At 45.0% G+C, this 72,089-nt stretch overlaps 2 pseudogenes; one reads left to right on the top strand and one right to left on the bottom strand.

Moving 5' to 3' along the window:
- Positions 1–1,443, top strand: part of LOC150027947 (uncharacterized) — a 3,145-nt pseudogene extending 1,702 nt beyond the window's left edge.
- Positions 1,444–27,946: 26,503 nt separating this feature from the next.
- Positions 27,947–53,358, bottom strand: LOC150027946 (uncharacterized; annotated as a pseudogene).
- Positions 53,359–72,089: the final 18,731 nt, after the last annotated feature.

The following is a 72,089-nucleotide window of genomic DNA, read 5'->3' as shown; positions in this document are numbered from 1 at the left end:
GGACGATCAAAATCAGATACCTGCTTGTCGACGCCGAAACATCTTACAATATTTTGATCGGGCGATCTTCCCTCAACAAATTGGGAGCTATAGTCTCGACACCCCACCTGGCCATGAAGTTCCCAGCCGACAACCCGAGTAGGGGCCGAGAAGTGGTCACTCTCCATGCCGACCAGAAGACTGCAAGAGAATGTTACGCGGCAAGTTTGAAGATCCTGCCGCCGCGAACACCCACCCGAAGGGCCGAAGTTCATCATATATCCCTAAGTGATGACCTGGATCCAAGACCGAATGACGAACCCCAAGTGGAACCCAAGGAAGAGGTGGTGCCATGCCGAGTGGGCCGAGCAGGTCAGAATACACATTTGGGATCAACCTTAGGAGAAGAGGGAAAGAACATTATCACAGCTGTCCTATACAAAAACACGGACTTGTTCGCATGGTCGGCAGCCGACATGCCCGGAATAGATCCTCGCATAATCTCGCACAAACTATCAGTCTGTAAGGAGGCTAGGCCGGTAGCCCAGAAGAAGAGAAAGTTCGTGGGAGAAAAAGGACGGATAGTCGAAGAGGAAACCAGGAAACTACTGGATGCAAGGTTTATCCGAGAAGTGCATTACACCACGTGGTTGGCAAACATCGTCCTGGTACAGAAGAACAATGGAAAGTGGCGAATGTGTACTGATTACACCCATCTTAATAGGGCATGTCCAAAAGATGCATATCCATTGCCAAGCATTGACCGGCTGGTAGATGGCGCAGCCGGTCACAAAGTGTTAAGTTTTCTTGATGCATACTCTGGGTACAACCAAATACGCATGAATCCGGCAGACCGAGAGAAGACAGCCTTCATTACCGACAAAGCCAATTTTTGCTATGAGGTCATGCCTTTCGGCCTCAAGAATGCTGGAGCCACCTATCAGAGGCTCATGGACCAGATGTTCCGAGATCAGATAGGAAGGACCATGGAAGTATATGTTGACGACATAATTGTAAAATCCGATAGCGTGGAACAACACGCCAACGACTTGGCCGAGGTCTTCCAGCAGATAAGGAAGTATAACATGCGCCTTAACCCAGAGAAATGCGTATTTGGAGTTGAAGGAGGCAAGTTCCTAGGCTTTATGCTGACAAGCCGAGGAATCGAGGCGAATCCGGACAAGTGTCGGGCCTTGGAAACCATGAGAAGCCCGGAAAACCTGAAAGAAGTTCAGCGGCTGGTGGGAAGACTGACGTCCTTGTCCAGATTTATGCCTAGACTAGCGGATAAGATCAGACCAATCTTGAGGCTCATGAAGAAAGCAGAGGAGTTCACATGGAATGAAAGTTGCGAAGAAGCTTTTCAAACGGTAAAAAAGGCGTTGGCCGAACCGCCTATTCTAAGCAAACCCGTCCATGGGATCCCTCTACTGGTCTACCTGGCCGTGTCGCCGGAAGCCGTAAGTGCCGCCATAGTACAAGGCAAGACAGAACAAAAACCAGTCTACTTCATTAGCCGAGTACTACAGGATGCGGAAACCCGGTATCAAATGATCGAGAAGGTAGCTCTAGCCCTCGTCCATGCCTCCAGAAGGCTACGACAATATTTCCAAAGTCACGAGGTCATAGTGCGAACCGACTTCCCCATCAATAAGATTTTGCAAAAACCCGAGTTGGCCGGAAGAATGATTGGCTGGTCAGTCGAGTTGTCCGAATTCAGCATTAAATACGAACCACAAGGACCTATCAAGTCCCAATGCTTGGCGGACTTCACTTCAGAGTTGCAGCAATGCCAAGAACCTGAAACCATATGGATCCTGCATGTCGATGGCTCCTCAAGTAAGAAGGGTGGAGGAGCCGGAATCGTTCTGGAAGGGCCAAAAAATATACAGATTGAGCAATCTTTACGTTTTGGGTTCCCCACATCAAACAATCAAGCAGAATATGAAGCACTTATAGCCGGGCTGTTGCTGGCGAAAGATATGGGAGCTCAGAAGGTGGAATGTCATACGGACTCCCAACTCATGGTCGAACATGTCAATGGGAACTACCAAATCAAAGATCCTCTGCTCCTGAAATACTACCACAGAGTGGTTAACATCATAAGCCAGTTTCAAAATGTCAAGATAAATCATGTGAAACGACAAGAAAACCTGAGGGCCGACACCCTGTCAAAACTGGCAACCGCTAAGACGAAGGGCCGACACGCCTCTGTCATTCAGCAGATCTTATCGGCTCCGTCGGTCCCCATCGGGGAATGCATGGTCACCGAGAAAGGAGAAGACGATTGGGTGTCCGACATGAAAAAAGCTGTCAGGGACCGTGAAGAAGGGAAGGACGGCCATGACTTGCACCTATCCAAGAAAGCGTCACGGTTTGTTATAATAGGAGAAGACTTATACAAGCGAGGATTCTCAACCCCATTGCTCAAATGTGTGTCGAAAGTAGAAGCCGAGTACATTCTACAAGAATTACACCAAGGGGCGTGTGGGTTACATTTCGGGGCCCGAACAATGGCGACGAGAGTCCTGAGGGCCGGATATTATTGGCCGACGCTAAGAACCGATTGCACCAACTTTGTGAAAAAGTGTATAAGTTGTCAAGAGCATGGCCCGCTAATCCACCCACACCCTCACAACCTGCAAAGCATCAATTCCCCCTGGCCTTTTGCCCTGTGGGGGATGGACATAATAGGTCCCTTCCCCCAGGCAACCGAGCAAAGGAAGTTTCTACTGGTCGCGGTGGATTACTTTACAAAGTGGATTGAGGCAGAACCCCTTGCAAACATCACAGCTAGGCAAGTCCAGAACTTTGTATGGAAAGACATCATCTGCAGGTTCGGAATCCCGCACACCATCATCACGGACAATGGGAGACAATTTACTGATCGCAAGTTGGCCGAATTCTATGAAAGCCTGGGCGTCCAGCACAAGACAAGTTCAGTGGAGCACCCGCAAACCAATGGCCAAGCCGAATCTGCTAACAAAGTCATCCTGAACGAACTAAAGAAAAGACTTGGCAGTGCCAAAGGTAAGTGGGTAGAGGAGCTCGTAGAAGTTCTCTGGGCATACCGGTGTACCCCCCACTCGGCAACTGGGGAAACCCCGTACAATCTCACCTACGGCACAGACGCCATGCTGCCGGTTGAGGTTGGAGAGCCGACAATCCGAAGAGAACTCCACAGTTTGAAGATGAATGAAGAGTGTCTAAGAGCGGAGTTGGATTTGCTCCAGGAAGCACGCGACAGGGCCAAGATAAGAGAACAAGCTTGCAAGCAGATGGCTGCGAGAAGATACAATTCAAAGACTAAACCAAGAGCCTTCCAAGAAGGAGACCTGGTCTGGAGAATGAAAGGGGAAGCTCGCAGAATCCCAGCGGAAGGAAAGTTCAAAGCAAACTGGGAGGGTCCCTTCAAGGTCAGAGAAAATCTCCAGAACGGCGCATATCGCCTAGAACACTTGGATGGCAGGGAAGTTCCAGGACGTGGAACGCGAGCCATTTGAAAATGTATTTCAGTTAACATGTATTATAGGCGTACTCTTTCCTACCTTCGATCTTTTTTCCCAGAGGGCTATCCCGAGGGTTTTTGATTGAAGAAGGTTTTAACGAGGCACCACAATCAATGAAATCATGTTTATCACTCAAAATTCTCTGGCAAATCATTAATACAAGAAAAAATAATACCTCTCGGCCAAGGAAGAATTCACCCAAGTGAATCCCTACCGAGAGTACAAGAAAAACCTCTCGGCCAAGGAAGAATTCACCCAAGTGAATCCCTGCCGAGAGTACAAGAAAAACCTCTCGGCCAAGGAAGAATTCACCCAAGTGAATCCCTGCCGAGAGTACAAGAAAAACCTCTCGGCCAAGGAAGAATTCACCCAAGTGAATCCCTGCCGAGAGTACAAGAAAAACCTCTCGCCCAAGGAAGAATTCACACAAGTGAATCCCTGCCGAGAGTACAAGAAAAACCTCTCGACCAAGGAAGAATTCACCCAAGTGAATCCCTGCCGAGAGTACAAGAAAAACCTCTCGGCCAAGGAAGAATTCACTCAAGTGAATCCCTGCCGAGAGTACAAGAAAAACCTCTCGGCCAAGGAAGAATTCACCCAAGTGAATCCCTGCCGACCGAGAGTGCAATAAAAACCTCTCGGCCAAGAGAGTTCAAAAGAAAAACCTCTCGGCCAAGGAAGAATTCACTCAAGTGAATCCCTGCCGACCGAGAGTGCAATAAAAACCTCTCGGCCAAGAGAGTTCAAAAGAAAAACCTCTCGGCCAAGGAAGAATTCACTCAAGTGAATCCCTGCCGACCGAGAGTGCAATAAAAACCTCTCGGCCAAGGAAGAATTCACCCAAGTGAATCCCTGCCGAGAGTACAAGAAAAACCTCTCGACCAAGGAAGAATTCACCCAAGTGAATCCCTGCCGAGAGTACAAGAAAAACCTCTCGGCCAAGGAAGAATTCACCCAAGTGAATCCCTGCCGACCGAGAGTGCAATAAAAACCTCTCGGCCAAGAGAGTTCAAAAGAAAAACCTCTCGGCCAAGGAAGAATTCACTCAAGTGAATCCCTGCCGACCGAGAGTGCAATAAAAACCTCTCGGCCAAGAGAGTTCAAAAGAAAAACCTCTCGGCCAAGGAAGAATTCACTCAAGTGAATCCCTGCCGACCGAGAGTGCAATAAAAACCTCTCGGCCAAGGAAGAATTCACTCAAGTGAATCCCTGCCGACCGAGAGTGCAATAAAAACCTCTCGGCCAAGAGAGTTCAAAAGAAAAACCTCTCGGCCAAGGAAGAATTCACTCAAGTGAATCCCTGCCGACCGAGAGTGCAATAAAAACCTCTCGGCCAAGAGAGTTCAAAAGAAAAACCTCTCGGCCAAGGAAGAATTCACCCAAGTGAATCCCTGCCGACCGAGAGTGCAATAAAAACCTCTCGGCCAAGAGAGTTCAAAAGAAAAACCTCTCAGCCAAGGAAGAATTCACTCAAGTGAATCCCTGCCGACCGAGAGTGCAATAAAAACCTCTAGGCCAAGAGAGTTCAAAAGAAAAACCTCTCGGCCAAGGAAGAATTCACTCAAGTGAATCCCTGCCGACCGAGAGTGCAATAAAAACCTCTCGGCCAAGGAAGAATTCACCCAAGTGAATCCCTGCCGACCGAGAGTGCAATAAAAACCTCTCGGCCAAGAGAGTTCAAAAGAAAAACCTCTCGACCAAGGAAGAATTCACCCAAGTGAATCCCTGCCGACCGAGAGTGCAATAAAAACCTCTCGGCTAAGGAAGAATTCATCCAAGTGAATCCCTGCCGACCGAGAGTGCAATAAAAACCTCTCGGCCAAGGAAGAATTCACCCAAGTGAATCCCTGCCGACCGAGAGTGCAATAAAAACCTCTCGGCCAAGAGAGTTCAAAAGAAAAACCTCTCGGCCAGGGAAGAATTCACCCAACTGAATCCCTGCCGATCGAGAGTGCAACAAAATACCTCTCGGCCAAGAGAGTCTCAAAGAAACAATCAACCGTACAACAATAAACGCGTATACAAGTAAGCGAAAGACGACACTCCAATTAAAAACAACTCATTCATTATATTCAAAAGAAACCGGCTACGCCGTATCGGTTACACAAAAAGAAGGGGGCCACGACTTTACAAAAAATAACAATTAAACGCGACCCATGCATGGAGAAGCAACCTAGCTATCGGACTCTAGGTGTTCGACCTCAGGAGCTGTCGGGGGAGCTAGAACTTGAGTTGAGCTTGGAATTTGGTCTATCGGCATGAGTTGGCCTTCGTAGAAATCCTTGTCGACATCGAATTTCCCTTCATCCAAGGGAACATTATAGAAGAAGGCCGCTTGCCGAAGGGCTTTCTTAAAGCCAAGTTCATGTTCTTCCATGACGCTATCTTCGGCCACCTCTAGTTCCTTCAGCAACTTCCCTATCTTCTCTTCGGCTCGGTGGTTGGTAAGGGCCATGTCCGAGAGGCTTTTTGATCCGATCGGTCATCGGTAGTCGATGACATCAGCATCAGAGAACCACGTGGACCACTCACAGGGTGACACGTGGACCAGGTGGCAGAGAGGTAGGGGGACGATCGCCAAGAGAGGTGATCGGTGGTCAGTAACCAAGTTACCACCGACAGATCAGGCGGCAGAGAGGTCGGGGGACAGATCACCCAGAATGGTGATCGGTGGTCAGTAGCCAAGTGACCACCAGCAGACCAGTTCCCAGACTCGCGCCTGGAGGCAGAGCGCGAGTAGCGAATAAACACTGATCAGTCATCGGGTGTATTGTCATCGGGGTCTCGTGTTACACGCAGTTAAACTGGGACTAAGGTTCCCAGCGAGAGCGTTACGCATGGACCTCGCATGAGCACACCTCAAGGAATCATGCACGAGAGTGGCCTGAGGGAACCAGTAAGCCAGTCGGTGATTGGTGATTCCCTCAACCCATTACATGCGTGTCATCCTGAAGGGTAAGTCGCCTACGCAGAGAGTAACGTTTGGTGAGGGCGCCTAGACCAGCCACACCCGACGTTCTCCTAAGAGTATGCAATTTGCCCAGATAAGAGAAGCATCCCAAGTTACTCCGCAAGGGTGTAGCTTAGGCAGACAAAGAGAGGCGCTAGAGCCCTTCCAGTAAGTGACACGTGTGTGGTTAGATGTGAGTTGCAGGCCTCCACGTGTCACCATCTGAGAGGGGTGCGGTCCAGACAAAAGAGCACTCCGTACTGCTAAAGGTACAGACAGGCGCAGCCAAGCGCAGACATGCGCAGACTCTCACGCTCCCCATTGCTGATTCTGAAGGTACGCTTTCTCTGAAAAGCACGACAGGGTTCTGACACATGCCAGAAAAGCATAACAGAATTCTGTTATGCCCAGAAGCAGGGAAAGAGGGATAAAAGACAGAATCAGAGGGAGAGTGAGGGGGGGAAAAAAAAGATAGAGGGAAAAACAGAGTGCAAGTTTTTCTGATACACACGTTTTTTACTAAGTTTCCAGTTTTCTGGTGGTTCTGTTGAACTAACTTGATCGTCGGAGTGCAAACGGCCGCTAGAGGCGCCGTCTGTGTATTTTGCAGGTCACATTTTGAAGACATCGGAGAGAGAGAGTTCAGAAGGTGATTCTTCAGGAGACACAGTCGCGAAGACAGGGCAGAAAGTGTTACGAAGCGATTCACCCACGTTCAAGTTGCCGGCAGGATCATTTGGCGCCCACCGTGGGGCCCGAGTGAATCGTTGTCCCACATATACCACAGTTTTAAAGCTCACCAGAGTTTTATCAGTTTCTCTGATAGGGAAGATGCCTAGAAACAGACAACCATCACCTGCGCCATCCGCTGACGAAGGAGCTGTGACAATGGCGCAGGTCCTGGAAATGGTGCGCACGCTGCAGGATAACGCTGCAGCGTCGAAAGTCGAACAAGAAAGGATGCAGATGGAGTTGGCTGCGTCGCAAAGCAGGAACGACGAACTGAATCGTGTCAACGAAGAGTTGAGAAGAACGCTGCAGGCGCAGAGGGAGCACGTCGTTGACGAAAGGGTGTCTAGGCAGCCTTCACCTCCAAGGGCATTTCCCATGCCATTCTCCCCCGAGATTATGGGAACCATGGTGCCTTCCAACCTGGTGGGGGTAAAAGCGTCGTTCAAAGGGGTAGAAGACCCGGAGGCGCATCTGACGGCATTCCACACCCAGATGATGTTGTCTGGGGGCTCAGACGCTGTATACTGCAAGATGTTCATGAGCACACTGAGCGGAATCGCCATGGAGTGGTTCGTGAGTTTACCAGAAGGGCATATCACGTCTTTCTCTCAGTTCTCGAAGCTCTTCATTGAACAATACATCGTCAACAAGGCACCTGCAGTGGTGTCCTACGACCTGTTCGATGTGCGCCAATACCAGGGGGAGTCGCTGAAAGACTACCTCAACCGTTTTGGAGCACAAGTGGTTAGACTACCCAGCAAAGATGAAGACATGCTTGTGCACGCGTTTAAGAAGGGAGTGCTGCCTGGCCCTTTCAGTGAGTCTCTCATCAGGAGCCATCCCAGCACCTTTGCAGAGATCCGACGGCGTGCGGTGGCGCACATAGTGGCAGAAACAGAAGTTTCTGAGAAGAGGGGAAGTGCTGCGCCACCCAGACCGCGTGGAGGGCAAGGAAAACCACAGCAAGCGAGGGTGCATGAGGCCAAAGAAGGGAAGAAGGTGCGGGAAAAACCTCGTCCCTATGCACCAGGCAAAGACCAGAGTAAGGGGCGTGCAAGGGAGAATAACGCGCCCCCAAGATACAACTTCATGGTGGGGTTGGCGGATCTCATCGCCCTTCCTGCCGTAGCAGCAAGACTACGAGTACCAGAGAAGACAGATAAGGTACTCGGAAGGAAGAAGAATGAATGGTGTGAGTTTCATCAGGCCTTTGGACATACACTTCATTCCTGTTTGGCGCTGGGACACCAACTGGCAGAGTTGGTGAAGTCTGGTTTTCTAGCAGATTACCTGCGTGAGCCACAGGGTGATCGTGCGTCAGGATCCCAAACTGGAGAGCAACAGCATGAAGTCCCTGTGCATGGGGAAGTGCAGACAATCGCTGGAGGCTTCTCTGGTGGGGGATGCACAGCTTCACAAAGAAGGAGATACACTCGATCTGTGATGACGATAGATGCAGCGAGTGAGAGTCATTTCCCTGAGGTGGACATTGTCTTCAGGAAGACTGACCTACGAGATGTTGTCCCACACGACAACGACCCTGTGGTCATTTCTCTCATCACCGCAGGAAGACGAGTGCATAGAGTACTCGTAGATCAAGGAAGCTCGGCGGATGTCATGTTCTGGCCAACATTCAACAAGCTACAGTTGTCCCCTGATCAGTTGAGATCGTATACTGGTTGTCTCTACGGTTTTGCAGGGGACCAGGTAGAAGTGCGGGGATACATCGAGCTGAGGACAACGTTCACCGACGGAACGGCAGCCCGCACGGAAAAGATAAAGTACCTGGTGGTGAACGCCCCTTCTGCGTACAATGTCCTGTTGGGGAGGCCAACGCTCAATAGACTGGGCGCAATACCATCGACAAGGCATATGAAGTTGAAGCTGCCGTCGATGGAAGGGGCCGTGATAACCATCAAGTCGGATCAGGCTGAGGCAAGACGCTGTTATGAGAACAGTTTGAAGCAAAAAAGAAGTGTATGCCATGTCACCACAAAACCACCACCAGGCGTGCGCAAAGAGCAACCGGCGGTCAGGGAGACACAAGGCGCTCAGAGGATGGAGAACGCCGCAGTGGGGGGCTCCCAGGTGGCCCAAGTCGTGGAAGAGGAGGAAGGCGCGATCACTCCTCGCGAGTCAGGGATCGCGAGAGCGGTCATTGCCAGTGAGAGGAGGCCCCACCCAGCTGAAGGATGGGTCGAGGTGGACATCAGGGGAAGAAAATTCAAGTTGGGGAAATCCCTCATTGAAGAAGAGCGAAGGCTGATCATGGGTGTAATTGAGAAGCACATCAATGCCTTTGCATGGTCATCATCCGACATGCCAGGAATCGACCCCGATTTCCTCTGCCATCGTCTATCAATGGACCCCATGGTTCGACCGGTGCGACAGAGAAGAAGGAAATTCAACGAGGAAAAGAGGAAGGTGATCCACGAGGAAGCGCAGAAGCTCCTTGTCGCAGGGCATATCAGAGAAATCCAGTACCCCGAGTGGTTAGCGAATGTGGTACTGGTGCGGAAGGCAAGCGGCAAGTGGAGAATGTGCGTGGACTTCACTGACCTCAATAAGGCGTGCCCCAAGGATTCTTACCCCTTACCCAGTATAGATGCTCTAGTCGATAGCGCCTCGGGGGGAAAGCTACTCAGCTTCTTGGACGCTTTCTCAGGGTATAATCAGATCAGGATGCACCCAGTGGACGAATGCAAGACCGCGTTTATGACGGAACGGTCTTGCTACTGCTACAAGGTCATGCCATTTGGGTTGAAGAATGCGGGGGCTACCTACCAGCGGCTCATGGATAGGGTGCTCTCGCCCATGCTGGGAAGGAACGTACACGCCTATGTAGATGACATGGTGGTTACGTCCCAAGAGAAGAAGCATCATGCAGCTGATCTGGAAGAGCTATTCACCACCATTGCCAAGTATAGGCTGAAGCTCAACCCTGAGAAATGCATATTCGGTGTAGAGGCTGGGAAGTTCTTGGGTTTCCTCTTGACAGAGCGAGGAATCGAAGCTAACCCGGAGAAGTGTGCGGCGATCGTGGCGATGAGGAGCCCAACGACGGTGAAGGAGGTGCAGCAGCTCACCGGCCGCTTGGCAGCACTGTCCCGGTTTATGTCTGCTGGTGGGGAGAAAGGTCACCCATACTTCCAGTGTCTCAAGCACAACAGCAGATTTCTCTGGACGCAGGAGTGCGAGGAGGCCTTCATTAAGTTGAAGGGATATCTGGCAAGCCCACCAGTCTTGCGAAAGCCCCAGGTAGGCATCCCCCTCCGTCTATACTTTGCTGTTACGGAGAGGGCGGTCAGTTCAGTCCTGGTGCAAGAGCTGGACCAGGCCCAGAGGCCTGTTTATTTCGTCAGCAAGGTGCTGCAAGGCCCTGAAACCAGGTACCAGGCCCTCGAGAAGGCTGCTCTAGCGGTGGTATTCTCAGCCAGAAGACTCAGGCATTACTTCCACAGCTTCACAGTGGTGGTGATGACTGATCTACCTATCCAGAATGTATTGAAGAAACCTGATGTGGCAGGAAGGATGGTCAAATGGGCAGTAGAATTGTCAGAATTTGACATTCAGTATGAGCCCCGAGGACCGATCAAGGGGCAGGTGTTCGCGGACTTTGTAGTCGAGCTATCATCCATCGCGACACCTGCAGAAGGGCTAGATTTTCGATGGGTGTTATCGGTGGATGGCTCCTCTAATCAGCAAGGAAGCGGCGCTGGGGTCATCCTGGAAGGGCCAAACGGAGTACTGATTGAGCAGTCCCTCCGTTTCGCCTTCAAGGCTAGCAACAATCAGGCGGAGTAAGAGGCCCTGATCGCGGGAATGTTGCTAGCAAGGGAAATGGGAGCAAGAAATCTACTGGCCAAGAGCGATTCGTTACTGGTCACCGGGCAGGTTACCGGGGAGTTCCAAGCAAAGGACCCCCAGATGGCAGCCTACCTGGAGTATGCGCAGCTCCTGAAGACGTCTTTCGCTGAGTTTGAGTTAGTGCATGTACCAAGAGAGCAGAACGCCCGAGCAGACCTGCTTGCCAAGCTGGCCAGCTCAGGCAAAGGGGGGAAGCAGAGGACTGTCATTCAGGAGACCCTGAAGGTGCCGCGCGCGTTTGTATCAGACAACCAGGTGCTTCATGTATACAAGTCAATGGAGCGTCAAACGATCGGTCATCGGTCGTTGACTCAAGAGACGCTGAGAGCGCCGAGGGTGAGACCGCGACCCTCAAAGATCGGTGAGTCGATGGAGGTCCACGCGGAGAAGGAACCCCACACCTGGATGACGCCATACCGGCTATACTTAGAAGATGGTGTACTCCCGCTCGATCTGGCAGAGGCAAAAAGAATAAAGAGGAGTTCAAGTAAGTTTACTCTCATAGATGGAAGCCTATTTAGATTTGGATTTTCTCACCCTGTGCAGATCTGTGTACACGGCGAACAATGCACCAGACTCATGTCTGAGCTGCACGAGGGGGTGTGCGGAAGCCATGTAGGTGGTCGCGCTTTGGCAAGTAGAGTACTCCGCGCGGGGTACTACTGGCCAAAGCTGAAGGAAGATTGCATAAGGTTTGCTCAGCGATGCAAACAATGTCAGCTGCATGCAGATTGGCACAAGGCACCCCCTGAGGAGTTGAGGTCCATCCATAGCCCGTGGCCATTCCATACATGGGGGATTGACATCCTAGGACCTTTTCCCCTGGCGACAAGGCAGATGAAGTTCCTCATTGTGGCCATGGAATATTTCACTAAGTGGGTGGAGGCAGAGCCAGTTGCCCACATCACCGCACAGAAAGTCGAACACTTCGTCTGGAAGAACATTGTCTGCCGCTTCGGAATACCCAAGAGGCTGGTTTCCGACAATGGCACCCAGTTCACCAGTCATCAGTTGAGGAAGATGTGTGAAGAGCTAAAGATACAACAGGTTTTCGCATCTGTGGAGCACCCACAAACAAATGGGCAGGTGGAGTCAGCAAATCGAGTGCTGCTCAGGGGGCTGAAGCGGAGGCTAGACAAGGCCAAAGGAGGCTGGGCAGAGGAGGTCCCCAGAATTGTGTGGTCTTACCACACCACCCCACAGTCCAGCACCCATGAGACACCCTTCAGCCTTGTCTATGGGACAGACGCCATGATTCCTGTGGAGATACAGGAGAGCTCCCCCAGATTCTTGAACTTCGTTACTGAAGAGTCCAATGAAGAGCGTAAGGTGAATTTGGACCTGCTAGACGAAGTGCGAGAAGAGGCCAGAGTCAGTGCTGAAGCTGTGAAGAGAAGAGTAGAGCGGAGGCACAACTCTAAAGTGAGGCCCAGGCGCTTCCAGGAAGGTGATCTGGTGATGAGAAAGGCGCATCAGAATGACATGCAGAATAAGTTATCCCCGAAGTGGACAGGCCCGTACAGAGTGGTGGAGACATTAGAGAACGGAGCCTATCGCCTAGAGACTTTGGAGGGAGGAGCAATCCCCAGAACGTGGAACGCCACCCATTTAAAATTTTATTTCAGTTAAAATTGTACGGTAATGGCGTTCTCACGCTAAAAGGCACATGCTTTGTTTATGGTGGAAACAGTTGAACAGACAAGGGGGCACTCTTTTCCCTAAAGAGGGTTTTTAACGAGGCCACCCAATCAAAGAAAAATTTCCAGCATATAAAGTGTTCTCAAGTATTAAAGTTAAAATCCTCCTTGCCCCAGGTGCAAGTGCAGGTGATTGGTTAGGCCCTACTTGCCCTAGGCGCAAGTACTGGCACCAATCTAAGTCTTCCTCACCCCAGGTGTGAGCGCAAGCAGAAAGGTTTGAAAGGCCAGGGGTGCTAGTAAGACCAAGAGAAGGAAAGGAAAGGTTTTGACAAAACGTCCTTACCCACTTGGCATGCACCAATATTGGCCCAGTAAAACTCTCAGTCAGAAAACCTTACTCACCCTAGGAGTGAGACAGGGAGTGATCGACTCAACCCGCCAAAGGGTGATGACCTCGGGGAAAGGGAAAGGGGTTAGCGAGAAACACTTCCTTTTCCCCAAGATGAGGCCTCACTTTGAGCAATCGATGTCAAGGTCCTTTATGCACTTAGCGCTAGAGCGACAGAGAAAGCTAAGTAAGGACTAAAGAGCGATCACCGATGAGTCGTCAGTAATTGGCTAGTAGTACAAAGCAGCGCACGAGGACTGTTAAACACCAAGCTGAGGGAACAGCCAGTCGAGATCATGCAGATCGCGCTAAGCCTGAGTTGGTTAACACTTAGTCGCGCGCAAAGAGAAGAGAAGCAGATCGCGCTAAGCCTGAGTTGGTTAACACTTAGTCGCGCGCAAAGAGAAGAGAAGCAGATCGCGCTAAGCCTGAGTTGGTTAACACTTAGTCGCGCGCAAAGAGTAAGAGAAGCAGATCGCGCTAAGCCTAAGCTGGTTGACACCTAGTCGTGTGCGAAAGGAAAGGCAAAGCCCAAGATCGCGCTGAACCTAAACTAGCTAACAGTTAGTCGCGCACATAAAGGTAAGTGGAGTCCAAAGAAAATACAAAGAAAAATTGAGCAATTGAAACCAAGGTATATCACCAGAGATGTTCATACAATTGTCAGTTACAAAGAGTTGAATGGTGCAGAAACATAAGGTTACAAAATGAAACTTTGTACAGAAGAAGTCAAAATTACAAAAGGAAGAGATTCAGGGAGTAGGAGGCTTGAGCTTCCCATCTACCACCGAGTGATGAATGCTGAATTGCGCAAGGTCCAGTTCTGGAAGGACGCAGCGGACTTGCTCGAGCGCCAGCTCGAATCCATCAATGAGGGAATCGGCGCCCATGTTCATCAAGTCCTCTTTCTCCGCCTCCAGACTTCGCCTCGAAGCCTCTGCAGCATCCCTCTGCGTGGTAAGGGTAGCAAGGGAGGAGGCAGCCTCAGAGAGCTTGCCCACTGCCTCCTCAAGCTTCTTTTCGGCGGCAGCAGTTGCCTCCTTGGCGGCCTTGAGCATCTCTACCCGCTGAGAATCCTGTTGGCGTAGGGAGGAGTTCTCAGCCTCTAACTCCTCCACCATCTGACTCCGTTCGAGCAAAGAGGAATTCTCAGCCTGTAACTCTGCCACCTTCCAGTCCAGAGGACCAACAGTCTGCCCCATCAAGATCTCCATCTTGATGGTCTCCTGGACCTGCAGCAAGTACTCCCTTCTGGCCTTCTCCACCATGCCTCGCATCAGCTCGACGGACCCCTGAGCGGCTTCAAGGTCACTGCGCAGCGACTCGTTGTCGTGCTCGAGTTCCCTCACCCTTTTCTCCAGGACCTTCTGCTTGCGATGCTGGTTGGAGAACTCCAGCGAGAGCACCACCTGCTTGGCAAGGTGTGCGTCAATCTCCTCCCCGCTCCAGTCGACGAGCTCCCCATTGCTGATGTGCTGTCGCACCATGGAGATAACTCTGCTGAAGTTTTCATGGTTGGCTCCAGTGTTGCTTGGGCGCGAGCCTGACCCACCATGTTCAGCATTGGCGGTGGAGATTGTCATTGGAGGCGGGGCACACTCTTTTTGAGCAGAAACACCCCCAGCAGGGTGAGCGGATGGACCAGGTGATTGGCCTGCTGGGGGGGAAGTTGGTGGTTGAGAGGTTGGGGGCGATTTTTGGCCAGGAGAAGGAGGACATGCGGGCTCTGGAGCCGGTCGAGTAGAGGGAGAGGGAGGTGGTGAACCTTCTTCTACCTCTACCACCTCTATCCCTCCAGGCTGGAGAGACGAGACCCCCTCAGCCACTGCTTTCTTCCTCTGGCGGTGAATGAGGGGGGAGCCTGAGCTTTCCTCTTCCACTGAGGCAGCAGCAGCAGCAGGTACCAGCGAGGAAGCCTTCACCAGTCTCTTCCTTTTCTTCCCTTGCTCGGGGCCTTCGGCTGGCGCGACCGAGAGCGGAGGGGCTTCGATTGGCTCGGTGGTGGAAGAGGAAGAGCCAGTCCCTTTGGCCGCTCGGCGTTTAGCGAGCTCCAACACCGCCAACCTCCTATCTTTCCCTGACATTGAATCTGCATAGGCAAGAAAGAGGAAAATTAGACAGCTAAGAGACGCAAGCAAGGTGGAAAGTATAAGAGCATGCATGAGGAAGTATAAATGTCCTAAGGGGCGGTAGAGAAAGAACTACCTATATATTTCTTCAGGGAAACCACATCAAACTCATCCTTGATGAGGCGAGCGGAGTCATACTTAGCCCCCAGGAGCAGCCCACACAGCTCGCGCTCGTAGGGGGCCATGGTCTCGAGATCCTTGGGTTTTTTAAATTGAACCTGGGGAACCCAGTAGAGGGGGTACCCCTCGAGCAGATGAGGGCTTTGTGGGGTGGCGGATATCATATAAAATCTGCCCTTCCAGTCTTTGAAGGACTGCTGGTACAGGCCCAGAAGCACCCGTCCAGCAACCCCGTTCAGGCTGACCCAAAACCTATCCCCTGGTTTCTTCGCCTCAAAGAAGTAGAGGAACACCTCCACCGAGGCGTTGTGCCCAAAGTAGTTGCACAGAATCTGAAACGCCCGGATGAAGGCCCAGGCATTGGGGTGGAGTTGGCAGGGCGCGACGTTCAACTCCATCATCAGCTCTTTCTCGAAGAAGGTGAAGGGGAGTCGCAACCTCAACCTTTTGAAGATCGCGGAGTAAACAAAAACGAAGGGCACCCCATTGGTGGCCCTGTCGTCAGCGCAAATGGGCATCCCTCGGGGAGGGATGCGGACTCGGATGTGGAAGTCGTTTTCCCTGTCTATGGAACACGAGGGTTCATCCGGGTCGTGGCTCAGAAGCGAGTTAAGATGGTCCTCAGGTAGCAAGATGGACGTTTCAGATAGCAACGCCAGAGGGGCCCAGTCATAGACTTTGGCGTTGTCATGGAATGAGGTGACAACAGGCGGTGGCGAAGCTGGTGCACTCGCGGAGGGCTGTGCACCAGAAGAAGAGGCAAGGACGCGAGCGGTCTGCTTCAAGCGAGCCATCGTGAGATAGCTGCAATGGAGGAAAAACGAAGGGTCAGAAATAGAAAGGGAGAGAGTGATGGATGGTTCGGTGAAAAACAGAGAGGGGGAATGAGGAAGAAATGCCCAGGTAAAGGAGAAAGAAGGGGAGGCAGAAGCCAAAGCGGAAACATGGGAAAAACCCTAGCGCGGGTTGAGAAGAAGAAAAACAGGAAAGGTGAATGCATGATAACTAGAATGGTAAATGCAATCGGTAAAGATGACCAAAAAGGGGCCAGGGAAAAGAAAAACCATACCTTTGAATGATCGTAGGAGTATAGGATCACAGAGAATTCGAAGAAAGATGGGTGCGCAGAAGAAAGGTTCGCAGAGAGTTTGGGAGTCAAATGAAGAAGATGAAGGAACAGTGGAAGGGCGCGCCATTTTGAATAAGAGAAGCGCTAGCGACGCATAACGCTGGCCGTTGATGGTGCCACGTGTCGCGAGATTAAGGAAGGAAGCCCAAACGTTAAAGAAGCAGCACGTGAGGTGGCACGTGAGGCGGCCCCACTTGCCACGTGGACTGAGGGCACGACCACTTAGTCTCTTCGCTGAGAACGAGTTCTCGACTCGAGACTGGGGGGCTTGTGATCCGATCGGTCATCGGTAGTCGATGACATCAGCATCAGAGAACCACGTGGACCACTCACAGGGTGACACGTGGACCAGGTGGCAGAGAGGTAGGGGGACGATCGCCAAGAGAGGTGATCGGTGGTCAGTAACCAAGTTACCACCGACAGATCAGGCGGCAGAGAGGTCGGGGGACAGATCACCCAGAATGGTGATCGGTGGTCAGTAGCCAAGTGACCACCAGCAGACCAGTTCCCAGACTCGCGCCTGGAGGCAGAGCGCGAGTAGCGAATAAACACTGATCAGTCATCGGGTGTATTGTCATCGGGGTCTCGTGTTACACGCAGTTAAACTGGGACTAAGGTTCCCAGCGAGAGCGTTACGCATGGACCTCGCATGAGCACACCTCAAGGAATCATGCACGAGAGTGGCCTGAGGGAACCAGTAAGCCAGTCGGTGATTGGTGATTCCCTCAACCCATTACATGCGTGTCATCCTGAAGGGTAAGTCGCTTACGCAGAGAGTAACGTTTGGTGAGGGCGCCTAGACCAGCCACACCCGACGTTCTCCTAAGAGTATGCAATTTGCCCAGATAAGAGAAGCATCCCAAGTTACTCCGCAAGGGTGTAGCTTAGGCAGACAAAGAGAGGCGCTAGAGCCCTTCCAGTAAGTGACACGTGTGTGGTTAGATGTGAGTTGCAGGCCTCCACGTGTCACCATCTGAGAGGGGTGCGGTCCAGACAAAAGAGCACTCCGTACCGCTAAAGGTACAGACAGGCGCAGCCAAGCGCAGACATGCGCAGACTCTCACGCTCCCCATTGCTGATTCTGAAGGTACGCTTTCTCTGAAAAGCACGACAGGGTTCTGACACATGCCAGAAAAGCATAACAGAATTCTGTTATGCCCAGAAGCAGGGAAAGAGGGATAAAAGACAGAATCAGAGGGAGAGTGAGGGGGGGAAAAAAAAGATAGAGGGAAAAACAGAGTGCAAGTTTTTCTGATACACACGTTTTTTACTAAGTTTCCAGTTTTCTGGTGGTTCTGTTGAACTAACTTGATCGTCGGAGTGCAAACGGCCGCTAGAGGCGCCGTCTGTGTATTTTGCAGGTCACATTTTGAAGACATCGGAGAGAGAGTTCAGAAGGTGATTCTTCAGGAGACACAGTCGCGAAGACAGGGCAGAAAGTGTTACGAAGCGATTCACCCACGTTCAAGTTGCCGGCAGGATCACTTTCCTTTAAGCCCTTCACTTCGTTGTCAGCCTTCTCGGCAACCTCTCTACCAGCCCTCTCGGCCAGTTCGAACTTCTCTTTCCACCTCATCGCCTCGGCCTCTAGGGCTTCCTTCTGAGCCACAAGTGTAGCATTTTCGGTCAGCTTTGTTTTCAAGCTGGCCGACGACTCGTTCAGCTTAGCCCGGAGCCCCTCCACCTCGGCTGCATTTTTGTCCCTCTTCATCAAATCGGATGCCATCCGTTTGCCGAGTACCAAGGTCCTAGAGCACAACTCCATGAAGGCGTCATGAACTTGAGAAGGGCGTGCCGACAAATACGCATCTTGCTGGTAAGGATTCAGCATGATGTTCACCTTCTCGGCCACATTAAGATCGTGCCCGAGAAAGTCAGGCCCGCTCGAACCCGGTCCCCTGGGAAATCGGCCCCTCTTAGGAGACTTTCCAGATGAAGAGCGCTCCCCATGGCGCCGAGAAGACTTGCCACGATCCTTGCCATGGTCTTCTTTCCGTTTCCTTGGGTTGGTCGGACGATCGGATTCGACAGCCGGCACTATGGTAATGGGGATAGCAGCCTCGGCATCCGGTGTACCCAATCCTCCCGGCGTATCCCCCCTCGCGGCCATCTGTGCTTGTCGCTTCAGGCGAAGCTCTCGGAAATAGTCTTTCTTTCCACCTGGCGGCACCAAACTTGCCATTATACCTGAAGGACGAAAGCAAAATTAGTCATGGTAAAGCGCACAATAAGACAAGTAAAGACACATACCGTCAACATCAACACATCTATCAGGGGACAAGTAGGCACGGACGAGGGACCGGGTTGGAATCTTGCGAGGAAGGTGGTCCAACACCGATAACACTTCCAAGTCGTCATCGGTCATCAGGGACCTCGGCCATAAATTGAAACGTGCCGGATCCTTCGTCCAATAAAAAAGAAATTTAGGTGTCTCACCATCAAAGAAAAATTGCCGTCCTCCCTCCTCAATGACAACCTTAAAGAAACCTGTCTTAAAGTTCTTGTAGGATGTCGTATAAGGAGCGAAAAGGCTATTTTTTGTTTGGCCGACAAGGGATAACCAACATATTCGGTCACCCGGCCTAGTGCCAAAGAAATGCAAAAATGACCTAGCTGTCGGCCTAAGACTCAACACGTCGCAAAGCAACCGAAAAGCCTGGATTGCGGCCCAGCTATTCGGATGCAGTTGCGTGGGGGCTACATTTAAAACACGCAGCACTTCCATGGTGAAACTATCAAGATGAAGACGGATATGCATATCCGAAAACAAACAAGAATAGAAATAGAAAAAATCCTTTCGCCCTTCCCCCCTGCCCAAACAAACAGTCTCAAACTTTCGACACCTGCGAAGAGCGAAAGCACCACTAGGCACACCATCTAACACAATATCTACGCTATCTACAAAATCCTGGAGCAACGAAACTTTGGTAAAGACAGAGAAGAACTCAAGAACACTACTATGTACCCATCTATACTCGGCCTCTCGGGTTTCCTCCCCTGCGTACCCACTCAATGACAACGACTCTGCGGGTTGGTCACTTTCCCGACTCAAAGGGCCGACAGCCCGAGAAGAGCCTTCGGCATTCTCGGCATCTATGACAGGGATATCATCAGCCAATGGCCTCTCCCTATCAGACCCCCTAGACACAGAAGGACATGAGGCAGCAGTCGAAAGAAAAGACATGGTTACCTCCAGGAAACTCTTCAACCAATACACAAGGAACGCAGGAATATCACTCGGCTGTCAGAATCTCGGAGCTAGTTCATGAATCACGTGAAGAAATCGGAGCCCACTGCCACTCCTATTTATAGGTGAGAAAAACGAGAAGGCGAAGCGTCACAACGAATGCCCACCGTTGGATCCACATGCAATGAACGCGTGAGATCCTACCCAGCGGTCACATCCCACAGTACCACGCGCACGCGCCTCGAGTACAAGCCAATGTACTCAACCTCAACAAACTGGAGGCTCACGGCAATTCGACTCTACGTTACATTTTAGCCAACTCACTTGAGCCTGGGGGGCATATGTACTACCAGATGGCCGTAAGGCCGACTAGACCGGATAGACGACAAAACCGACTAGACGACAACAGGCGAAGCTAAACGCGTAATTAAGCATAAACAACCCAACTTAAATGATAAGCACGGTTAAGACTTAATTGGGCCTTCGTTTGGACCCTAAAGCAGGCCCACAACGGCCACAGCCCACCTAGAGCAGTATAAATAGCAGAAGAGGCACATCACCCAAGGTAACTATTCACTCCCCACTCTTCTGGTGCTTAGCTCTCGGTTTGACTTGATCGTCGGAGTGTCTTCGCAGGTACTCCCCCATCGTGGCCAAGCCGAAGATCCAGCTGGAAGAAGACCAACCGGAAGACCGACAAGACGAGAAGAACAACACAAGACATCATCAGAAGGAGTGTTCTGTAGGTCAGATCTTGTAGGAACAACACCTATTAAAAATTTGGGAGGCACACATAACCTTAGAAAAATCCCTTTTTCCAGAGACTCTTTCCATCTTCATCTCTTAATTGCAGGAAAGAAGCATTTTGTGTTTGTACTAAAACTTCTTTTTCCCTTTGTCCTATTTTATTTTTCAAAATTGGTTTCTTTCCCCCATTTATCACACTCTTCTTCTTTGCCTAACTCTGGTGCGTCTTCCTTCCCTGACAAAGCATTGCACGATTTTAACCATCTCTTGGAAACTTTCTCCGGTTACATTCGTCTCTCGTATCAAAGATTCTGAAAAAAGCAAACGAATTCAGTGTGTTATCTCCATCGCAATCTAACGCTTTCCCCGTTCGAAGCGAAAGGCTATGATACAAACCATCTCGACAAGCAAATGACTAAGGACACAACAAACACTTCACAATTAGCTCAATCATTTAATCATACAAGACTAGGCCTCACCAAATCCCAAGAGAGCCTCAGTAGAAAAATAACCAGACATAGACCAAAATATCAAATGTTCTTCCTTCTAGTCTTTTCACAAAGACAAGTATATGTAAATAACTCAGGCTCATTTTGGGGGTCCAAATAGAAGAATAAGCTAGACTGGAGTGCACTTGGGATTTAAGGACTAAAGTTAATTTAAAACTATATGTTTTAAAATTGTTAAAAATTCTACTTCGTACGTATACTAATTAGAACTATACCGGTAGGGTCCATAGACCGAACATAAGACTCGACATCTGGTCCAGACCGATCGACATGACCAACAACGAGACTGATTAATGACCCAACGTTTGTTAATCTCCTTTTACTAAGCCCATTAGCTAATGGAAGAAGGTCAAACTTAGGCCCAATTACTAGGTCCATGGCAAGGAAGATACAAGAAGACTAGGACTATGATATTGATGGTAGAGATACCCTACTCTATATGTTAAAAAATGCCATAACCTAGTATAAAATTTTAGAGTAGAATTTATTTTCTTGTCAAAAGTAGAATAGGAGTTTTACTTGTAGTTTTTCTTAATTGTAATTAGGGTTGAATTAGGCACCTAAAAACCAACCTATGTTAAATTAGGGTTTCTATAAAACTCCTAAATTAAACTAGGTCGGTCATAAACCTAGAGAGTGTCAGATGAAGCACACATTGGTCATGCTCACCTTGTGTGGAATTGGTGTAAGAATTGATGGCTTAAACGGGGGGGGGGGGGGGGGTGAATTGTTTGTCAAAGATTTTCGCAAAGATTGATTAAGAATGAATCTTTATCAAACAATCACATATAAGAAATTACGGAAAGCAATCAACCAAAGATACAAAAACTGTTTTCAGAATTTTAACTGATTGAAATTGCGTTTTAATCGGTTGTTTATATCAGCAACAGAAACAGAATTAACACAAACAATTATAAGGAGTTAGAGATAAACAGATTTACACAACAATTTTATACTGGTTCACTCAACCTTGAGTTACATCCAGTTCTAAGAACAACCTCTGAGTTCCACTAGTAATCAAATCCAGATTACACCAACACACCACAAAGAGGTGAACTTGAAAACCACAAGACCCACTCACCCTCTTTGCAACACCACACCTCAAGTCAGAACACCCTCTGACTTTGCAGGATTTCACACACTTTACAAGTTTAATGAAAGAACAATTACAAGAACCTTGAAAGGGATAGAAAACACCTGAGATTACACAAACCAGGAAGCCCTATGATCATATCTTGTGCCAGTGCAAAGCTTTAACAACAATCTTGCAAATCTTTTGAAAACTTCTTTCAAAATCAAACCTCAATCTCTCTTTGATCTCAAATCTGTGTAAAACTTATGTATTTTGATTTGATAGAAAGGCTATATTTATAGCACTTGAAATCTAGTCGTTCAAGGCAACATTAATGAGCTAAAGTAGTTTTGATCACATTCAAAATGGTTAAAATAGGTTTTCAAAAAACTGTTATGAAAACACACAATCAACCGGTTGAAACCACAATTTAACCGGTTTAATTGGTTAGGCAGTTACATAACCAAGTCAAAAACAATTTCAAAACCTTTAAGCCAGCTAAGTGACAACAACCGATTATATCGATAATTCAACTGGTTGTTTTCCCTTTGCTTAGAAAAACACTTTGTTTCTTTAAAACAGATTGGTCAAGCTTTATGCAAGGATTAAGAACTGATCTTTACATAGATTCTAAACATTCTAATATAAACCCAAACCAAAAGCAGCACAACTTCAAGCTTCATCTTGGATTTGAAACATCAAAACTCCCATGCTCAACAATCTCCCCCTATTTGATGGAGACAAATCCTTCACATGCTTTTTGGAATGTTCTTGTTTAGAATTTGTATAACTTGCATTCATGAGTAAACATAGAAACACATGGTAATCTATTCCAATCAAATAAACACCAGAAACCAGTTCCCACTAGGTGATTTCTAGATAGAAACATCAACCAAATCAGATGAGAAACCAGTCAACATACAAAGGTGCAAAGACAGATAAACACATCGGTTATTTCGCATGAATAATCAGTTGAAATTTTTGTACAGAGTTTCAACAGTTTTAAAATTTCAAACTTAAACCAGTTAAACAGTTATAGCAACAATGTTCAAAGTAGTAATAAGTGTAGGTAATAAGAACATTACAAAACCCAATACTTCTCCCCCTAATTGTCTTATCAAATAGACAAAAGGAAGGATTAAAAAACAACATAAAAGAAAAGAAATATTGTTCAGAAATTTCAATCAACAAATCAGAAGGAAGGACTATTCTCCCTTTCAAATTGTAGTTCCATAATCTGATTCTGAACCTCTTCTATATGTTCATCCAGGGTTGAAAAACGTGAATCCATATGATTGAACCTTGACTCACACAAATCATGGAGATTCCTTTGATTCTCAGCAAATGTGTCCATGCGGTTAATCATCAATCTTTCAAAAGGAGACATTGTGGTCATCCTTTCTCCAATGTAAGCATCATTGTGACCAACCTCTTGAGTCTCAACAGCAAGTTCCTCTTGAGTTGTTGCATCTTCAGGTTCAGCCCCATCATTGGTTCCACTTGGGCTAGCTTGATTACCATCTTTGCTCACCCATTTCCCACCAATTTTAGTAAATCCCATTTTTCTTAGGTATCCACTGTTAATCTCACTTGAGGGCTTGATAATTCCAGCTAGCTCCCCTTCTATATCCACTTAAAAATAGTGAAGAAATTTAGAGATTAAAATTGCATACGGATAGTGGAAATCACATAACCTCATGGATTTTTGCATATACTCCTTGATGGTGTGAATCCAATTGATCTTCACTTTATTCATGATGCAATAGATCAGTAGTAGGTTTTTCCCAGAGAGAGTGGAGTGATTGATCCCCCTAGGTGTGATGATCCATGACACTATGAAGGCTATGAACATTTCATCAAGCTTTAACCCTCAAACAGAAAAAATTTCTCACTTTGGAGAGGGGATTCTTGAGACAACTTTTGTAGAACTGCATTTTGTTGAACTCTTCAACAACCCCTAGATTGCCTCTGTTGATTCTCATTCCAGAGAATTTCAATTCAGCCACAACAGCCCATACATCATTTGTGATGACAATTTCTACACATGTTGATTTGACAAAATTTTAAAAGCAACTTTAATTTCCAAGACAAGAAGAATCTGAGTTATCAAGGGCAGTTATAGCAGAGGCAAATGGTATTCAAACATGTAATTAATACAATATTGACCACAAATATCACTAGGTTTGAATAGAATTACAAATCAAAACTTAGAAATTAAAAATAGATTTGTCAGTGCTGACAAAGAGAAAACAATCGGTTGTTTCAAAGAAACAATCAGTTGAAATTCTGCACTGATAAAAAGTTTTGAGAAAATCAAATTTTCAAATAGTCATGCTATATGATGGGTTGATACCAAAAGATGGGTTGTTCTTCTTGGAGATTTGAAAAGGGTGGCGGAAGCAATGGATGTGATGGATCAAGGAGGGCTCATATAGAGTTATGGGTTCCTTGTAGGTGCATGAAAGGTATGGAGAGTGATTGGTTGGGCCATATCACTTGGAGAAAGGTGGAGGTGAAGATCAAAGTGTCTAACCTAGAGAGACTAGACAAGGGAGTAGAAACTTACAATATTTGGCAGCATTTTACTCATAAATTTGATCTTATTAAAACATGAGTCCAGCACCCCATTATATAGGTGCAAGTGCCTTGGAGAACAAGGAGCAAGGGTAGGAAGGGGAATACACAAAAGAGCGGCTGCTAAGGTTTTGACTAAAGTCAATGTCGCACCCTAGGAGCAAACTTCTAGAAGCTAGGTTAACTTCTTACCCTAAAAGGCTTTACTCAAGCTACAATGATAAGCACCCCCTATTATGCTGAAGAAACCCTATTTTACTGAAATTACAAATAAAGAAACTAGCTCTCATGGCTTGGGCTTTACTTCTTGTGGTATTTTTTGAACATATAAAGAAACGTTTCTCTGCCATCAGTAGTAGAGTCCCAATCTTCTTGAATCCTCTTTGTCATGGACCTAGTTGTTGGGCTTGAACTAGGGCTTGAGCTTGGGCCTCTTCCATCATCCCCTCCCTCTTGAAGAGGATTTGTCCTTAAATCACATGCTTTTGCCTCTTCATCTTCACTACCTGCAAAAGGTGTTAGATCTATAACATTGAAGGTAGTATGTACTCTATATTCTTTAGGCAGGTCAATTTGATATGCATTATTATTGATTCTTTTGAGAACTTGGAAGGGACCATCACCCCAGGGACTATGTTTAAAATTCCTCTGATTAGGGAATCTATCTTTTCTAAGGTGAAGCCAAACCCAATCTCCCTCCTAAAAAATCACCTCTCTCTTCCCCTTATTGCTATGTTTCCTGTATTTCTCTGTTTGTTGTTGTATTTTGTTCTTAATCCTCTCATGCATTTTCTTTACAAATTCAGCCTTTGTTACTCCTTCCTTATGCACAAAATCTTGTGGATTAGGTAGAGGTAACAAATCCAAAGGATTAAGAGGATTGAACCCATACACAACCTCAAATGGAGAAATGTTAGTAGTTTTATGAACTACTCTATTATATGCAAACTCAATATGAGGAAGGTACTCATCCCAAGATTTGTGGTTTCTTTCATGATTGACCTAAGCATAGTGGAAAGAGATCTATTTACAACTATTTGTCCATCCGTTTGAGGATGACAAGAAGTTGAGAAAGTCAACTTAGTTCCAAGCCTTTCCCAAAGAGTTCTCCAGAAATGGCTTACAAATTTAGGATCTCTATCCGAAACTATGATATTAGGTAAACCATGTAGTCTTACCACTTCTCTAAAGAAGAGCTTAGAGATGTTGCTAGCATCATCCACTTTATGGCAGGGTATGAAATGAGCCATCTTGCTAAACCTATCCACTACCACAAAGATGGAATCAAAACCTCTATATGTCCTAGAAAGTCCTAATATGAAATCCATGCTTATATCTTCCCAAGGAGCACTTGCAAAAGGTAAAGGAGTGTAGAGTCCGTGAGGCATTGTCTTGGATTTAGCTTTTAAACATGAAATGGATCTATGACAATGTCTTTGGACATCTTTCCTCATGTGTGGCCAAAAGAATTTTCTTTTTAAAGGCTCAAGAGTTTTATCAACTCCAAAATGGCCCATGAGTCCTCCTTCATGTGTTTCTTTTACAAGGAGTTTTCTATGAGTTCCTTGGGGTATGCAAAGTTTTCCTTCTTTAAATAAGTACCCCTCAGAAACATAAAAACCTCCTTGTGCTCTATGTTGGCACTCAACAAAAGTGGGTGCAAAATCATGATCTTCTTCAAATCCAAGAATTTTGGCTCCAAGTTTAGAAAATAGGGCATGTCTCCTTGATAGAGCATCTGCCACAATATTTGTATTGCCCTTCTTGTATTTGATAACATATAGAAATTGCTCAAGAAATTCCATCCACTTTGCATGTCTTTTGTTCAACTTGTGTCGACCCTTCAAATATTTCAAAGACTCACGATCACTATGTATGACAAATTCTTTTGAGACTAGATAGTGTTCCCAAGTCTGCAGGGCCCTCACAAGTGCATAAAGCTCTTTGTCATAGGTGGGATAGTTGAGGGTGACACCATGAAGTTTTTCACTAAAATATGCAATTGGGTGCCCACCTTGCAACAACACAGCACCTATTCCTATTCCTGATGCATCACACTCTAGCTCAAAAGTTTTTTAGAAGTTTGGTAAAGCTAGAATGGGTGCATTAGTGAGTTGAGCTTTCAACCTTTGAAAGGCTTGCTAATGCTTCTCCATCCAACAAAATGGAGTGTCTTTCTTCACTAACTCATTGAGTGGTGAAGCTAGACTTGAGAAGTTAGGAACAAATCTCCTATAGAAACTTGCTAGACCATGAAAGCTCCTAACATCTCCTACATTTTGTGGGGTTGGCAACTCTTGGATGGCTTTGATTTTCTCGGGGTCAACATGTACCCCATTTTTGTTTACTATAAAACCTAAAAACACTACACTATCTACACAAAAGGTGCACTTATCTATATTAGCAAACAAACTATTTTTCCTAAGCACTAAAAGAACCTCCCTAAGGTGACTTAGGTGGGACTCTAGGCTTTGACTATATACTAATATATCATGAAAATAAACTACTACATATTTACCTATGCAATCCCTAAGGACATGATTCATAAGCCTCATGAAAGTGCTAGGTACATTTGTGAGTCCAAAAGGCATCACTAACCACTCATATAATCCAAATTTGGTCTTAAAAGCAGTTTTCCACTCGTCACCCTCTTTGATTCTTATTTGGTGATATCCGCTTTTGAGATAAACTTTAGAAAATATAGTGGACCCATGCAATTCATCAAGCATATCATCAAGTCTAGGAATTGGATGCCTATATTTGATGGTGATATTATTGATGGCCCTACAATCACAACACATTCTCCACGTGCCATCTTTCTTTGGCACCAACAAAACAGGTACAACACAAGGACTTAGACTCTTTTGAACCAGCCTTTCTCCAATAATTCCTGAACTTGTGACTCTATCTCCTTAGTCTCCTCAGGATTAGTTCTATAAGATGGTCTATTTGGTAGACTAGCTCGTGGAACTAAATCTATTTGGTGTTCTATACCTCTAACAGGTGGAAGTCCAATGGGTCCTTCCTTAGGGAATATATCACCAAATTCTTTTAAAAGTTTTTGGACTTAAGGAGATAGCTCACAAACTTTAGAAAGTGTGGCAGTGGATGCAAGTGTTCCTTTACAAAGAAGGAGGCCTGAAGGTTGTTCAGATAGAAGTATCTTTTCAATCTTATTTTCAATTTTTTCTTCTTTCTAAATGACCTTGTGGGAAGGAACACTCGTCTCCCATGCCTCAAATTTCTCTCTAAGGTCTTTTTCTATTTTCTTTTTTGTTTCTCTCATTTTCTCTTTTTAGTTTCATTTGTACTTGGTCCTTTACCACTTATGAGGGTGTTAAAGGATAAAGTAAAAATTTCTTTTCCTTATGAGTAAAAGTAATCTCGTTGGTAAGCCCATTATGCATAGCTTTCTTATAAAATTGCCATGGTCTTCCCAATAAGATATGATAGGCTTCCATGGGTACTACATCACATAAAACCTCATCTTTATAGTTCTCCACAGAAATACTGACTTTTACTCGCTTGTCTACAGTTAGTTCCCCATCTTCATTGATCCATTGAAGTTTGTAAGGTTTCGGATGAGATACTAATTGTAGATTAAGTTTTTCAACCATCCTAGTGCTACAACAATTGCAGCAAGAACCACTATCCACAATGAGAGAACAAATGTTTTCTAAAACTTTACATCTTGTATGAAAGATGTTCTCTCTTTGTGTTTCATGGTTCACACTAGGGTGATTGTTGAGGGTTCTTCTGATCATCATTAATTCTCCCTCACAAGGATATGCCCCCTTACTATCTTCTTTCTCTTCTTCCCCAATAGACTCATCATCTTAGCTGCTATACTCACCCCTCTCTTTTAAGATCATGGTTCTACTATTTGGGCATTGCAATGCTATATGACCTCTACCAAGACATTTAAAGCACTGGATATCTCTACTGCGGGATTGTGAGGTAGACACATCTTTTCCTACACTTTTGGGAGTTTCTTTGGGTTTATCTTTTGAAATACTATCCTCTCTTTCTCTTCTATACTCTTTATTGGGATAAGAGTTAGAGTAAGAACTCTCCTCGCGACTTGATCCTTTTCTCAAATTTTGTTGCTCAACTTTTATACAAAGTTGGATCAAGTCATTCAAGTCCCTATAGGTCAAGAGTTCCACTTTATCCCTTATCTCAAGATTGAGACCACTAAGAACCTAGCTATAGTGGTGGTTTCTTCCTCCCTAATAGAGGCTCTCATCATGTAAAACTCCATCTTTTGCCTATACTCCTCTACACTCATGTTCTTTTGTTGGAGTCTTTGAAGCTAGTCCATTAACTCCCTATTGTAGTATGAAGGAATATGGCGGCGTCTCAGGGATCCCCTAAGATCATTCCAATATTCTATGGGAGGGTCCCTGTGGAGGCGCCTATCTCTCTCTAAGGCTGTCCACCAATACATAGCGTTTCCTTGAAAGCTTAAAGTGGCTAAGGGTACCTTCCTCTCCTCACTAACATGATGGCAAACAAAAAGTTGTTCTACTTTCATTTCCCAATCTAGATATGTTTCAACATTTTCCTTTCCATAAAAATGAGGTAGGTCTACCCTAGTCTCTTTGTGGCTCTCTCTTCTAGTTCTTCTTGGTGGAGGTTGATAATAATCATTAACTCTCAGACTCCCCTCAGCATGTCAGTCACTCGACCTAGAATTAGATGCATGTGATTTTTTTAAGTTTCTAATGTATTCATCATTTTCTTTCACAATTTTCAACTCCTCTTCTAAAATAACAAGATGAACATCCCTTTCTTTTTTTATCTTCTATGATTTGAGCCTCATGTTGCAATTGTCTATGTGATAGTGATTGGAAGTCTTTGGCTAATTGTTTTAAAAGAGATTTTATAGACTTTCTATCACTTTCACTTGGACTAGAAGAATGAGAAGCCATGTTGAAAGTTATGTGTTAGAAGAAATTTACTAAAAGAAAGATAGGTGGAGTATCGTAGTTAGATTCCCAGGAAAGGGAGGTGGATCCCTTGGATCACTTAAGTATCAAGCCTTTCCAAGCCAGATTCTACTCCACAATACTTTCACAAACCCTTCTCTAAGTAATTCACTTAGAGCACAATCAAAGAGGAAAACAAAGTTTTATGCAAGAAAATAATGTAAAGAAATAAATCACACAAGAAAATTGCTATCTAGAAAGCTTTAAGACTAGTCGAATCCTAAGGTGAGGCTTCTTGGCACTTTGGAACCTTGAAGACACACTCACCGACTAAAGCGTATTAATCCACTAATTAATCAAAGTTCTTGCGAATTACAACTCAAAGAAATACAATGAAATTAGGTCAACAATTTTTTTATGCACAAAAAGTAAAGTCTTATTCTATGCACTCCTTCACTTGTAGTTCCTTTGTGTATATTTGTGTATTTTTCAAGTGAGGTTGCTGCTGTCCCTTGCTTTGTCTCCTTAGGTTATTCAACCTTGAGTCTTTAATCCAGCTCCCTTTTAGTGATATAGCTTTCACCAAAACAAAATTTTAGCTCCACTACTCACCAAAACACTTTTTAGGTAAATTCCACCAAAGAGAGGTCAAACAAGTTTTAAAGCAACAAAAATCAAATTTTAAAATCAAGGACTACTGCAAATGGAGTTGATATTTGACAAGACTTAAGAGTATTCAATAAAATTGACAAGCAAAAAATTAAGGCACACAAAAAAAAGGTAGCACACAAATTGGAATCCTAGTGAATGGAACTAGAATAGACAACCAAATTTTTTTGTGTAAATTTTTCACAACTTCCCAAATTTATGTTGGACAGAATACTTCAAAATTGAGCTTGAAATTTTAACCACAGAAACTTCAATGTTTTAGCTCAAAATAGGCGTTATAATTTCACCAAAACAGTGAGCCAAATAATTTTAATATTATTTTCAAGATCACTGCCGCATCACCGTTTTTCCAGAGTCAGAATTTTTGCACTCTGTTTGTATTTCATTTATCATTTCTTTTTTGTATTTTGAATTTTGATGTACTTCTTTTTTTCACTTTTTCTCAACACATAAAACTACTCAAATCCAAAATTTCATAATTTTTCACCCATAGAATTAATTTCTGGGAAAGATTCCAGCCAGCACAGTAATAGTGAAAATAGAGAAATCCTAAACTGGAATTAGAAAACAACAAGGAAACTTCAAAAACACAATGGAAATTATTGGAAAAGAACTTGTATGGAACTAACACACAAGTATGAACTCAAATATGAAAATATAAAAGGCACCAAAGCTTTAAAAACAAAAATATAAACTGCACTCAAAGTCAAAATCAAGCAACCAAATCAACAATAAAAGGCACCACTAGGAATTTATAACATTGTAGGATGAACATGACTTTGACAAAATTTGTATGGATTCAAATATAAAAAAGACTCAACCACAAACACTTTGCACCAATTAAAACATCAATAAGACTCAAATAAAATTAAAAACAAAACAACCAACACAAAATACTCAATGGAACCTAAAAACAGTTTGGAAGCTCAAGAACAATTTGAACCAAAATAAAACCGTACAACAATTTTAAAACAGCAACACAATTAAAATGACATAAAAAAAAGAAAGACAATCAAGGCAAGGTGAACAAAATAGATCTAAAGAAAAATCAAAAAATAAAATTAAGAGAACACTTATCTCTTCAAGAACCAAAGCTCTAGATACCAAATGATGGGTTGATACCAAAAGATGGGTTGTTCTTCTTGGAGATTTTGAAAAGGGTGGCGAAAGCAATGGATGTGATGGATCAAGGAAGATTCATATAGAGCTACGGGTTCCTTGTAGGTGCATGAAAGGTATGGGGAGTGATTGGTTTGGCCATATCACTTGGAGAAAGGTGGAGGTGAAGATCAAAGTGTCTAACCTAGAGAGACTAGACAAGGGAGTAGAAGCTTACAATATTTGGCAGCATTTTACTCATAACATTGATCTTATTAAAACATGAGCCAAACACCCCATTATATAGGTGCAAGTGCCTTGGAGAACAAGGAGCAAGGGTAGGAAGGGGAATACACAAAAAAACAGCTGCTAGGGTTTTAACTAAAGTCAATGTCGCACCCTAGGAGCAAACTTCTAGAAGCTAGGTTAACTTCTTACCCTAAAAGGCTTTACTCAAGCTACAATGATAAGCACACCCCCTATTATGCTAAAGAAACCCTATTTTACTGAAATTACAAATAAAGAAACTAGCTCTCATGGCTTGGGCTTTACTTCTTGTGGTCTTCTTTGAACATATAAAGAAACTTTTCTCTGCCATCAGTAGCATAGTCCCAATCTTCTTGAATCCTCTTTGCCATGGACCTAGTTGTTGGGCTTGAACTAGGGCATGAGCTTGGGCCTCTTCCATCATTATATTTCAAACATCAAGGTTTACAAGGCACACAATTTTGTATAAGGCATAAAAGAAATACAAGCTATTTATAATCCAGGCATAGAGAACAATCATTGAACTGGATTTAAGAGCCATTGTTTCAACCAAGAGAAGAACAAGAAAATTATCCTCAGATTACAGTCACACAAATGTAAGTAGATCATAGAATCAGGTCAAGGCTTTGACTTGTACTCAAATCTTTTTGAGATCTTGTTCTTTCTGACCCTTCAAGTAGAGTAAAAAATCTGCAAAGCAGAACTTGTTAAATTACAAGGTTTGGTCCCTTAAAAAACATGGGACCCTTTGTGATGGAAGAGGCCCAAGCACAAGCCCACATGCAAGCCCACCAAAGGGTAGATTTGGGCCAACCATAGAGTTATGGCCAAGAGGATCCAAGAAGACGTTCTTTTACATGTTCAAATGCCATAAACTCTAGTGTAGAGTAGACTTTAATTTCTTGTCAAAATTAGCATAGGAACTTTATTTGTAATTTTCTTAGAATTAATTTTGCCACCTAAAACACCAACCTAGGTAAACTTAGAGTTTCTAAAAAAACCTCTAAATTTACCAAGGCCGGTCTAGAAAGCCCATGGAGGGGGTGAGCATAAAAACTACACACCCCTCCCCATGTGCTCATTTGTGCACCCATGTGCCATGTGCACCTATGTGCTTCACATTTACATTTCATTTGGCTAGCATTAGGGTTGCATTATGGTCCTCCTTAGTCTATAAAAGGAGGAGCCTACACCTTGTAATTTCAAGTTTATTGTGAGTAAAGTTATGCTGCCATTTTGTGCCAAGCTTTGCTTCTCCCTAGAATTCTAGGCTCTAAACTTCATCTCCTTCACTTCTCCTTGGGTTGGACGAACCTCCCTAGGTTCATAAACATCATGCACCTCCAAGATCACCATCACTCTTAGGAGGATCTTGCTCACACACCTCCATAGCTTCCGCACCCTTTTTCTACATGATTCAAGAAGACCTTCATGAAAATGCCATCATTTGGTATCATGAGCTTGGGTTCTTCAAGATGAGTTGCTTTTGGTCTTTTCATTTCTAGTTCTTCTTTATTTTCATGTTGTTCATCTTATTTCCTTAATTGTCTTGCTGTTTTTTGCATTTTAATTTGTTTTGGTGTGCTTTGTGGAAGATCCAACCGAAGCACTTTTGTTCAATTGATCTTGAACAATTTCTTGTGCAAATTGTGATAGGATTCCATACACCTTTGAGTTGCTATTTTCTTTTAGGCTTTTGAGTCTTTATTGCTTTTAATTTGGTTCATATTATGCTTTTGAGTCTTTATTTTCTGAATCCATACATGTTTTGTCAAGTCATGTTCATCCATATTGTCAACAATTCATAGTAGTCCTTTTATTTGGCTTAATTGTTTCTTGATTTTGGGTCTCTTTAATTGCTTGAATCTGCTGTTCTTTGATCTTTTGGTGCCTTTTAATTTTAGTTTGAGTTCATATTTGTGTTTTAGATCTTACACAAATTCCGTTTCTTAAATTCCTTTGTGTTTAAGTTTTGGTATCTTGCTGTTTTTTTCCAGTTTTCCAGATTCCCCTGTTTTCACCTTCTCTGTTTTGGCTGTTTTGATCCAGAAAAATATTTCCACTAATAGGAAAATTTTGATTCTCTGGAATATGCAAGTTTAAAGTGTTATAGAAAGGAAAAAAAAAGAATTAGATCAAAAGAATCAACAGAAAAAAAATGATAAATCTTTTAAAATCAGTGTGCAAATCTGAGGCGTTCCAGCTGGCGTAACTGAACACCAAAATTGCAAAATTTATTAAAAAAAAATGGTGCATGCGTTTTGAGTGATTCCAAAGCCAGATTTTAGCTAATATCTTGAATATCTTGCATATTAAATTTCAGAGTCAAATTTTAAAAATACAGCTCAGCATAAATCGGGGAAAAACACGTTTCTGGCCCACAACATTTTCCAGTGGTGCTGTTTTTTTATTTGGTCATCTAATTCTAGTGCCATTCTTAGGACTCTTTTGTGTGCCTACCTTTATTTTGGTACCTTTTATTTGCTTGCTTAATATTTCTTGGACCTCTTTCTAGTTGTCATAATCTAACTCCTTTTGGTGGTACTGTTTTATTCAATTAAATTGTTTCTTGCTTTTGTTCTTTGACCTCTAATTTGGTGCTGGAATTTATTTCTCCTTTGGTGCTTAATTGAATGGAAACTTGACTTGGGTAAGGTCTAGTCTTTTGATAGGTGCTAGAATTGGAGAATTAAAACCTTCATTCTAAGGGGAAACAAAGCCAAGGCCGAAACAAGCTTTCTTGAAAAACACTACAAACACTTGGAAGGCCAACAAGCAAAGACAACAAGGAGGTGCATTTAGCAAAAAGAGGATCAACAAAGGGAGTTTTCTTAATTTCCTTACAACTTAATTTGTGTTAATTACCTCTTAATTACGATTTAGACGGTGAGTGTGTCTTCAAGGGCTCAAAGTGTCCAAGAAGCCTCACCTAGGGCCGACTAGTATAGAATTCTTAATTAGCACTTGTTAATTGTTTGTAATTGCCTTTTCTTTTGCTTAGTTAGTGACGCTTTGCATGAATATTTTGTTAAGTTTGTGATAAACCGTATAGCTTTGTTGATTAGTTAGCTTGCATTGTTTTCTTGCATTAAAATCTGATTTCTCAACTTAATTGTGTTCCAAGTGGTTTACTAAGAGAAAGCTTTGTGTGAAGACATTGAGGGATAGTTTTTGGCTAAGGCAAAGGCTTGGTATTTAAGTAGTCCACTGTGACTCACCTCCCTTACCTGGAAGACTACCTTCTTTGACTTCCCTAAATTTTTCTCAAGGTAAAATACTTCTACACACAAAGCTTTAGTCATGTCTTCTCACTCCTCTAAATCTCTTAAAAGTGAGGTGAAATCCTTGAAATCTCTTTTGAAACAACTTACTAAGGATATTCAATCAATTTCATCTAAACAATTGGAGAATGAGATCAAAACAAATGAATTGACTAAAGCAAAGAATGAGAAGTCTCAATTTTCAAAAAAATTACATTCTCATGCATCTAGCTCTAAACATCATGATTATCTTGGGGAAGAAAGTCTTAGGAAAAATGAATATCATCAACAATTCCCTAGGAGAGCTAGGAAAGAGAGACAAGAAAACCTAACCAAGCATATCTCTCACACTCAAGCTAGAGAAATTCCATGTTTAGAATACCTTGGCAATGATCAATTAGCATCTCAATGTTTCAATGAAAGATCTATGATCTTAAGGGACAAAGATGAGAATAGTAGCCAAGAAAAAGAAGCTAGTGAGAGTGAAGAAAATGTAAAAATAGAAAAGCAAGAGAAAACCCTTGGGAAATAAAAGGCGTGGGAGAAGAGTGTTCCTTCCCACAAGGTCATTCAACAAGAAGGAAAAGTTGAAAATACATTTGAAAATATACCTCTTGTTGAACAACCTAGCCTTACCTTTGGTAAAGGAACACTTGCAAGCCTAGAAAAAAAAAAAGAATCCTTAAAAAAGGCTTGCATAGATAAAAATATAGTAGATTATTTTACATACATGCCAAGATATCACCAAGTGAAGGTCAAGTCATCTATAGGCATCTACAAAGACAATTTTTTATGTGAAGTAGTGCCTAAAGAAACTTGTCATGTCTTATTGAGACAACCTTTGCAAAGAATTGAAATTTCCACGAACAAAGGTTGTATCAACGAGACTACCCTCACACATAAAAGAGAAATTCTTCATGAAGGAGAACTCATGGGTCAAATTAGAGTTGATAAAACTCTAGAGCTTTTAAAAGGAAAATTATTGTCACCCATGAGAAAAGATGTTCAAAGACATTACCCTAGATACATTCCGTGTTTTAAAAATACATCTAAGGCGATGTCTCATGAACTCTATACTCCTTCACCTTTTGCAAATGATCCTTGGGAAGACATAAGCCTAAATTTCATATTAGATCTTCCTAGGACAACAAAAGGTTTTGATTCCATTTTCATGGACATGGATAAACTCTTCCTTAAAGAAGTGACAAGTCTTCATGATTTCTCTTCAAACTTAGTGTTGGATAGAGCTCCAAAATTTGAAAACCATCATTTAAGGATTCTCTTGGAAAAACTTGCAACTAAGTTGTCCTTTTCAAATTCTTATCATCCTCAAAAGAATGGTCAAAATAAAATTGAAAACATAGCTCTTGTTACTATGCCTAGAGAAATCATGAAAGCCAACCACAATTCTTGGGATGAGTATCATTTTTCTATTGAGCATGCATACAATAGAGTAGTCCACAAGACTACTAATATTTCTACATTTGAAGTTGTATGTGAACATAGTCCTCTATCTCTTTTTGCGTTGTTACCACTTCCTAAAGGAATTATGCCTAAGGAACAAGTAACCACTATTGAAAATTTTACAAAGCATGAGAGGATTAGAGAACACATGCAACCATCAAAAGAGAAATATTGTAAAAAGTTGCCAAAAACAAAAATGGCAACTTCATAAAATTGATTTGTATATAACTGCTTCAACCAACTCATTTTCTTTATTTGATAATTCCCCTAGGTGGACGTTTGATCCGGGAGGGCAAGCATAGTTGAAGAAGCAAGAGGCTGCTATCCGAGATCAAATCTCTAGATCTAAGGATAGATCTTCTCTAGGAGAAGGAGATGATGGACACCATCCAGCCACATCCATTCCCCTAGCCATGAAAAAGAAGAAGCAATGGATTTGAGGACAAATCCTTTTCAAGAGGGAGGGGATGATGGAAGAGGCCCAAGCACAAGCCCACATGCAAGCCCACCAAAGGGTAGATTTGGGCCAACCATAGAGTTATGGCCAAGAGGATCCAAGAAGACGTTCTTTTACATGTTCAAATGCCATAAACTCTAGTGTAGAGTAGACTTTAATTTCTTGTCAAAATTAGCATAGGAACTTTATTTGTAATTTTCTTAGAATTAATTTTGGCACCTAAAACACCAACCTAGCTAAACTTAGAGTTTCTAAAAAAACCTCTAAATTTACCAAGGCCGGTCTAGAAAGCCCATGGAGGGGGTGAGCATAAAAGCTAGACACACCCCTCCCCATGTGCTCATTTGTGCACCCATGTGCCATGTGCACCTATGTGCTTCACATTTACATTTCATTTGGCTAGCATTAGGGTTGCATTATGGTCCTCCTTAGCCTATAAAAGGAGGAGCCTACACCTTGTAATTTCAAGTTTATTGTGAGTAAAGTTATGCTGCCATTTTGTGCCAAGCTTTGCTTCTCCCTAAAATTCTAGGCTCTAAACTTCATCTCCTTCACTTCTCCTTGGGTTGGCCGAACCTCCCTAGCTTCATACACATCATGCACCTCCAAGATCACCATCACTCTTAGGAGGATTTTGCTCACACACCTCCATAGCTTCCGCACCCTTTTTCTACATGATTCAAGAAGACCTTCATGAAAATGCCATCACTTTGTCTTAGACTTGTCTTTTGAACCATCAAAACATTTGGGAATCCATTTAAAGATGTTAGAATGTATGGCTCTAAACTAGAGGGGGGTGGGGTGAATGGTGTAAAAAGGGTTTTCGCAAACTTTTAAGCCAAGAATGAAATTACTTCGAGAAACAATTGATAAGGAAATCAGTTTGCCAAAACACAAAGCAAAAACAACAACACCAGAAAAACAATCGGTTGTTTATACCAGTTTGCAAATATCAGAACTGAATTAAAGAGATTAAGGATAAAGAGAATGCACACAGAGGTTTATACTGGTTCACTTAAAACCCAGAGCTACATCCAGTCTTCTCAGAAACCACTGAGGAATTCCACTAAGCAATCAAACCTAGATCACTTACAGCACAACCAAAGAAGTGACCTTGATCCCCTTAAGACACACTTCTCTTGGTCAAACATACCAACACTAAGAATGTTGATCTGGATCCCCTCAAGAACACACAACACTTCTCAACAACCAAACAAGGTTCTTTCAAAAGATACAAAGGATTACACTTGTTACAGAACGAATCCGAAATCAATACAAGCAGAAAATCCTATCTCACACACTTTGATCAAACTCAATCTCTAAGCAATCTCAACTTTTCAAAATCTCAAATCTAGTGTTGTGTAAAACCCAAATTTGTTTTACTGTATTTAAAACAAAGTTGTTTGTTGCATAATCTCAACAGACTATTAATTGCATTTAAAGATTGGTCAAAACATTAAAAAGTGGAGCGTAAACAGTTAGAAAATCATTTAATGCTCAGTCAAAGCACAAAACAGTTTTATGTTATGGTACCAAAACAAAAAATCGGTTGTTTCCACGAATCATCAGTTGTTTTGGTTTTGACAACAAGTCAACCATAAAAACAGTTTTCAACCATTTCTAAAAACACCTAAATATAAAACAATCGGTTGTTTCGACAAAACAACATGTTGTTTTTCACTTAGTTTGAAAAACACTTTTCTTTTAAAAAGATTGAGAGTGCTTATGCTTTGGATTCAATCAAGAGTGGATTACATATAAAATGTACCCCAGATCCTATCTAAAAGACAGCTCAGCAACAGCAAGCACAACCAGCCTTTCATCGTCCTTCAAAGGGTTTGGATTCTTCAAAGCTTGAACACACTTGGTTTAACAAGCTCCCCCTATTTGATGAAGACAAATCCCTGATGCTTGTGTTATACCTTATTGAATCTGAAGCAGTTCCTGCAAGACACAGTTTTAAGCAAAGCATAGACTTCTGATATTTGGTTAGCACAGAAACAGAAACAGAATTTCAGAGCATAATATCAAAGCAAAAACCTATAAGGTTTCAACCATACAACTGTTTTGCAGAAATTAATAACGAAAACCAAAAACAACATAAATCTCCCCTTATTTGTGTTCACAAATAGACAAAAAGAAGAGATAAGAAAAGATAATTGTTCTTAATACATCAGAATTAAAAAGCAGAAGCAGAAAACAGAAAAACTGATACAACACCAAAAACAATCGGTTGTTTCGAGATATCAACCGGTTGTTTTTCCTCTTCATTCATCATCAACATATTGAAGATCAAAAATCTGGTTCTGGACTGCCTCAATCTGTTCATCCAAAGACATGAAGCGTGCATCCATGCTGTTAAACCTGTTATCAATGCTCTGGAAGTTGCTTACACACAGATCGTGGAGATTCCTTTGGTTCTCCGCAAAGCCATCAAGCCTATTGACCATGTATCTTTCAAAAGAAGACATGATTGGCATTCCATCTTCCTGATTTCCAGCATCAGCACTGGGTCCAGCATCTTGATGTGTTTCAGGTTGATCTTCATGTTGAAAATCCATATCAGCAGCATGTTCACCTTCTTCAAGATCAGCAGCAACACTTGATAAGGCACCATGGTCACCATCTTTGCTTATCCATTTGCCACCTATTTTGGTGAACCCCATTGTGCTGAGAGATCCATTGTTCAACTCTTGAGTTGACTTGACCAACTCGGATGTTTCATTCTCCAGATTCACTTCAAAATACAGCAAAAATTTAGAAATCAAAACAGCATATGGATAGTGATAGTCACTTGACCTCATTGCCTTTTGCATATGCTCTTTGATGATGTGGATCCAATTTATTCTGATTTTCTTCATAATGCAGTAGATATACACCAGGTCCTCCTCTGTAAGAACAAAATGATTGCTCCCCCTTGGAGTTAGAATCCAAGTCACAATAAGGGCCAGCAACCTTTCATCAAGCCTCAAGCCACCAACTGAACAAGTCCTAACTTGAGCATTTTGATTCTTCAAACAGCTCTTGTAGTATTGGACTTTGTTGAAATCCTCCACTACACCAAGGTTCCCCTTGTTGATTATGAGGCCAGAATATTTTAGACCAGCTACTGCAGTCCACACATCATATTTGATCTCCATATCTACACCCTTCACATGAGAGACAAGGTTGTTTCCCTCAAATTTGAGATTTGTGTAGAACACTCCAATCAAATCTGGGTAGATATTCCCCTTCATCTCCAAGAACTTTTTGAGAGATTGATCTTTGAGCATCCTTCTGACATTATCTAGCTTTTGGCTTTTCAGCCAATCAAAGCAAACAACTTTGGAGTTGTTTATCACTTTGGTGCTAGTCTCAAACCTATACCTTTCAATAAGATCATTATCACCAGAAAACCATCCTTCTAGCCTTCCTCCAGACCTTACTGCTATGGTTTTAACTCTCTTTGAGGTGGGAGGACTTGATTCCATGATGGCAGAGAAGAAACAGAGATAAGCTCACACAAGAATTGCAAGAGATGTTGCAATTGGTTGTTCTTGTGAAATAGATTAGCTGCAACAAATTTTATAGCAAAAACAGAATCATAAAGCATTCAATGACATGAGTGGGTACCAGATTTCCAGAGAGAGAAGACTTGACCATGACCTGCACAGAGCTACATCCAGTCTTCTCAGAACCACTGAGGAATTCCACTAAGCAATCAAACCTAGATCATTTACAACACAACCAAAGAAGTGACCTTGATCCCCTCAAGACACACACTTCTCTTGGTCAAACATACCAACACTAAGAATGTTGATCTTGATCCTCTTAAGAACACACAACATTTCTCATCAACCAAACAAGGTTCTTTCAAAATATACAAAGGATTACACTTGTTACAGAACGAATTTGAAATCAATAGAAGCAGAAAATCCTATCTCACACACTTTGATCAAACTCAATCTCTAAGCAATCTCAACTTTTCAAAATCTCAAATCTAGTGTTGTGTGATCCTGCCTGTTGACCGGAGCGCTGGAGAATGCCTCGTCAGAGGATCGTCGTGCGCGCCGCTTCTCACCTCCGTTCCTCCTCTGGATCTATCTCAAGAACCTGCAAAGAAACGATACGGCGCCGCTGCGGCCGATCGCACTCCGACGCTCAAGTCAGTGACGGTATCACCAAATACTAAGAACGAGAACCGTGCAAATTCTCTCTCACTCGCAAGCGTAAAGTGTATGAACTGAACGTGCGTACCTCAGAAAGTCTGTTAAGAACTCTTATATACCTGGTGGTTTTCTCTCTCCTGGCAGTTACAGACTTGGACACGTGGCTCGCATCCAACTGTACACGTGCCATCATCTGGAGGCTCCCTGACTTGGCGCTGCTTCTACTCTTATTTTGGCTAAGTTACTTATGCATGGTACTGCCCAGTGCATAGCTAACTTAGGAGTGCGATCTCTACTGAAACTGGCGAGTTAGGGCCTTCATACACCTTCCCTGTGGTCTCGCCGGCCGCCTTCATAATCTGCTTCTCCTTCGTCTTCGGCGATGTGCTTAATCTGGCGATCTCCGACTGCTTGGTCGCCTGAGTCTACATCTGGCGACTTCATCTTCAACCTGGCGATCGCCTATTCTGGTAAACTGGAAATCGGAACACGCCAACTTAACAATCGGCGATCACACGTGCTTCCCGACTTCCTTCCTATCTGCCAACCTGGCGCCTTGTCAACATGCCTACACTGTAGCATGATGCCACGTCATCACACCCGTCCACCAGGGCGGTACACAAGCCCCCCAGTCTTAAGCGAAGACTTGTCTAGCGAAAAGACTGAAAGAGCCCTCGTCAACACCGATCTACGTGGCACTGACGCAGAATTCCAAGCGATCGTACTTTCTGCTACTCTGACGCTCCACCAAACCCTTCACCGATTGCTCGACACGTGGCTTCATCAACGGCTCTCTTCATCTGCCGTTAGCGCTTCCAAAACTTATTTGGAAAACCCTTAAACCCCTTACGCTCCTACTGTTCCATCACTTTCTTCACACTTGCATACGCTCTCACTTCCTTCTGCGAAAGCTCTCGACGTTCCTCGACGCTCTAGATCACCACCTCCCTTCAACGTTCTCCTGATCATCGAAAGGTAACTACTTTCCTTCATCTGCTGGGTTTCCTTACATTTTCACCGATTTGCATCATCCTGTAACTGTCTGGTGCATACGCTGTGGGCTGTTTTTCCATTTCTCCTTCTGCGTAACTTAGGGCTTTGTCGATCGTTGCAACGAACTCACATTCGTTCGTCTTTCACCTTCCTTCCATGATCGAGTCAGCCTTTGTAACCCTCCTGATCATTATTTTTTTCTCTTTCTTCTTCCTTTGCAGTTGCTACCATGACTCGCACCAAGATTACCCCGAACCCCCCTCCATCAGCGCGAAACCCTCCTTCACAAGCACACGACTCAACACAAGTTCGTGGTGCTTCCTCTTCGCAGGCTGTGAGGCCTACATCTTCCCAAACTGCCCTGGCTCAGGCGACTCCATCTAACGCTGGAGGAGCCCCCATCCCTCTGCCAGACTTCAAGATTTTATACCCATGGGCTAACCCAACCCTTCTAAAGGAGACCTCGTCGGTGAACACTGCAGGAGCGGTTCTGCGGTTGACCAATGGGGACGAGGCCCACCAATCGTTTCACAAGGAGCACGACGAGAGAATGATGGTGCTGCCTTGCCCCGCCGCTCTGCCAATGTGTGCCGATGACAAAGTGAGTGCCGACGGGCCCTTCTGCTTCGTCTACACCACTTTCTTCAAGAAGGTCAAGCTCAGGTTCCCTCTCACTCGATTTGAGAGGGAACTCTTGACCGAGCTCAACATCGCTGCCGCCCAGCTTCACCCCAAAAGCTGGGCGTTTGTTCGAGCCTTCGAAATAACGTGCGCCCACCTGGGGTTACCCGCGTCGGTGGACGTGTTTTTGTTCCTGTTTGAGGCCAAGCACCCAGGAGACCGCCTGTGGGTCAGCCTGAATGCTATTGCTGGGAGATCCATTTTCACCATCTTCCAGCAGTCGTACAAGGATTGGAAGGGGAAGTTCATCCAAGTGCGCGCAAATGATAAAGACATGTCCCTTCTCGACGGCTTCCCCTTGTACTGGGTGGACAAGGGGAAAAAGGAGTCCAAGAGCTGCTTCAGGAGGCCCAGAAGTCCTGATAGCATGGGAGCTTTGGACCGAGACCTCTGTTTATTCTGGAAGAGGGTGGCGGATGCCAACATAACATTCCTGACCCCCACCCTGATCTCCTTCGAGTTCTTTGAGGACCAGTTGGAATTCCAAATAGGTTAGGACGCTACACTCTTGTCTTGATATTGCTTCTGATACTGTTTCTGGGCGTCTTGTGCGACACGCACAAGACTTTGGTTTTATCTTTTCCGCATATGCCTGTTTTTGCTGTCTCATTGCCTCATACACTTATCCTTTTCTCCTTTGAGCTAACTCATGCACTTTCGTTTCATGCAGATACCATGTTGGGTAAGAACATGCTCGCCGACTTAAAGGCGCTCGCCCGAAATCACGGGTTGGCGACCGGTTCCCAGACGGTGCCCAACTCGGCGGTCGAGAAGGCCATCATTCATGGGCGATCACCGCCCAAGGGGCCCACCCAACGCAAGAAGCTGGTCCTTAAGAGGCCTAAGCGGAAAGCCCCCCAAGTCGTCCAAGAGGAAGAAGAGGACGACGAGGCCACAGAGGATGGCCTTGTCACGAAAAGGAAGAGGGTGGCACCATCTTCTCCACCTGCTCAACCCCCTCTTCCAACCTCACCACCCCCATCAACGCCTGCTCCTCCTCCCTCATCGCCGACACCACAAGCCCCTTCACCACCAGTCCAAGCAGTTCCATTGGCCACTGCGCCACCTGCAACTAAGGCCCCCGAGCCAAATTTCTTGGAGGACCCCCCGAGCGCCTCTACACCACATATATCAGCAGGAGGGGGCCCCCCTTCCAACACTTCAGCTGCAGGAATCGTTCCAATCGGGGATGAGGTCGCTCACACCTCTCCAATCCTAATCACCGAATCCCCGATTGCGTCGCCACGCCAAGAAGCAACCACTGAAAATATTGCTAAGGAAGGTGGCGACGAGAACCCTCAACAAGCCCCCCTGGCGCCTCTCCAAGCCGCAAACCTTTCCCTCGAGGTCACGAGGATGTGGGAACCTCTGACTGCTAAACTGAAAAACATAGCAGAGGATATCCCATCGATCATAACGAGGGTTGTGGAGAGCTCCACCAGGAGGCTTCAAGATGAACTCTTCAACCTCAGGACCGACAACTGCACTATGAGGCTCGAGGTGGAGAAATTATCTGCCAATCTGACGCTCGCGGAAATGGAGCATTCCCGAGTAGAAGACGCGATGAGCACCGAGCTCAGATTGGCGCGTCAAGAGGCCACCGACCTTCGCCGCAAAATTCACGACCTTGCCCAAGAGAAAGTTGAGCTAGAAAGCAAAATCGTGCCTTTGCGCACCAAGGCGAGCAACCTGGAGGCTCACATTCAAGCTAGTGCCGATAAGGTACAAAAACTGGAGCAAAGGTCGATCTACCGCGAAAAACTACTTGGGCAAGTAGAAAAAGCAAGGGATGACGCCATGGATGATCTCACCGAGGCGAACAAGGAAAAAGGAAAGATGGCTGCCGAGTTGACCCAAGCTCAAGCGGAATCCAAGAAGGTTGCTGACGACCTTCTTCATGCTCAAGAGACCAACGAACAACTCCGAAAACAGGTCGAAGAGCTGGAGCAGCAGAACAAGGAGCTCAAGCAACAAGTTGAAGAATTTCAAAGGCAAATTGAAGAACTTAAGCTAAGCTCCGCTCAGATTCTGGTTGCTGGATTTGAAGCCGCTCGGGAACAATTCGCATGCCTATTCCCCGATCTCGACCTCAGCATGGTGTCGATAAACAACGAAGTAGTAGATGGAAAGGTCGTTCCCGCCGAAGACTCAACCAACTCCACCTCATCTGCTACTTTATAATTCTGCTTGTATATATCTTGTAACAAAACTCGTGCATATGTGTTTTGAACAGTTACTTATTTCAATCGCGAAACTTGGATATTCTTTCTTCTGACTCCTTTTAAGCGCTTTCACCTTCTTTGTATGTTTGACTTTGCCGAGTTTAACTTAGCGATTTTGCAAACACGACCTTTGGCGTAATTGCCTCGAGCCGATTCGAACTTAAGCAATAATCGCTTTAAACAACTTGTACTCTTGAGGCACTAACCCGATCATAAGAAAAGCTTTCAAGCAACGAACTGTAACTCAATCATTGGCTCAAACAACGTCCCACTCGACCTACTTTATCAAACAAGTCTTTCAACCTTCTCGCCGTGTTTGAACTTTTCGCGATCGCCAAGACCTCTTGGTAACACCAGCTTTTCCTAGCCTCATGCTTTGGTAGTCATTTCTTTATCTGGGGCAGAAATGCCCTTTGGGATCTTCCTTTACCCCCCTGAACTTCAGAGCTAAAGACTGGCTGGCTAGGCGTTCTCTTCGAACCTACCTTAGCCACCTTTCAAGCTTCTTCCACCCTCTTCGCCATACCTGAACTCGTTCAAGACGAGAAGGATTTTATCTTGCCTATACTCGCACATAAGCGAGAAGGTCTTTAACTCGCCTGAACTCGCTCATCGGCGAGAAGGTCTTTATTTGATGCCTCAACTTGCCCAGGGTGTACATCTCCTCCCCCCTGGATGCACTGAGGACCTTTTCTCGCCTGCACTCGCTCGACGGTGAGGAGGTCTTTAACTGGCCTTAGCTCGCACAACGGCGATAAGGACTTTATCTGGTGCCTCAACTTGCCCAGGGTGTACATCTCCTCCCCCCTGGATGCACTGAGGACCTTTCTCGCCTGCACTCGCTCGTCGGTGAGGAGGTCTTTAACTTGCCTCTACGTTGCCCCGGGAGTTACATCTTCTCGCTCCCAGAAACACGGAGGACTTTTCCTCTTTCTCGCCTGCACTCGCTCGACGGCGAGGAGGTCTTTTACTTGCCTCAAGACGCGCGAGGGCGTTGAGGTCTTTCATCTGGTGCCTCCGATCGCCGAAAAACGATGAGGACTTAAAACTTAACTGGTGCCTCTAATCGCCGAAAAACGATGAGGACTTTAAAACTTTTAGAAAACACGCGACATATCTTTTCTTGCCTTAAATCATGTACAAATGACAAGGTCTTTCTTCGAAACTTTTGAAAATAGCACATATGCAATCTGAAAACACCTTATACTTCGAAAACTCTTCTTTTATTGGGTGGCCTCATTAAAAACCCTCCTTAGGGAAAAAAGAGCGCCCCCTTCAAACTATTTTAACAGAGACATTGTAATATAACATTGTGTTTGTCTTTACTTACAAAGCTCTTAACTATAGTACAACTTCAGGTGTGTGGCGTTCCAGGTGCGAGGAATCGCCCCTCCTTCCAGCGTCTCTAAGCGGTAGGCTCCGTTCCCGAGCGCCTCGGTTATTCTGAACGGTCCAGTCCACTTGGGTGATAGTTTATTCTCCATCTCGTACTGGTGAGCCTTCCTCATCACCAGATCGCCTTCTCTAAACTGCCTTGGCACCACCTTTGAGTTGTATCTTCGCTCGATCCTCCTCTTCACCGCCTCAGCCTTCAGCCTCGCTTCTTCCCTGACCTCATCCAGCAGATCCAGGTTCAGCCTTCTCTCTTCATTCGAGTCTTCCTCTACAAAGTTCTGGAATCTCGGCGAGCTCTCCTGGATCTCCACTGGAATCATGGCGTCACAACCGTAGACCAAGCTAAACGGGGTCTCGTGGGTTCCTGACTGCTCGGTGGTGTGGTACGCCCAAACTATTCGGGGTACCTCCTCAGCCCAACTTCCCTTGGCTTTCTCAAGCCTTCTCTTCAAACCTCTCAACAACACCCGATTAGCTGATTCCACCTGGCCATTTGTTTGAGGGTGCTCGACGGATGCAAACACTTGTTGAATTCCCACCCCTTCGCAAAGCTTTTTCAACAGGTGGCTTGCAAACTGCGTCCCATTATCTGACACCAGGCGCTTAGGCACTCCAAACCGGCACACGATGTTCTTCCATACAAAACCTTCGATCTTGTGCGCGGTGATCTGGGCCACTGGTTCTGCTTCAATCCACTTGGTGAAGTACTCAATCGCCACCACCAAGTACTTCATTTGCCTGATCGCCAGGGGGAAAGGTCCCAGGATGTCGATTCCCCAAGTATGAAACGGCCAAGGGCTATAGATCGACTTCAACTCCTCGGGAGGTGCCTTGTGCCAATCGGCGTGCTGCTGGCATTGTTTGCAGCACTGGGCATATTTCTTGCAATCTTCTCTCATAGATGGCCAATAGTAGCCTGCACGGAGAGTCCTCGCGGCCAGAGCTCGACCCCCGACGTGGCTTCCACATATACCTTCGTGGAGCTCTGCCATAACTCTCGTGCACTTCTCGCCGTGTATACATTCCAGGAGTGGGTGAGTGAACCCAAACCTGTACAGATCGCCATCAATCAGTGTATACTTTCTGGAATTTTTCTTTACCTTCCTAGCTTCTGTTGGATCTAGCGGGAGGAGGCCATCTGCCAAGCACCGCTTGTACTGTGTTATCCAAGTGTCTGGCTCATGGGCGGCGCAGACCTGCATCACGTCCACCTTCTCTCCTCGACAAGCTCTAACTCTCGGCGATCTCAGAGTTTCTTGCGTCAAAGATTTGTGGCTTCTCGCTGCTCTCTCCATCGACCTGCTTACCTGAAGGACCAGGTGATCTGCTACAAATGCCCTCGGCGTCTTCAGAGTTTCTTGAATCACCGTCCTCTGCCTACCCCCCTTGCCTGAGCTGGCGAGTTTAGCCAGCAAGTCAGCTCGGGCATTCTGCTCTCGGGGCACATGCACTACTTCAAAAGAGGCAAAGGAACTCTTCAATTCCTGCACATACGCCAAGTAAGCCGCCATTTGTGGATCCTTAGCCTGGAACTCGCCTGTTACTTGCCCGGTGACTAGCAGCGAGTCACTCTTAGCCATCAGCACCCTAGCTCCCATTTCCTTGGCCAGCAAAATCCCGGCGATCAGCGCCTCATACTCTGCTTGATTGTTGCTGGCTTTAAAGGCAAACCTCAAAGATTGTTCAATCAGCACGCCGTTGGTTCCCTCCAAAATGACTCCAGCACCGCTACCCTGCTGGTTCGACGATCCATCCACCGAGAGTACCCAACGAAAATCGTCACCTTCAACCCGCGTCGCCTCTGATGAGAGCTCGACCACAAAATCTGCGAAGATTTGCCCCTTGATCGGGCCTCGAGGCTCATATTTAATGTCAAATTCTGACAGCTCTACTGCCCACTTCACCATTCTTCCTGCAACGTCAGGTTTCTTCAAGACCTTCTGGATGGGTAGGTCAGTCATCACCAGTATTGTGAAACTGTGGAAGTAGTGGCGCAACCTCCTCGCCGAAAACACCACAGCCAGCACAACCTTCTCCAGGGCCTGATATCTCGTTTCTGGGCCCTGCAACACTTTACTCACGAAATAAATAGGCTTCTGAGCCTGATCTTGATCCTGGGCGAGCACCGCGCTCAATGCCCTCTCAGTCACAGCGAAATACAACCTGAGAGGGGTACCCGCCAGTGGTTTACACAGAACCGGCGGGCTCGCCAGATACTCCTTTAGCTTGACAAAAGCTTCCTCGCATTCTTTCGTCCAAGCGAACTTGTTATTGCGCCGCAGACATTGGAAATAGGGACGTCCCTTTTCTCCGCTTGCTGACACGAAGCGAGATAGGGCTGCCATCCGACCTGTCAGCTGCTAGACTTCTTTTACTGTAGCCGGGCTTCTCATCGCCAAGATGGCGGCACACTTGTCCGGGTTAGCTTCTATCCCCCTTTCAGTCAAGAGAAAACCCAAAAACTTTCCAGCCTCCACGCCGAAAATGCATTTCTCCGGGTTGAGCTTTAACTTGAACTTGGCGATCTTCGTGAACAATTCTTCCAAGTCTGCAACGTGCTTGCTTTTCTCCTGCGAGGTCACAACCATGTCATCGACGTAGGCTTGCACGTTCCTTCCCAGCATCGGCGCAAGTACTCGATCCATCAACCTCTGGTACGTGGCCCCCGCGTTCTTCAACCCAAACGGCATCACCTTATAGCAGTAGCACGACCTCTCCGTCATGAAGGCTGTTTTTTCTTCATCCATGGGATGCATCTTGATCTGATTATAGCCCGAGAAGGCATCCAGGAAACTCAGCAGCTTGCACCCTGCAGCACTATCAACCAGGGCATCAATGCTTGGTAAAGGATACGAATCCTTTGGGCAAGCTTTGTTCAGATCGGTGAAATCGACGCACATGCGCCATTTCCCGTTACTCTTCTTCACCAGTACGACATTTGCCAACCATTCAGGGTACTGGACTTCCCTGATGTGGCCTGCAGCGAGGAGTTTCTGTGTCTCGTCCCTGATCGCCTGCCTCCTCTCTTCGTTGAATTTCCTTCTCCTTTGTCGCACCGGTCTCACCATGTTGTCCATCGCCAGATGATGGCACAAGAAGTCGGGATCGATCCCGGGCATGTCCGAAGCGGACCAAGCAAACGCGTCCAGATGCCGCTCAATCACCTTGGCGATCTGGTCCTGGAGATCGACCTCTAGAGATCTTCCGAGCTTGAAAACTTTCCCTCCGATCTCCTTCTCGAGCCACTGCTCGACAGGTTTGGGCCTGGATTCTCTGGCGATCACCGCCTTGGCGATTCCCAGTTCCCTCGCTTCCTCGGGGCGATTCCGCGCCTCTTCCTCATCCAGGCCAGCCTCTTTCTCCCCCAGCTCAGCGTCTATCATCTCTACATCCCTTCCAGCGATATCCTCTGTTACCGGCGGTCTGGGCTTCACACCGGGAGGTGGGGTGGTTGTTACATAGCTCACGGACCTTTTGTTTTTCAGGCTATTCTTATAGCACCTTTTCGCTTCTTTCTGATTCGACTTGATCGTGATCACCACCCCTTCCATGGACGGCAGCTTCACCTTCATGTGCCGAGTCGATGGAATTGCGCCTATCCTGTTAAGAGTGGGCCTTCCCAACAGGATGTTATATGCTGAAGGGGCGTTCATGATGAGGTACTTGATTTTCTCCGTCCTCGACCCAACCTCATCTGTAAACGTGGTTCTCAGCTCAATGTACCCCCTGACCTCCACCTGGTCACCAGCGAATCCATATAAGCACCCTCCATAGGGCCTCAGCTGGTCAAGGGGCAATTCCAGCTGCGTGAAAGTCGGCCAGAACATCACGTCTGCCGAGCTTCCTTGGTCCACCAGAACTCGGTGGACCTTCCTCCCTGCTGTTATCAACGAAATAACTATGGGATCGTTGTCATGAGGCACAACGTCCCGAAGATCCTGCTTTGTGAACGTAATGTCCACCTCCGGCAAGTGATCCTCAAACATGTCCACTGCCATCACCGATCGCGCATACTTTTTCCTCTGCGATGCGGTGCATCCACCACCTGAAAAACCCCCTGCAATGGTGTGGATCTCCCCGTGGATTGGCATTTCGTGTTGCTGGGCTTCTCCACCTGCTGGCTGGGAACTCGATGCTCCCCCCGTCCTTCTGTCCAGCAAATAGTCCTTTAGGAACCCGCTCTTAACCAGGTCGTCGAGCTGGTATCCTAAAGACAAACACGAGTCCAGGTTATGGCCAAAACACTGGTGGAACTCGCACCAGGCGTCCGGCTTTGACCCCAGCACCTTGTCGCCCACCTTCTCGGGCGCCTTCAACCTAGCAGATATGTTAGGGATAGCGATCAGGTCCGCTAGACCCATGACAAACTTGTGCTTAGGCGGGCGATTGTATTCCCGGCGTGCTGGCTGTTGGCGCGCTTGGCTTCTTCCCTTATTTCTCCTATCGTAAGGATAGCGAGTCCTTTGGTCTTTCCTGGCTGCCGCCGCCGTTTCCAGCACCCTCTGCGGCTGGATCCTGGTCTGGGCGCGTGGTCTGGCGGGAGCCACGCTGCCTCTCTTCTCAGCGACTTCACTCTCGTCGGCGATGTGGGCCACCGCAAGTCGCCTGACTTTAGCAAACGTCGCTGGATGAGCCCTGATCAAGGCCTCGCAAAATGGCCCTGGCTGCACGCCCTTCTTGAAGGCATAGACCAACATTTCTTCATCCTTGGCCGGCGATCTGACCATCTGCGCGCCGAAGCGATTGAGGTAGTCTCTGAGGGACTCCCCATGGTACTGCCTTATATCAAACAGATCATAGGACACCCTCGGCGGTGCCTTATTCACAATGTACTGCTTGACAAAGATTTTCGAGAATTGTTGAAAATTGGTTATGTGGCCATTAGGCAGGCTCACAAACCACTCCATCGCCGTTCCCTGGAGCGTACTCACAAACATCTTGCAGTAGACGGCGTCTGACCCTCCCGACAGCATCATCTGCGTGTGGAACGTGGTCAGATGAGCCTCTGGATCCTCCACGCCGGTAAAAACAGCTTTAACCGGAACCACAGTCGTGGGAATAGGCGTGTCGGTAATCGCCTGAATAAAAGGCATTGGGAACACACGAGGTGGCGTCGACGGTGCCACCTCTTCAGCAGAAGAACGTCCCTGCTGCTCCTGAAGAGCTCGCCGCAGCTCCTCAGTTACCTTGCTGAGCTCCTCGTTCCTGGCGCGAGAGGCGACCAGGTCCTCATGTATCCTTGCCTGCTCGACGCGCGAGGCTTCCACAGTGGCCTGCAACGAGCGCATCATCTCTGCCATCTGCGCCATGGTCATGGCGGCGTCGCCTTCAGCTGCGACAGGCGCCACGGGACTGGAACGATTGCTTCTCATTTTTCTCATTAACTTCAGCGAACCACAGAAATACAGCAAACAACACTTCAACCACGATCGAATCAGCGATCAATCGGAGAAAACTCAAGAAACTGCGTAAGAACTCAAGAACACCGCAAACCTTCGAAGAAAACCACAACCTCACCAAAAACCACCGTTTCCCCGCGGACAACCAAACAAGCGAAAGAACTCGAACTTCCACCAAACAAATTGCGCGCAAGCAACAGAAGACCTCACTCCACCGATCGAAAGCCAAACAAACGGTACCAAACGCAAACTCACCGAACGAAATTCAGACAAACCGTGAACGATGGTTGCACCAGCACACAACCACGCAGAAAACTTCGTAAACCTCCAAGAACCCACGCTGTGGATGGGAGCAAGTTTTACACGGCCCCACGGTGGGCGCCTGATGATCCTGCCTGTTGACCGGAGCGCTGGAGAATGCCTTGTCAGAGGATCGTCGTGCGCGCCGCTTCTCACCTCCGTTCCTCCTCTGGATCTATCTCAAGAACCTGCAAAGAAACGATACGGCGCCGCTGCGGCCGATCGCACTCCGACGCTCAAGTCAGTGACGGTATCACCAAATACTAAGAACGAGAACCGTGCAAATCCTCTCTCACTCGCAAGCGTAAAGTGTATGAACTGAACGTGCGTACCTCAGAAAGTCTGTTAAGAACTCTTATATACCTGGTGGTTTTCTCTCTCCTGGCAGTTACAGACTTGGACACGTGGCTCGCATCCAACTGTACACATGCCATCATCTGGAGGCTCCCTGACTTGGCGCTGCTTCTACTCTTATTTTGGCTAAGTTACTTATGCATGGTACTGCCCAGTGCATAGCTAACTTAGGAGTGCGATCTCTACTGAAACTGGCGAGTTAGGGCATTCATACACCTTCCCTGTGGTCTCGCCGGCCGCCTTCATAATCTGCTTCTCCTTCGTCTTCGGCGATGTGCTTATTCTGGCGATCTCCGACTGCTTGGTCGCCTGAGTCTACATCTGGCGACTTCATCTTCAACCTGGCGATCGCCTATTCTGGTAAACTGGAAATCGGAACACGCCAACTTAACAATCGGCGATCACACGTGCTTCCCGACTTCCTTCCTATCTGCCAACTTGGCGCCTTGTCAACATGCCTACACTGTAGCAGGATGCCACGTCATCACACCCGTCCACCAGGGCGGTACATTGTGTAAAACCCAAATCTGTTTTACTATATTTAAAACAAAGTTGTTTGTTGCATAATCTCAAGAAACTATTAATTGCATTTAAAGATTGGTCAAAGCATTAAAAACTGGAGCGTAAATAGTTAGAAAATCATTTAATGCTCAGTCAAAGCACAAAACAGTTTTTTGTTATGGTACCAAAACAAACAATCGGTTGTTTCCACGAATCAATCGGTTTTTTTTGGTTTTGACAGCTAGTCAACCATAAAAACAGTTTTCAACCATTTCTAAAAACACGTAAGTATAAAACAATTGGTTGTTTCGACAAAACAAAAGGTTGTTTTTCACTTAGTTTGAAAAACACTTTTCGTTTAAAAAGATTCAGAGTGTTTATGCTTTGGATTCAATCAAGAGTGGATTACATATAAAATCTACCCCAGATCTTATCTAAAAGACAGCTCAGCAACAGCAAGCACAACTAGCCTTTCATCATCCTTCAAAGGGTTTGGATTCTTCAAAGCTTGAACACACTTGGTTCAATAAAAGATCCCTTTAGGAACAAAAGATTTTCGAAACCTGCAGAACCTAACTGAATGAACCTTCTTCATGCAATAGAAGCATGTAACAACCGATTGAATTAACCTTTTAACCGATTTTTTTCTGGTGCAGCTGAAAAAGGTTTTGAAATCCCATTTCCAGCCATTTATTTAGACCTTTCAACCGGTTGTGAGAAAGTGCTAATCAGTTAGCCTCTTCATGAGTTTCATTAAAAGCTTCAAGCAATTGATAATAGTTGTTACCTTTGATTGAAGATGATGAACTCATGTTGTTGGACACAGATGCTCTATGGCACAGATGCTCTATGGCACAGATTTGCTTCTTCATCATCAGAAGAGCTTGAGGATGAAACTTCATTGTCATCCCATGCCACATATGCCTTTTTGGCTTTTCCCCTTTTCTCATTTTTGAAATCTGCTCTTTCTTTGATTTCATTATTGGGGCATTCTTCCTTGATATGACCATGTTCACCACATCCATAACAAGTGTACTTGTTAATATTAAAATCACTGGGTTTTTTAGAACCATGCCTCTTTGAAGCTTGACTTTTCTTCTTCAAGAACTTGCAGAATTTTCTTGACAACAAACTCATGGTGTCTTCATCACTTCCACTTGAGTCTTGTTGTTGTTTGTGATTGCAAGCTTTGAGTGTTATGTCCTTGTGTTTGTCTTCACTTTCTTGGACAACAATCCTATTCATTTCAAGCTCGTGCTCCCTAAGCTTAGCAAACAATGATGCAACAGTCATTGATGTCAAATCTTTTGATTTTGAGACTGCAGTGACCTTTGGCTACCATGTTCTATCAAGACATTTCAAGATCTTGATGTCCAGCTCCTCATTGTTAAAAGACTTACCAAGACACATCAAGTGATTCACTATGTGAGAGAACCTTTTTTGCACATCACAAATAGTCTTTCCCTTTTGCATTCTGCAGAGTTCATACTCTTGAATAAGAGCATGCTTTCTGACTCACTTGACATCGTTTGTCCCTTCATGTGTGACTTCAAGGATGTCCCACATTTCCTTTGCTGAGTTACACTATGATACCTTAAAAAATTCATCACAACTCAAGGCAGAGGTTATTATATTCTTAGCAATCCAGTCAAACTTGGCTTTCTTACTTTCAGCCTCAGTCCAATCAGATGAAGGTTTATCAATTAAAACCTCATCTCTTTTTACTTGAGGTATAAAGGGACCATTTTCAATTGTTTCCCAAATACCCTTATCAGTTGAATGTATAAAGATTTTCATTCTCACCTTCCAAAACTAGTAATTGACCCCACAAAACAGTGGTGGTCTGTTTATGGAAGTACCTTCCCCAAAAGGAACTTGTCAGCCATGTAAAAAGATTTTTCAAAAAAAAAATAGAAACTTGAATATTTTTCAAGAACCTAGCTCTTGATGCTAATTGTAAGAATTGATGGCTTAAACAAGAGGGAGGGTGAATTGTATGTCAAAGATTTTCGCAAAGATGGATTAAGAATGAACCTTTATCTAACAATCACAGATAAGCAATTAAGGAAAGCAATCAACCAAAGATACAAAAACTGTTTTCAGAATTTTAACCGATTGAAATTGCGTTTTAATTGGTTGTTTATATTAGCAGCAGAAACAGAATTAACACAAACAGTTATAAGGATTTAGAGATAGAGAGATTTACACAACAGTTTTATACTGGTTCACTCAACCTTGAGCTACATCCAGTTCTCATAACAACCTCTGAGTTCCACTAGTAATCAAATCCAGATTACACCAACACACCACAAAGAGGTGACCTTGAAAACCACAAGACCCACTCACCCTCTTTGCAACACCACACACCTCAAGTCAGAACACCCTCTGACTTTACAGGATTTCATACACTTTACAAGTTTAATGAAAGAACAATTACAAGAACCTTGAAAGGGATAGAAAACACCTGAGATTACACAAACAAGGAAGCCCTATGACCAGATCTTGTACCAGTGCAAAGCTTTAACAACAATCTTGCAAATCTTTTGAAAACTTCTTTCAAAAGAAAATCTCAATCTCTCTTTGATCCCAAATCTGTGTAAAACTTATGTATTTTGATTTGAAAGAAAGGCTATATTTATAGCACTTGAAATCTAGTCGTTCAAGGCAACATTAATGAGCTAAAATAGTTTTGATCACATTCAAAACAGTTAAAACAGGTTTTCCAAAAACTGTTATGAAAACACACAATCAACCGATTGAAACCACGATTTAACCGGTTGAATTGTTATGCAGTTACATAACCAAGTCAAAAACAAATTCAAAACCTTTAAGCCAGCTAATTGACAAACAACCCATTATATTGATAATTCAACCAGTTTTTTTTCCCTTTGCTTAGAAAAACACTTTGTTTCTTTAAAACAGATTGGTCAAGCTTTGTGCAAGGATTAAGAATTGATCTTTACATAGATTCTAAACATTCTAATATAAACCCAAACCAAAAGCAGCACAACTTTAAGCTTTGTACCATCCCGTATCCGGGCGTTGACCAAGTCAATGTCAAAGTCAACACAAGGTGTCGCCTGGGTGAAGAGACGCCAAGTACTAGCGTCGCCAAGGCGAGGCGTCGCCTAGGTGAAGGCGTCGCCTAACCAGGGCGGCGCCAAGATCAAATATCGTTATGGCAAGGCAATCACGGTGCGGTTCCCCGATACCCATGGGTAGGAAAGACCATGGAGGGAGCGACGCCGTGGGAAGGCCTCAGGTCCCGATGGTCCGGGGTAGTGATAAAGAGAAGAGAAAGGTGGCTTCAAGGCCATAGTGATGGCGCCGGTGTAGGGCAGCCTGACTCGTGAAGTACCCCTGCCGCCCAGAGACGCCTTTGGGACAGATACGACTCAAGAGGAGGGTCACGCCCAGGGTAGCCAGGGGCAGGGTGCAAGAGGAAGGCAGATACGCTCTCAAAGCGAGTGACTAGATGATTGGGGGCATGAGTTGGCACCCAAAAAGTCACCCCTTACGCAGTAGCACTCCCAAGCAGGAGGACTCACACGAAGAAACGTCCCCAGATGGGGTCATGGCGCTGTGAGGCCCTCCACGTGTACGACAGCCAGGTCAGAATAGAAACACCATTTAGTCAGGTACCAGGTAATTAAAGTCATTTAATACAGTTTCTGTTTCGAGCGTTTAAGGTACTATAAAGGCTCCCAAGCGTTTCAAGGTCTTAAATGCGCTACGTTTTCTAATTAGACGCGTTAATTATGTGCGTTACGTTTTATGATTAAAAGCGCTTTAAGGCGCTTTAAATGCTGGGGTAGTTTAAATAGCGCCGAGAATGTTGGGAACGGGGTTCGGACTTTTGGCAAATTTTCCAGAAACTCTCTAGTTGCTTGCTCGAGCCTTGAGGTTACGCACGAGGGACTAGGGAAAGATCTTTGCCAGAACGAGAAAATACACACTAGACACAGTTCTTTTAACCACCTTCAGAGTGCCATACGCGGTGCTCCGATACGGAGGTGCATAGTTTTTGGTGTTTCTTGCTGGCTAACTTGAGCGTCGGAGTGCAAACAGCCGCTAGGGCGCCCCTTTGTCCTTTTTTGCAGGAATCCACAGGTGATCAGAGGGATGGAGTCCTTAGCTGACGGTTGAGGTCGCGCACGAAGACGTCCCAGGTTAACCGGACGGAACAAGCTTCATCTTGGATTTGAAACGTCAAAGCTCCCATGCTCAACAATTGGAGCCTTCATGACTGAATTGTTTTCTTGAATTTTGGAGAGTATTGGTAGAAGCTTCAATGGAAGAGATTAACAAGGATAGCTTATATAGAGCTATGGTTTCCTTGAAAGTGCATGAGAGGTAGGGAGAGTGATTGGTTGGGCCATATCACTTGAGCTAGATGAAGAAGAAGATTAAAATGTCTATCCTAGAGAGGCAAAGACAAGAGTGAGAAGACTATTAATCTTGGCAGCAATTCACTCATTCATTAATCTTAGAAAAATGAAAGCCAAGCACCTCAATTTATAGGAGAGAGGGTTGAACATTTTGGAGCCAAAATTTGAAAATTCAAAATAAAACTCTCCAATGAGAATATGCCATGTGGAGTCATGCTTTCCATGTTTAGCTTACACCTTTCATGCTAAATCCTCTCCACTCCTAGGTTGCCATGTGGACATCCATGTGCTCCATGCCAAGGTGATTTTCGTTCTCCAATATACCCTAGATGTTTTAGGGTTATATTAGGCTCAAAGAAGCCCAATTGTTACCCTAACTAGTCACTTTTAACCTCAACTAGACCTATTTTACTATTGGCCCAAATACAAGCCCAAAACCCTATGCTACTTCGCCCAAATATTTGGTCCAATTATTTTATGGTACTAGGCCTAATACATGGCCCATGAAATCCTAAACAACTTTATACAATTTATTTAAGCTAAAGCTTGGCCCAAAAATAATGTTGACTAGTCAGCAAAAACTCAGTCTTCTTGTGTTCTTCTGACCAAAACTTTAGTTTATGTTTTGATAACTTCGAGGTGTTCTTCGATATGTTTCTACATTCCTTCACCCTAGAATTGTCCTCTTGATTGGGCGTACAAAAAGAAACAAAAGCCCAATTAGACCCATATTTGCAAATAAAACCATAATCAACCTCTAGGTCTTCTTCATCCTCTTTATTATGTAGTTGTGTGTGGGTGGAGGCTCTGCCATCACCTTGTGACTCCAAAATTGGTGCCATTTTCAAACTCTTTCTTTTTGAATTTTCCCACCTTTTTCTTTGTACAATGGTCAAACCTCTATGCTATATAAAGAGGTGCTTGGCTCATGAAGTTCTAAGATCATTTTTATGAGTGAATTGCTGCCAAGTTTGTATGCTCTCTCAGTCCCTTGTCTAGTATCTCTAGGATAGACACCTTGATCTTCTTCTTCAAGTGATATGACCTAACCAATCACTCTCCATACCTATCATGCACCTTCAAATAAGCCATAGCTCCATTGAAGCCATCCTTGTCTGTTCCAAGCATTAGCTTCTGCTAATCCACATCAAATTCTCCAAGGAACCAATTCGAAAATAAAGCCAACGCCATCATTTGGTATTTAGAGCTTTGGTTCTTCAAGAGATAAGTGCTTCTCTTCATTTTATTTTTGTTTGTTCTTCATTTTTCCGTGTTTTTCATCAATTTCTTTGACTGTCTTGTTGTTTTAATTTTGATTTTATCTTCATAATGCTATTCGGAAAATTATGTTCCGTTTATATTTATGTTCAATTGTTTTTGGACATTTCAGTTGCAATTTTATAGGTTTCTATTGAGTATTTGAGTGTGTTGTTCTATTTCTTTGCTTTTATTTCAGTCTTATTGATGTTTTAATCGGTGTAAACTGTTTGGTATTTGAGTCATTTTAATTTTTGAATCAATTCAAGTTTTTTCAATGATGGAAATCGTCCAGCCTCACACAACCATATAATATGGAAGACCTAAAGGTTGTTTAATTGCAAATATGGGCTTAATTGGGCTTTTGTTTATTTTTGTAGGCCCAATCAAGAGGATAACTCTAGGTTGAAGGAATGTACAAACATATCCAAGAAGACCTCCAACTCATCAAAACATAAACTAGAGCTTTGGCTAGAAAAACACAAGAAGATTGGGTTTCTGCTGACTGGTCAACATTATTTGTGGGCCAAGCTTTAGCTTAAATAAATTGTATAAAGTTGTTTAGGATTTCATGGACCATGTATTGGGCTTAGTAGCATAAAATAATTGGACCAAATATTTGGGCAAAGTAGTATAGGTTTTTGGGCTTGTATTTGGGCCAATAGTAAAATATAACTAGTTAGGGTTAAAAGTGACTAATTCGGGTAACAATTGGGCTTCTTTGAGCCCAATGTGATGGTATTTCATGAAGGTCTTCTTGAATCATGTAAGAAAAAGTGGTGCGGAAGCTATGAAGGTGTGTGAGCAAGATCCTCCTAAGAGTGGTGTTGATCTTGAAGGTGCATGATGTGTATGAAGCTAGGGAGGTTCGGCCTACCCAAGGAGAGGTGAAGGAGATGAAGTTTAGAGCCTAGAATTCTAGGGAGAAGCAAAGCTTGGCACAAAATGGCAGCATAACTTTACTCACAATAAACTTGAAAATACAAGGTGTAGGCTCCTCCTTTTATAGGCTAAGGAGGACCATAATGCAACCCTAATGCTAGCCAAATGAAATGTAAATGTGAAGCACATGGGTGCACATGGCACATGGGTGCACATGGCACATGGGTGCACAAATGAGCACATGGGGAGGGGTGTGTCTAGTTTTTATGCTCACCCCCTCCATGGGCTTTCTAGACCGACCTTGGTAAATTTAGAGGTTTTTTTAGAAACTCTAAGTTTACCTAGGTTGGTGTTTTAGGTGCCAAAATTAATTCTAAGAAAATTACAAATAAAGTTCCTATGCTAATTTTGACAAGAAATTAAAGTCTACTCTACACTAGAGTTTATGGCATTTGAACATGTAAAAGAACGTCTTCTTGGATCCTTTTGGCCATAACTCTATGGTTGGCCCAAATCTACCCTTTGGTGGGCTTGCCTGTGGGCTTGTGCTTGGGCCTCTTCCATCACAATGTAACCCTAAAACGTCTAGGGCATATTGGAGAATGAAAATACCTTGGCATGGAGCACATGGATGTTCACATGGCAACATAAGAGTGGAAAGGATTTAGCATGGAAGGTGTGAGCAAAACATGGAAAGCATGACTCCACATGGCACCTTCTCATTGGAGAGTTTTATTTCCAATTTTAAACTTTTGTCTCCAAAATGTTCAGCCCTCTCTCCTATAAATTGAGGTGCTTGGCTTTCATTTTGTAAGATTAATCAATGAGTGAATTGCTGCCAAATTTGTGCCAATTACACTCTTATCTCCTACCCTCCTTAGGATAGACGTTTGATCTTCAATTTTCCACTAGACCAAGTGATTAGGCCTCACCTAGCACTCTCCATACTTATCCTTCACCTTCAAGGAATCCACAAGCTCTACGTGAGCTCCTTGTCCGCTGCAATCCATGAAGCTTCCGCACCTCTCCACCAAGAAAACCAATCGGAATGAAGGCACTCTTCCATCATTTGGTATCATGAGCCTAGGTTCTTCAAGAGCTAAGTGTGCCTTCTTCTTTTCATTTTAATTCTGTTTTTGTCTTAATTCTGTGTTGTTAATCTTGTTTCCTTAATGTTTTGCTGTTTTTGAATTTTAATTTCGATTTGGTTGTTGTTTGGACAAATCAAATCGATGCAATGTGTTCAAATTGTTCTTGAGCTTCTAATTTGAATTTTGTGTAGGATTCCTTTGAGTTTTGGTGTTGCTGTTTTAATTTTGCTAGAATTGAGTCTTTCTTGCAATTTTAATTGGTTCATATTGTTGTGTTTGAGTCATTTTGTTTTTTTGAATCCATATATGTTTTGTCAAGTCATGTGCATCCTAAATTGTCATCACTTATATATAGTACTTTGCTTGATAATTTTGGTTCATTATTTTAATTTTTAGTCCAGATTTATAATTCTGTGTTTGATCCTTTGGTGCATTTTAATTTTTAGATTTGAGTTCATGCTTGTGTGCTAGATCCACACAAGTTCCTATACATCAATTCTATTGTGTTTTTGAAGTTTCTCAAAATTGTTTTTAATTTCATATTAGGCTTCCTCTGTTTTTGTTTACAGAATTTAATTCCGTTTATGAAAAATTGTGAAATTCTGGATCTGAACAGATTGAAGTGTAAGAAAAAAGTGAAAAAAAAGTGAAGCAAAATTCAAAATATAAAAAAAAAATGATAAATCAAATACAATCAGTGTGCAATTCTAACGCGAAAAAAAACGGTGAACTGGCATCAGATTTGAAAATTTTATCAAAATTAATTGGTGCATTTTTTTGGTGTGATTCCAACGCCAAAGTTTAGCTAAGATCTTGAACTGTTTGTTATTTAAATTTCAAATTCAAATTTAAACAATACAGCTCAGCATAAATATTTTTAGTTACGCTTTTGGTACCTCAAAATTCCAGTAGTATTGTTTTGGTTTTATTAATCCAATTCTAGTGTCATTCTTTAGGTTCAATTTGTGTGCCACCTTTTGTTGAGTGCCTTATTTTGTTTGTTTGTCATATTAATTCAATACTCTTTCAAGTTGTGTCATATAATTACTCTCTTTGCTCTTGTCCAATTCCAAATTGATTTGTTTCATTGCTTTAAATTTTGTTGACCTCTTTGATTGGTGGTAAAATTCTAAAAAAAGGTACATTGATAAGTTTAGAGCTAACATCTTTGGTGAGAGCTTTATTACTTAGTAGGTGCAAATTTGAATACCAAATTGAATATACTTGGGAGGTTGAGCAAGAGGGCAGCAACAAGTGAGCTTAAACACATACACAAAGATGGAGTGCCAAAAAGAAAAGAAGGATTGCATAGAATAGGAATTTCTAAATTTTTGTCAATTCAATTTTCTTTGTATTTCCTTTGAGTTGTAATTTGTAAAAACTTGAATAATTAGTGGATTAATTGCGCATTAGACGTTGAGTGTGTCTTCAAGGTTCAAAGTGCCGAGAAGCCTCACCTTAGGAAACGCCTAGTTTACAAGCTTTTCTAGATAACAATTTTCCTATTAAGTGTTTTTTTTATTGCTTTGTATTGTTTGCTTGCATAAAAAAAATTGTGTTCTCATTCTTGATTGTGCTCTAAGTGAATTACTTAGAGAAAGGTTTCTGAAAGTCTTGAAGGATAGAATCTGGCTAGGAAAGGCTTGGTACTTAAGTGATCCAAGTGATTCACATCCCTCTCCTGGGAATCTACCTACATCACTCCACTTATCTTTCTTTTGGTAAATTGCTTTTAACACATAACTTTAACCATGTCTTCTCATTCTCATCACTCTAGTGAAAATGATAGAGAGTCTATTAAATCTCTTTTGAAACAATTAGCTTCTCAATCACTTTCATATAGACAAATGCAACATGAGGCCCAACTCAAAGAAAGGGACACTCAATTTTCTTTGTTACAAGAAGAGTTGAAAATGGTTAAAGAAAAGGATGAATACAACAAATAAAAAAGAAGTTCTCATGCATCTAACTCTACGTTGAGTGATTCATATGGTGAAGAAAGCCTTAAAATGAATGAATATTATTGATCCTGCCGGCAACTCGAACGTGGAGGAATCGCTTTGTAGCACTCTCTGTCCCATCTACGCGACTGCGTTCTCTGCAAAATCACCCTCAGAACCTTCTCTTGAATCTCCAAACGTGACCTGCAAAACACACAGACGGCGCCTCTAGCGGCCGTTTGCACTCCGACGATCAAGTTAGACCACAGAACCACCAAATGAGAAAACTAGTAGTGTGTGTGAAAAACTCTTGCTCTCTATTTTTCGTCTCCCCTCAATCTCTCCCTGATTCTCTTTTATGTCTCTCTCTGCTTCTGGGCCTAACAGAATTCTGTTATGCTTTTCTGGCATGTGTCAGAACCCTGTTATGCTTTTCTGAGATAATGGTAGAGTGTGGGTGTCTGTGCGTGTCCGCGCGTCTCTGCGCTTGGCTGCGCTTGTCTGTACCTTTAGCGGTACGGAGTGCACCTTTATCTGGACCGCACCCCTCTCAGATGATGACACGTGGAGGCATGCGACTCACATCTACCCACACACGTGTCACCTACTGGAAGGGCTCTAGCGCTTCTCTTTGTGTGCTAAGTTATTCCCTTGCGGGGTGACTTAGCATATTTCTTTCATCTGGGCAAATCGCATACTCTCAGGAGAACGCCAGGTGTGGCCGGTCTAGGCACACTCACCAAGCATTGCTCTCTGCGTAGACGGCTTACCTGTCACGCACGTGATGGGTTGAGGGAGTCACCAATCACTGATCGGTTTACTAGCTCCCTCAGGCCACTCTCGTGCGCGATTCCCTGAGATGTGCTCATGCGAGGCCCATGTGTAACGCTCTCGCTGGGAACCTCCGTCCCAGTTTAACTGCGTGTAACACGAGACCCCAATGACAATGCACCCGATGACTGATCAGTGTTCTATTTGCTTCTCGCGTTCTGCCCCCAGGCGTCAGTCTGGGAACTGGTCTGTTGGTGGCCACTTGGCTACTGGCCACCGATCACCGTTCTGGGTGATCTGTCCCCTGACCTTTCTGCCGCTGTCGGTGGTCACTTGATTACTGACCCCCGATCACCGCTCTTAGCGATCGCCTCCCTGATCTCTCTGTCACCTGGGCCACGCGTCACCCTGCGAGTGGTCCACGTGGTCCTCTGCTGCTGACGTCATCGACTACCGATGATCGATCGGATCACAAGCCCCCCAGTCTCGAGTCGTGAACTCGTTCTCGGCGAAGAGACTAAGTGGTCGTGCCCTCAGTCCACGTGGCAAGTGGGACCGCATCACGTGCCACCTCACGTGCTGCTTCTTTAACGTTTGGACTTCCTTCCTTAATCTCGCGACACGTGGCCCCATCGACGGCCAGCGTGGTGTGTCGCTAGCGCTTCTCTTATTCAAATTGGCGCGCGCCTTCACTGTTCCTTCATCTTCTTCAATCGACTCTCAGACTTCTTGCGAACTCTTTCTCTGCGCACCCATCTTTCTTCAAGTTTTCTGCTTCCAAACCTCTTGCGATCATCCAAAGGTATGGTTTTTCTTCTTCCTGGGTCTATTTAGGTCATCTTTACCGATTGCATTTATCTTCCTCGTTATCATGCATTCATCTTCCCTATTTTTCCTCTCTCGACCCGCGCTAGGGTTTTTTCGCGTTCTCGCTCTGACTTCTGCTTCTTCTTCTTCCTCTTTTCACCTGGGCATCTCTTTCTCCTTCCCCCTCTCTGTTTTCACCGAACCATTCATCATTCCTTCTTCTTCCATTCATTCTGACTTTTCGTTTTTCCTCCATTTGCAGCTATCTCGCGATGGCTCGCTTGAAACAAACCGCACACATTATTGCCTCATCTTCTGGTGCACAGCCTTCCGCGAGTGCGCCAGCTCCGCCACCTCCTACCATGACAACGCCAGGGTCTACGACTGGGCCCCCCTGGCGTTGCTGGCTGAAACATCACCTCTCTTCTGAGCCATGACCCGGATGAACCTTCGTGCGCCATAGACAGGGAAAATGATTTCAACATCCAAATCCGCATTCCTCCTCGAGGGATGCCCATCTTCGCGGACGATAGGGCCACCAATGGGGTGCCCTTCGTCTTCATCTACTCCGCCATCTTCAAAAGGTTGAAGCTGCGCCTGCCATTCACCTTTTTCGAAAAGGAGCTGATGATGGAGCTGAACGTCGCGCCCTGCCAACTCCATCCAAATGCCTGGGCTTTCATCCGGGCATTTCAGATTCTCTGCAATTACTTCGGACTCACTGCCTCCGTGGACGTGTTCCTTTACTTCTTCGAGGCGAAGAACCCCGGGGATAGGTCCTGGGTGAGTTTGAATGGGGTTGCTGGGCGGGTGCTCTTGGGCCTGTACCAGCAATCCTTCAAAGACTGGAAAGGCAGGTTTTACATGATATCTGCCACCCCACAAAGTCCAACCCTGCTCGAGGGGTACCCCCTCTACTGGGTTCCTGGGGTTGAGTTCAAGAAACCCAAGGACCTTGAAGCCATGGCCCCCTACGAGCGCGAGCTATGTGGGCGGTTCCTGGGGGCCAAGTACAACTCTGCTCGCCTCATCAAAGATGAGTTCGATGTGGTGGCTCTGAAAAAATAAATAGGTAGCTCTTTTTCCTCCACCCCTTAGGATACTTGCACCTTCTCATGCATGCTTGTATACATTTTGACTTACTTGCGTAGCTAGTCCATCTAACTCTTCCTTTTCTCATCTATGTAGATTCAATGTCAGGGAAGGACGAGAGGAAGGCTTTGCTGGAGCTTGCCAAACTTCGGGGGACCAAAGGAACTGGTTCCTCTTCTTCCACCACCGAGCCCATCGCAGCCCCCCCTCTCTCGGTCGCGCCAGCTGAAGGCCCCGAGCAGGGAAGGAAAAGAAGAAGATTGGTGAAGGCCTCTACTTCACTTGCTGCTGCTCCTTCAACCGAAGAGGAAAGCTCTGGCTCTCCTCTTATACACCGCCAAAGGAAACTGCCAGTGGTTGAGGGGGCCTCGTCTCTTCAGCCTGGGGAGATTGAGGTGGTGGAGGTGGAGGAAGGCTCTCCCCCTCCTCCCTCTACTCAACCTGCCCCAGAGCCCACGCGCCTTCCCTCTCCCTGCCAACAGCCGCCTCCAGCTTCTCAACCGTCATCTCCACCCCCAGCAGGCCAATCTCTTGGTCCATCTGCTCCTCCTGCTGGGGGCGCTTCCGCTTATCCGGGGGGTCTCCCGCCACCACTGCCAACCTCCACTACAACTGCTGAATGTGGTGGCTCCAGCTCGCGACCAAGCGCCTCTGGAGCTAGCCACGAGAACTTTAGCAGGGTCATCACCTTGGTTCGACAGCTTATCAGCAACCGAGAGCTCGTCGAATGGAACGGTGATGAGGTGGACTTGCACCTGGCCAAGTAGATGGTGCTCTCTTTGGAGTTTTCCACCCAGCACCGCAAGCAAATAGCCCTGGAGAAGAGGGTGAAGGAGCTTGAACACGACAAGGAGTCACTGCGAAGTGACTTCGAAGCTGCCCAAGGGTCTGTAGAGCTGATGCGGGGCATGGTGGAAAAAGCTAGGAGGGAGTACCTAGCGCAGGTCCAAGAGACCATCAAGACGGAGATCTTGATGGGGCAAACTGTTAGCTCTCTGGACTGCGCGGTGGTGGAGCTACGGGCCGAGACCTCCTCCCTACGCCAACTGAACTCTCAACTAGTGGGGGAGCTCGAGTCCACCAAAGAAGCGGCTGCTGCTGGAGAGAAGAGGCTTGAGGAGGTGGTGGGCAAACTGTCTGAAGCCAAGGGCCAACTGGAAGAAGCTGCCTCCTCCCTTGCTGCCCTTACCACTGAGAGAAATGCTGCGGAGGCCTCGAAGCAAAAACTGGAGGCGGAGAAAGCTGATCTGATGAACGTGGGCGCTGATGCCCTTACTGACGGATTCGAGCTGGCACTCGAGCAAATCCGATGCGTTCTCCCAGACTTGGACCTCTCGCAATTCAGCATTTATCACGAAGTGGTAGATGGAAAGCTCACCCCTCCTGCCCCTTTATCTCTTCTCTTTCTTGTAAATTTTTACTTCTGCACAACTTTTCTTAGTACTCAGAATTTGTATAAGACTTGGTTGTGAATATATACTCTCAATTTGTATAAGCCTCTTCTCTTGTATTTTTTCTTGAGCTTCACCATTCTTTATGCACACGACTAACTGTTAGCTAGCTTAGGTTCAGCGCGATCTTAAGCTTTATCTTTCCCTTTGCACACGACTAAGTGTTAACCAGATTAGGCCTAGCGCGATCTGCCTCCTTTGATCTTGGCCTCTACTTGATCACGACTAGCTACTCCCTTAGCTTTGTGTTTAACAGTTCTCGTGCGCTGCTTTGCACCACTAACCAATCACTGACGACTCATCAGTGATTGTTCTTCGATCTTTACTTGGCTACTCTGTCGCTCTAGCGTTAAGTGCATAGAGGACTTTGACATCAATCGCTCGAGGTGATGCCTCGTTTTTGATGGAGGAAGGCCCAAGCTCACCACAATATGAAAGCCAAGCTTCCAAGACCAAGACCGTCTAGCCTTCCAAAAGGAGCGTCTAGCCTCACAAGGAGCGTCTAGCCTCACAAAGGGAGCGTCTAGCCATGATGGGGAGCGTCTAGGCCAAGGCTACATGAGGAGCATCTATGAAGAGTCCTAGACCGTCTAGCTTCACACACACAAGGGCCAAAGCTACGGTTTGGGAGAGAAGAGGCTTTGTTGCATAAAAGGCCCATTAGGGGTACTTAGTAAAATAGGTAGTGTAGAAAGAACTTTGTGAAGGAAACCTTTCTAGAACCTAGGGTTGTGTGGCCGGTCATTGCATGGCACATGGCTTAGAATTTAGATTTAATTTTGGTTTTCTTTTCCTTAGAAATGTAGCTTAACATTTAAGCCCAAATAGCCTATAAATAGGAAGGCTATCTCTTTGTATTTGACAAGTTTATTTGAGTATTGTTATTGTGCCCATTTTGTGCACTAGCTATACTTCTCCTAGAAATCTAGGCTATAAACTTCACTCCCTTCACCTTTCTTCATAGAGCTGGCCGAACCTCTCTAATTCATACTCATCATGCACCTTCAAAGCCATCACAACTCCTAGGAGGGCTTTGTTTCACTCACCCATTGCTTCCGCATCCATTTTACTACTTTGATTCAAGAAGAACACATGAAATGCCATCAGTTTTGGGGAAAGAAAAGTGTTTCTCGCTAACCCCTCTTACTTTCCCCAAGGTCATCACCCTTCGACGGATTGAGTCGTTCATTCCCTGCCTCACTCCTGGGGTGAGAAGGGTTTCGGGCTAAGAGCCTTACTGGGCCAATATTGGTGTATGCCAAGTGGGTAAGGACATTTGCCAGAATCTTTCCTTTCCCTCTCTTGGTCTTACTAGCACCCCTGGCTTTTCAAACCCTTAGCTGCCTGTGCTCACACCTGGGGTGAGGAAGACTTAGATCAGTGCCAGTACTTGCGCCTAGGGCGAGTAAGGCCTAACTGATCACCTGCACTTGCGCCTGGGGCAAGGAGGATTTTAACTTTAATACTTGCGCACGCTTGACATGCTCGAAATTTTTTCTTTAATTGGGTGGCCTCGTTAAAAACCCTCCTTAGGGAAAAGATTGCCCCCCTTGTCTTTTTAATTTCAGTTCTTCTTTATTTCATCTTTGTCATTTCAATTCCTTACTTGTCTTGCTGTTTTTATATTTTAATTTGTTCTTGGTGTGCTTTGTGGAAGATCCAACCCAAGCACTCTTGTTCATTTGATCTTGAACAAGTTCTTGTGCAATTTGTGATAGGATTCCATACACCTTTCTGTTGCTATTTTGTTTTAGGATTTGAGTCTTTATTGCTTTCATTATTTTGCTTCATATTATGCTTTGAGTCTTTAATTTTCTGAATCTATACATGTTTTGTCAAGTCATGTTCATCCATATTGTCATCAATTCTTAGTAGTCCTATTTTTTTGGCTTGATTGTTTCTTGTTTTGGGTCTCTTTATATTGCTTTAATCTGCTGTTATTTGATCCTTTGGTGCTTTTTATTTTTAGTTTGAGTTCATAATTGTGTCTTAGTTCATACACAATTTCCATTCTCACATTTCCATTGTGTTAATTTTGGTTATCTTGCTGTTTTCTTCCAGTTTTCCAGATTTCCCCTGTAACACCTCTCTGTTCTGGGCTGTTTTGTTTACAAAATTTTTTCCCCCATAGGAAAATTCTGAATTTCTGGAAAATGCAAGTTTAAGGTGTTATAGAAAAGACAAAAAAAGAATGAGGTCAAAAGGAGCAACAGAAAAAAAATGATAAATCTCACAAAATCAGAGTGCGAATCTTGAGCGTTACAGCTGGCCTAACTGCACACCAAATTTGCAAAAATTATTAAAAAAAAATGGTGCATGCGTTTTAGGTGATTCCAAAGCCAAAATTTAGCTAAGATCCTGAATTTTCTTGTATCCAAATTTCAGAAACAAATTTTACAATTACAGCTCAGCATAAATCGGGGAACAAAACTGTTTTCTGGCCCACAACATTTTCCAGTGGTGCTGTTTTTTTTATTTGGTCATCTAATCTAGTGCTTTTCTTTAGGAATTCCTTTTGTGTGCCAACTTTTATTAAGTACCTTTAATTCTTTGCTTTAATTCCTTGAATCTCTTTCTAAGTTGTCATATTATAAATCCTTTTGGTGGTACTGTTTTCTTTCAATTAAATTTGTTTCTTGCTTTTGTTTCTTGACCTCTCTTTTATGGGTGCTGGAAATTAATTCTCTCTTGGTGCTTATGTGCATGGAATTTGACTTGGATTAAGGCTAAGCCCTTTGATTATGTGCACGAGGGGGTGTTTTACTTGGAGAAAGTTTAGGAAAGTTAGAGAAGGGAGTCTTCCAGGTAAGGGAGGTGAGTCACAATGGACTACTTAAGTACCAAGCCTTTTCCTTGCCAAAAACTTTTCCTCCAATGACTTCACACAAAATTTTCTCTTAGTAGAACACTTAGAACACAAGAAGTTGAGAAATCAAAAGCAAGAAAACTATGTAAGCTAGATATGCAGCAAAACTAGTCGGTATAGCACAAAGTTAAACAAAGCTAAACATGCAAAACGTTTCTACCGAAACAAAGAAAAACAAGTTTAAACAAGCACAAATTACTAAGCAAAATTTACTATGCTATTCGGCCCTAGATGAGGCTTCTTGGACACTTTGAGCCCTTGAAGACACACTCACCGTCTAAAACGTAATTTAAAAGAGGTAATTAACAATAAACCAAGTTGTAAAGGAGATAAGAAAACTCCCTTTGTTGTTCCTCTTTTTGGTTAGTGCACTTTCTTTGTTGTCTTGATTGTTGATCTTCTAGGTGTTTGTAGTGTTTGTTTCAAGAAACTTGTTTCGGCCTTAGCTTGACTCCTCAAGAAACTTGTTTCAAGAGAAGTATGGATGACCTTTCTCCCCTCCAACGGACATAAACCGGGACAAGGCTGCCAAGTGACCGGTGAGCTGCTGCACTTCCTTCACCGTCGTCGGGCTCCTCATTGCCACGATTGCTGCACACTTCTCTGGGTTAGCTTCGATTCCCCGCTCTGTTAAGAGGATACCCAAGAACTTCCCAGCCTCCACACCAAAAATACACTTCTCAGGGTTGAGCTTCAGCCTGTACTTGGCGATGGTGGTGAATAGTTCCTCCAGATCAGCTGCATGATGCTTCTTCTCTCGGGACATAACCACCATGTCATCCACATATGCATGTACGTTCCTTCCCAGCATGGGCGAGAGTACCCTATCCATGAGCCGCTGGTAGGTGGCCCCCGCGTTCTTTAGCCCGAATGGCATGACGTTGTAGCAATAGCAAGACCGTTCCGTCATGAACGCGGTCTTGCACTCATCCATGGGATGCATCCTGATCTGGTTATACCCTGAAAAAGCATCCAAGAAGCTGAGTAGCTTTCCCCCTGATGCGCTATCAACTAGGGCATCTGATCCTGCCTGTTGACCGGAACGCTGGAGAATGCCTCGTCAAAGGATCGACGTGCGCACCGCTTCTCACCTCCGTTCCTTTCCGGGATCTACTTCGAGAACCTGCAAAGAAACAATACGGCGCCGCTGCGGCCGATCGCACTCCGACGCTCAAGTCAGTGACGGTATCACCAAATACTAAGAACAAGAACCGTGCAAATCCTCTCTCACAATCAGCTCTATCACTCGCAAGCGTAAAGTGTATGAACTGAACGTGCGTACCTCAGAAAGTTCGTTAAAAGCTCTTATATACCTGGTGGCTTTCTCTCTCCTGGCAGTTACAGACTTGGACACGTGGCTCACATCCAACTGTACACGTGCCATCATCTGGAGGCTCCCTGACTTGGCGCTGCTTCTACTCTCATTTTGGCTAAGTTACTTATGCATGGTACTGCCCAGTGCATAGCTAACTTAGGAGTGCGATCTCTACTGGAACTGGCGAGTTAGGGCCTTCATACACCTTCCCTGTGGTCTCGCCGGCCGCCTTCATAATCTGCTTCCCCTTCATCTTCGGCGATGTGCTCGCTCTGGCGATCTCCAATGACTAGGTCGCCTGAATCTACATCTGGCGACCTGATCTTTAACCTGGCGATCGCCTATTCTGGTAAGCTGGAAATCGGAACACGCCAACTTAACAACTGGCGACCACACGTGCCTCCCGACTTCCTTCCTATCTGCCAACCTGGCGCCTTGTCAACACGCCTACACTGTAGCAGGATGCCACGTCATCATACCCGACCATCAGGGCGGTACACAAGCCCCCCAGTCTTAAGCGAAGACTTGTCTAGCGAAAAGACTGAAAGAGCCTTTGTTAACACCGATCTACGTGGCACTGACGCAGAATTCCAAGCGATTGTACTTTCTGCTGCTCTGACGCTCCACCAAACCCTTCACTCATCGTTCAACACGTGGCTTCATCAACGGCTCTCTTCATCTGCCGTTAGCGCTTCCTAAAATCATTTCGAAAACCCTTAAACCCATTACGCTCCACTGTTCCATCACTTTCTTCGTGCTTGCAAACGCTCTCACTTCCTTCTGCGAAAGCTCTCGACGTTCTTCAACGCTCTAGATCACCATCTCCCTTCACCGTCTTCCTGATCATCGAAAGGTAACTACTTTCCTTCATCTGCTGGGTTTCCTTGCATTTTCACCGATTTGCATCATCCTGTAACTGCCTGGTGCATACGCTGTGGGTTGTTTTTCCATTTCTCCTTCTGCGTGACTTAGGGCTTTGTCGATCGTCGCAACGAACATACATTCGTTCGTTTTTTTTCACCTTCCTTCTATGATCGAGTCAGCCTCTGTAACCCCCTGATCATTTTTCCTTTCTTCTTCCTTTGCAGTTGCTATCATGACTCGCACCAAGATTACCCCGAACCCACCTCCTTCAGCACGAAACCTTCCTTCACAAGCACACGACCCAACACAAGTTCGTGGCGCTTCGTCTTCGCAGGCTGTGAGGCCTGCGTCTTCCCAACCTGTCCTGGCTCAGGCGACTCCATCTAACGCTGGAGGAGCCCCCGTCCCTCTGCCAGATTTCAAAACTCTATACCCCTGGGCTAACTCAACCCTTCTGAAGGAGACCTCGTTGGTGAACACTGGGGGAGCAGTTTTGCGGCTGACTAAGGGGGACGAGGCCTATCAATCGTTTCACAAGGAGCACGACGAAAAGATGATGGTGCTGCCTTGCCCCGCCGATCTGCCAGTGTGTGCTGATGACAGAGTAAGCGCCGACGGGCCCTTCTGCTTTGTCTATACAACTTTCTTCAAGAAGGTCAAGCTCAGGTTCCCTCTCACCCGATTCGAGAGGGAACTT

Source organism: Phaseolus vulgaris, chromosome 4 (assembly GCF_051622355.1).
Source record: "Phaseolus vulgaris cultivar YP4 chromosome 4, ASM5162235v1, whole genome shotgun sequence".
Lineage (NCBI taxonomy): Eukaryota > Viridiplantae > Streptophyta > Magnoliopsida > Fabales > Fabaceae > Phaseolus > Phaseolus vulgaris.
This window is presented reverse-complemented; position numbering and strand designations above follow the sequence as displayed.